This window comes from Poecilia mexicana, unplaced genomic scaffold, assembly GCF_051168715.1.
Source record: "Poecilia mexicana isolate PSO_F unplaced genomic scaffold, ASM5116871v1 scaffold_2, whole genome shotgun sequence".
In the NCBI taxonomy this organism is placed as follows: Eukaryota; Metazoa; Chordata; class Actinopteri; order Cyprinodontiformes; family Poeciliidae; genus Poecilia; species Poecilia mexicana.
In genome coordinates, this window is record NW_028263371.1 from 54,862,749 (window position 1) to 54,930,265 (window position 67,517).

The 67,517-nt window shown below is 37.6% G+C and overlaps 4 protein-coding genes across 5 annotated transcripts; 3 read left to right on the forward strand and 1 right to left on the reverse strand.

Moving 5' to 3' along the window:
- Positions 1 to 12,498: 12,498 nt before the first annotated feature.
- On the forward strand, positions 12,499 to 19,369 carry gtpbp8 (GTP binding protein 8). The gene is made up of 8 exons (XM_014996083.2): positions 12,499 to 12,732; positions 13,608 to 13,806; positions 13,886 to 14,039; positions 15,407 to 15,505; positions 16,046 to 16,176; positions 16,492 to 16,591; positions 18,275 to 18,393; positions 19,164 to 19,369. Exons 2-8 carry the CDS (start codon positions 13,637 to 13,639, stop codon positions 19,252 to 19,254), a joined length of 864 nt encoding a protein of 287 aa, XP_014851569.2. The 5' UTR covers positions 12,499 to 12,732; positions 13,608 to 13,636; the 3' UTR covers positions 19,255 to 19,369.
- Positions 19,370 to 28,610: 9,241 nt separating this feature from the next.
- Positions 28,611 to 34,318, forward strand: slc10a2 (solute carrier family 10 member 2). Its single transcript, XM_014996085.2, has 6 exons — positions 28,611 to 29,250; positions 31,327 to 31,445; positions 31,518 to 31,606; positions 31,696 to 31,871; positions 31,961 to 32,118; positions 33,163 to 34,318. Exons 1-6 carry the CDS (start codon positions 28,877 to 28,879, stop codon positions 33,315 to 33,317), a joined length of 1,071 nt encoding a protein of 356 aa, XP_014851571.2. The 5' UTR covers positions 28,611 to 28,876; the 3' UTR covers positions 33,318 to 34,318.
- A 2,985-nt stretch (positions 34,319 to 37,303) lies between these two features.
- On the forward strand, positions 37,304 to 46,853 carry klhdc3l (kelch domain containing 3-like). 2 transcript variants are annotated; one of them, XM_014996081.2, is made up of 8 exons: positions 37,304 to 37,556; positions 40,995 to 41,175; positions 42,445 to 42,527; positions 42,618 to 42,696; positions 43,433 to 43,479; positions 44,712 to 44,832; positions 44,949 to 45,132; positions 45,437 to 46,853. In XM_014996081.2, exons 2-8 carry the CDS (start codon positions 41,019 to 41,021, stop codon positions 46,014 to 46,016), a joined length of 1,251 nt encoding a protein of 416 aa, XP_014851567.2. In that variant the 5' UTR covers positions 37,304 to 37,556; positions 40,995 to 41,018; the 3' UTR covers positions 46,017 to 46,853. The 2 variants fall into 2 exon arrangements, with proteins under 2 accessions (XP_014851567.2, XP_087859248.1); XM_088003122.1 differs by lacking the exon at positions 37,304 to 37,556 and adding an exon at positions 40,716 to 40,905.
- Positions 46,854 to 49,785: 2,932 nt separating this feature from the next.
- Positions 49,786 to 60,438, reverse strand: LOC106923177 (gap junction gamma-1 protein-like). Its single transcript, XM_014996080.2, has 3 exons — positions 60,228 to 60,438; positions 52,083 to 53,259; positions 49,786 to 52,004 (listed from the first exon to the last, which is right to left on the reverse strand). Exons 2-3 carry the CDS (start codon positions 53,227 to 53,229, stop codon positions 51,991 to 51,993), a joined length of 1,161 nt encoding a protein of 386 aa, XP_014851566.2. The 5' UTR covers positions 53,230 to 53,259; positions 60,228 to 60,438; the 3' UTR covers positions 49,786 to 51,990.
- Between the last annotated feature and the right edge of the window lie 7,079 nt (positions 60,439 to 67,517).

Below are 67,517 nucleotides of genomic sequence, written 5' to 3' on the forward strand. Positions count from 1 at the left end.
AACACCACAATCGCAAAATTGTCTTTTTTCGTCATTAGCAGAGTATAGACAAAGTTTTATCTACTGCTTCTCTCTTTACATCTTGGAGAAATTCCTCCATCTTCATTTTTAGGAATATCTAAACAGTTTTTCACCTCTGCTCCTCCTGCGTATCTTTCTCTCCTCCCCTTTGCCTCCTCATTGTCTCCCACACCGATGACCTCATCGCGCAGCACTGGCCCCCACCTGCTCCTCTGACGGGGCTGAAGGGCCCCATGTGGGCGGCCGGGGCGCCGATAGCCAGTAGCGCACATTGTGCTGTCAGAGTCCAGCGGGTCTCGATGAGCCATCAGAGGCTGTTTGGAGCAGAGGAGAAGCCGCTGGGGGGGCAGATGACTCGTTCTCAGGGTCTTAAGATGTTCTTTGAGATGGGATGTGGCAGAGGAGAGGAGGAGGAAGGACGATGATCATCCTTTCATCCATAAAACTCGACCTCAAGGCTGTTCTGAGTGGCGTTTTCATGTTTTCAGCTTTCTCCTACAACCCAAAAACATGACTGTCCCTTTAAATTCCCCCTAGGTATCAGTATTTACTGGCAAATGGATGTTTTTACTAAGAAGGTTTAAATTCAGGCCTGACTTGATGTGATTTAAGAGTTTAACTAACTGTTTTCATCTTTATCTGTAGGTATATTAGCTGTAATAAATATGAAATTACAACACCCTATCTGCATACTGGTAAAAATAATGTGTTAAAAGTTTAATTTGTTGAGCAAAAGTTTAGGAAATCCAACTGTTATTTTTTTCAAAAAGGGGAAATAAATTCCAAGTTTTTCTGGTGACCAACAACAGAGCCATGTGGAACTCCATGGTTAAATATTTATTCATGTGGATGAGAAACTTGCTTAAATGGGAAATTTTCTCATATTGTGCAATAGTTTACAGTAATAGAAATTTATTTGGACTCTACTGGGTCATATGTTTTAATTGAAGTATTTTAGAAGCACAGTAAGAATAATTAATGGAGTTATTAGTCTGCATTTCTGATTAAAACTGAACCACGTAACCTCTGATTACATTTAAAATAACAGATTTTTGAACAGTAAAGGACATGATTCAGCCTGTGTGCGTGTGTGCGTGGGTGTGCGTGTGTGTGTGTGTGGGTGTGTGTATGTGTGTGTGGGTGTGTGTATACAGATATTTACATTCTTCAGGCTCTTCCTCGTTCGGTTTCTGAAAGGGACCAACAATACAGCCTTGTGGAACTCCTTGATAAACGTTCATTAATATGAACGACAAAAACATGATTGAATTGGACTTTTTTCATATTTTGCTGTATTTAACTGTAAAGTTAGATATTTATTCAGAGTCTGCTGGGCCATATGTTTTATTTGACTTATTTTAGAAGTACAGTAAGTCATAGCAGAGTGATTAATTGACTCATTTCTGATTAAAACTGAAGGTTGAAAGCAGAATTTTCCACATAAGCCTCAGAATAATTTCAAAATGACTGATTTTTGAACAGTAAAGGACATGATTCCCCTTGGGTTGGAATGTCAAGGGCGGTGCAGTAGAAAAGCTGCCATATTGACAACACCATGCCTGCCTGCCTGTGTGTGTGTGTGTGTGTGCGTGTGTGTGTGGGGGTGTGTGTGTGTGTGTGTGTGTATACACACACATATCCACATTCTTCGGTCTCCTCCTGGTTCCGCTTTTATGAGGACAGCAGTCTGAAACTGACACAGCCATTATCCCCCCTGTAGTTGTCCCACACCCCCTGCTTTGTCTCCTCACAAAGGCCTGCAGAAGGTTTTATTGAAGGTTGCTGGTTGGGCTGTAAAGCCATGCAGACACCAGGAGAAGCTACAGAAAGCTGGTCTTGGATCAGTGCTTCTCTGAGAATGTAATCGTTACAGTTTGAAGATATTTTTTTTTCTTTCCTCCCTTTTGTTCTCTGTGTACATCACCCATAATACTTCCATTGACTTCAGAGGACAAGTTAACAATAAACCTCCTTTTGGTTTCTTGCTGCTGCTTATATTTAAGCCTCAGGGTCAGCCATATTTCTTTCTTAGACAATTGCAGCCAAGTGGAAAGTATCCTGCTTGCATTCAGGTCGCCTCACAAAGCTTTGGTGTTATAACTCAGAGGAAGGAGTCTCTGCAGAGGGCCTTGCTTTGCTGCATCACCTTCATTAACCACTGCGCTGGAAGCTTCTCTGTCATCCCCGGGTCGATGACTTGCCTCTCCACTTCGGCTTAGCCTCCCCGAGTTTATTTTTCCACTTATCTGTTGTGAGGACAGAGGAGAGGGAGAGAAACGGGAGACATTCGGGGGCCCGAGATGTGTTTTTTAATCTGTTATTCTTCTGTATTGGCACGGGCGTCTCCAGTGTGGGGATTAAGAATCCAGACAGAGTGATGGAGCTCGGCGCTGACCTCGAGGGCGGATGAAGACTGCAGGAGGAGAAGGGAGGAACAAAATAAATCATCTCTGTGGAATGAAAGAGAGAAAGACAGAAACACAAAGGGGATTGTGAGTGAAAGTGTGTGTGTGTGTGTGTGTGTGTGTGTGTGTGTGTGTGTGTGTGTGTGTGTGTGTGTGTGTGTGTGTGTGTGAGAGAGGGAGCAGCAGAGGAACGACGGCGCTGGAAGTGGCAGTGGTTCGGAGCGGTCTTAATCCTCAAACCTGACCTAATAAATCTGAAGTTTACCTCCCACAGCTGCTGAGCTGATAACCAGCGGAGGACGGGCGTGAACGCACGCCGCTGCGCTCGCGTTTCAGCGCCACGCTGATGAAGAAACAAGCTCACATGAAGGGGATAAGAAGTCTGGAAGTGTGTACATTTAGGTCATCTAGAGCTGCAGACACAACGCAGCTTTCAGGCTCGTCTTTTAAAACTGTTGCAGACAGTTTTTGGACCGGGTTAAATGGTTCAACTGTCTCTGAACCCGAGGTCATTTCTCAAGTTCCAGAAGTTCAAAACCAGCTTTTATCAAATAGTCTTATTTTTAGGGAGTTTTCACACCTGATAGTCCGGTAGATTCAGTTTGACTGGGGACCAAGATTGAAACATTTATTTCATTTGCGGCTGGCGCGGTTCTCTTTCACTCTGCACTGTGTTTAACAATCAAAACATTTTGAAAAATGTGTTCCCCTCCTCGCCTGTGGGGGCGCTGCACCAAAAACCACTGGAGGAAATGACATGAAAAATGCTTTTGTCACAAAATGTAAACAAAAATGGGGTGGGGTCAGATTTTAGCGGTTGTAGGATTTCTCTTTTGTCTTTGGTAAAAGACCACCAGTTATTTCTCGTGCTAGCTCTAGATTTGCGTGTGTAACTGCATGATCTGTACCGTTTATTTATATGCATTAAAATATTACCTGTTATAAGAGAACCTATTGACCTAGACAATGTTAAAATTATCTTAATGAATAATAATTGCCATAATTAGTTCAAAGATTAGCAGTAGAATTGTGTGTTGGACTCACAGAACTGTTAGCATATATCTCATATTGTCTAGTCTAGCTACTAGCTAACAACATACTGTTAGCTTGTAGCAAACAGTCAATGTGCCCTCTGGTGGACAAAAAATACCTTTATCTTTCTAATCATAATTCAGTGTTCACTAATTTACGAATCTGTTTTTTCACTCGTTTGGTTATTGTACACCAGCATATGCTCTTGATTTTCTTGCTAAATGCAGTTAAACTGTTTTTGTCTTTATTTCTTATGATTCACTTTATGTCATATATTTTTATAATTAAAATGACATCCAAAAAGAAGAAGGGAACAAAAATACCCTTTCTAGAAGTATTTCTTTTAGCACATGAGCAAATTAGCTGGTACGGCTCGTGCTTCTGGAACAGACTATTTGTTTTGCTTGTATTTACCCAGAATGCCCTGCTGTAGCTCACTTCCTGCTTTTGGAATGGTCTCCGGTGCAATTGGCATTCGCGTTTGTATGATATTTCTGTTTCTGTGAGTTTTGCTGGGACCTCCACTCCTGGGGTGAAAAATGTTTTACACTTGAATTTATTGTTGCTGGTGTGTTGAAGGTTTCGCTTTATGAACCTCCTTTACGTTCCTGTTCACCTCCTCTTTGAAGGCAGTAAATGAGGAGGATTACTTTTTATGATTTCTGTTATCTGTCAGGGATCTTCCCCAACAGTGAGGAAACATAAACGATAAAATAAATCCCAAACTGTGTGAACCGTGACCACAACCACATGGAATGAGAGGTTCTCTACTCAAACCATCAGATTCTCTAAGAAAATCCCAAACTAAATAGTTGTACATCTTTCTGTTTTTCTAACTCAGTGGCTTCTTTGAATGTTTTTCCTTCTCAAATATTCTCAAGGTAAATTTCATTTTTCAGTGAATTTATCTCTACGCGTCATTTCCACTGTTTCCAATTCTTCTTGGTTGTCCTGCATAATTTGTTTTAACTTTCTACGTTCATTTCTTTCTTCTTTCTGGTGTTTCATAACTTTTTCAGTAATTTTCAATCCCCTTTTCTTTATCAATATCATTAGATAATAAATCTGATAGAATATTCAAATTTCAATATCTGAGATATTCATGAACTCCGATACAGAACTGCACAGCATTCTGGGAGACGTAGGCAGAGGAAAGACTTTAGCTGCTCAGTCTCTCACAGTGAGCTAAGCTAGGTTGGTGGAATCAACTGACTCATTCTTTAGTTACCTAGCAACAACCTGCTGAGTAACTTTGGTTACCTAGCAACGACCTGCTGAGTAACTTCCACAGCAGCAGTTTAAGGTTTCGCCTCTGCTCCTCATAACTGCTTAAAAATAAACAAAAATTTCATATTTAAAACAAAAAACTAATCAGTAGTTATTGATATTGACTGATAAGAAATGTTTATATTGTGAAGTTTTTCAGCCATATGTCCAGCACTACTATTTGATTAAACTAAATTTTGAAAATTTCTTCTAAACTCAATAAATTATATAAAATTCCATAAGATTTCAATTCAAGTTAATTCAAAAATACTTAATTTATTTATTTAGTGACTTTCTGTGTATTTTGCTAAATATTGTTTAAATAATTTGACCAATACTTTTGTGAAAATTGGTAGGTTTCAATTAAATAGGTTGATTTTTTTTGGCACAGACTTTCAAGGGGGGGGAAGTAAATAAACCAAAATAAATATATTAATTTAAAAGACAGTGTACAGTATAGATTAAATTTCAATCACAGGATATTGTGTTTTTATTTTTTCTGCAGATTCCACCGTCCATTTTTATTCCGTGTTGTGACCCCTGGGTTTCTCCACCATGTTGGCCTCAGAGTTTTGTTTTCTTCCCGCTGTCTTGTTTATCCAGATTGCTTCCTGACTCAAGGTCATCCCTCCCTGCTCTCCCTCCTCTTCCTCCACGTATTGATGCCACTCGAAGCCAAGGTTCTTGGCTGTTAAAAGGAAAATCGATATCCCTCAGTGCTTGTGCTGTAATGTCCCTCCAAGAGGCACCTGCCAAAATATTTATGCTGTATTCATGGGAGATGCTTAAGGAAGAGCAGAAGAACGGAGAACGGTGAGACCAGCTCCTGATTTATGCTGCTCGCATGTCTCATTAAAAGCTGCAAAGCCGCTTTCCAACTTTGACGTATGTTTGAGTTCCAGCTGCAGCTTCACTGTAAATTGTAACATTTTATTTAATTAAAAAGGATGAGTGAAAATAACTTTACTTTGGTTAAGGTTTGGTAACACTCAAATAAACTTGATCTGGTGAATTTTTGGGATTTATCTAATTTTTTACACTTGATTTAAATAAGTTGACGCCCTTTTGAGGTCCAAAAGTTTTAAAAATTAACCTTAGTTCATGTGAGAGAGGGGATTGTCCAGAAAGGTATCCCACAATGCATTGTGCCACAAACAGCAGAAATTAACTAATCCACTTTTTTATTTGTCACAAAATTTAGTTTTAGTATGATTAAGATGAAAAGGTGAACTCCAAAACTTCATCTATGCAAAAAAGCTTTGAGTGATGAAAAATTATAATTCTGCTGGTAAATTGTTTCACTTATAAGATGGAAAAAATATCGTATGTGAAATAATCAAACAATGGACTTTCTCATCAATATTAACTTAAAACAAGCTCAGTTATCTGCTGAAAAGTTGATTTTAAGTTATTTTTGTCTTATTTCAATTGAACTGAGATGTTTGAACTGTAAATTATTTGTAATATTTGGTGATTTTGCAGGATGGGATGAAGGAACGGTCCCTACACTGTAAAAACATCAAATTTTATCAAGTATTTTTGGTATAGTTTAATGGAAATATCTTACACTTAAAACAAGATAAAAACTGACTTAAAAGTAACTTTTCAGCTAGATAGAAGAGTTTCTTTTAAGTCAATGATTCCTTAATATTGATGTAAAACTACTAGCTCCACTGTCAGCTTATTTCCATTAGAAACTGGACCATAATACTTGGTAAGATTTTGACTTTTTACAGTGTGAAACGGCAGGGTGCCCTCCACTGCAAAAACACCAAATTTTACCAAGTATTTTTGGTCTAATTCTTAGTGAAAACATTTTGAAATACGACAAAAATAGTTTACATGTAACTTTTGAGCAAGATATTGAAGCTCGTTTTAGGTCAATTGAATATAGATTTAAAATTCCTAGATCCACCAGCAGATTAATTCACATATAATATGACATTTTTCCCATATTATAAGTGAAATAATCTGCCAGTGGAACCATTATTTCCTCATCAATATTAATGGATTATTTGCTTAAAACAAGCTCCTATATCTTGGCCCACTGAACTGAGATGTTTGCAGTAGAGAACTAGTTGTCAGGATTTGGTGTTTTTGTGCTGCAGAGACGGAGGATGTTTTCCACAGGTGTAGCTCCTGACAGCCTTCAGCTCAGCCAGATGGACTGCAGAACCAATCCGGCCTCAGACTCCGGTCGTCCTGCCGGCCAGCGAGCGTGACAGGCCGGGGTGTCTGCGTGAGGCGCGCTGACGGGTCGACCTCTCGGCTTGATAAACTCCTCTGCACTTCATCCTGCAGGGCCAACAGAAAGGGAGGAGCGGGGCGGAGGGCGGGGGTCATTGTGGGGCTGTCAGGCGGCGGGGGGAGGCATCAGAGGCTGGGCGGGGGGGGTGGAGCAGCGCATCGCTGGTTAGCATGTAAATGAACTGCTTAATGGTTCAGAAGGTCACACAGGTCCAGCGCTGTGATGATTCGCTGATTATCATCGTTGATGCTTTTGTGGAGGCATGTGTGGGTGGCAGCAGCTGGACGGCTTTTAAAAACATTTGTTCTTTTAAAAAAACGTCTGATCCCAGAGATTTTAGACTCAAATCAAACCAAAGGTTTTCAGATTTACAGAGTCTGACATGGTGAAATCTGGAACAACCAGAGTTGGGTAGATAGTTACATTTACTAAAATAATTACTTTTAGGAGTTTTTTTACGTACTTGAGTAGTTTTATTGTGACATATCTCTACTTTTACTTTAGTATAATTGATTTTCTGCCCACTGAGTGAAACACAAACATGTTTTAACCAGAATTCACCAGACAGACACACTGCAGTTTCTGTTGAAGATTCATAAGGTTTATATCGAATCAATATTATTTCAAATTTATTTATTTATTTTACTTTTGCCTGATTCTGTGAATTATTGTCAATTTTTTTTCCTTAAAATACCAAAAATTCCACCTAATTTACAATTTGGTTCCTCTGATGATGTCATGTATAAATATTAAATTATTTTTTTTAAACTTTTAATTCATTTCTTGTTTTTTGAAAGAGAGTGAATCCCACAATGAAAAGCGAAGAGAAAAGCAACAAAAACAAAGATGGAGATGATGCTTAATGCTGTGCAGCTTGTTCGCGGGGCTGATATCTCTTCTTATTTTATCAATATGCCCCCCTGCGGAGGTAAATGCCATCACGGCCCGTGCTGCAGATGTCTGCTTGCTGGACGATTGATCGGTTTGGCATTTGATCCCGCGGCTCACGGTGAAGGATGGGCTGCTGGAGTCGTGGGAGAGCTCCCATGTACGGCCGCCCTCCGCCTCCTTCCTGTCCCTCATTTATCTGCCCGGCCATAAATCCCTCACTGTCTCGTTTCTCACACAAGTGCCTTTTAAAAACCTCGCTGACGTGGGGGTTTAAAGGTTTCATCCGTGCTCCTGTGGTGCTAAAAGCCTCGTAAACAGTAGACAGAGAAGAAAAAAGCTGCAGGTTCCCCCTGCTGTCAGACAATAAAAACGGGGAAACTAATGTAGCTCAAAGACTTTAATTTGCTAAATCACCTCTACTGCTTTCTTTCTGCTCCCCTGGTTTCATTCGAACATGTCACTTCATCTGAGCCACATGTTTTCTAGTTGACAAAACTGTTAAAAGTGTTTTTTTTACATATATATTAAATGTTGTTCCTCTGACAATAATACCCAAAATGTGTTTAGCTCCAAACATCACAAGTGTCATATGGAGTGACATGTCCAGCACAGGAAACAGATTATTTTCCAAATAGCTTTTAAATATTTGACAGTTTTCCAATGCATATAAATTAATATGGTATCACCAAAAGCCATATGAAGTGTTGATGTCTAAACAAGTTCTGACTAAATTACACTTTGTGTGCAAAATGGTTGTCAGAGGTGGGCAGAATACCAAAAACTGTAATCAAGTAAAAGTACTTACATATTTTTACTCAAGTTAAAGTAAAAAGCAGCCGTCCAAGAAATTACTCGAGTAAAAAAGTATTTGGTAAAAAGTGTACTTAAGTACTTAGTGACTGATCTAATGATCAATAACTTAATATTTAAAAATTACACGACATTTACTAAAATATAGTTAAGTGTGAATTTTGGTATTTTAAAGACAAAAATTAAAATAGTTTAAAAAATAAATAACTAAGTCAGACAAAAGAAACATTTTCCAAGCAAGTTTCTTTCAAAAACTTATAAAACTGAATATGAGTAGCGATACTTCAAGAAAAAAGTTACTTAAAAATACTCCTAAAAATACTTTTAAAAAGTAACTCAAGTAAATGTTATTGAGTAAATGTAACTTGTTACTAACCAATTCTGCATGCTGTGTGACACTATTAAATATTATAAAATACCAATAATTTGGACATCCCGAGGACAAAAAGGACCAACAATAACTGTTTTATATTCTCATCTTTTTTATTTTTGACAAAAAACTTTTGAATCCAACACCACCGATAGTGCTCAATGTTTTGTGTGGCTTTATTTAAATCAAAATTTGACACTTCTTACAGAGTTCACTTATTAATTCTTAAAAATAATCGTTGCTATATGGCTAATTATGAGCTAACTACCGGCTAGCTGCTCGTAGTTTACTAATAAATTAGCTTAACTGATGAAAATGTCATATGGTGAGACATAATGCCGTTCGGTGTGACTGTGTTTCCAAAGGATATGAGAGCTGCAACAGCTTATCTGTGAATTAATTTGTTCAGTGAACATACCATGAATCACTTCAGGTCATAAAAGCGGAGCAGCAGGAGGAACTGGCACAAAGTTCTGAAGGCGGATATTCAATGCATCGGGAATGTTTTTAGTGGGCTGCACCGCCACCATGTGGACGTTTTTACGAATTACATCAGTTATATCTGTTAAAACTGTGACGTTCAAATTTTTTGGTCTGGAGGCCAAAAAATGTCAAGATGAAATTATTTTAGAAACTTTTTGTGTTTCTAAAATACATAATTTTTGCGATTATAATTTAATTATAATTGCAAAAATTATGTATTTTTTTTGTCTGTAACAGCTAAATCACGAGCCACACTAAGAATATTAATGTTAAAAAAATTGTGCATTAAATATTAAAATGATGAGAATAAAGTCAAAAATACTACATCTTTATTCTAATAATATTATGACTTAATTCTCATTTCATTTTGATCTTATTCTCATTATTTCAATTTCATTCTAGTTAAAAAATGTATTTGTTTTAACAGAAGTAAAAAAATAAGCCTGTAAAAAATTAAATTATGAGAGTAAAGTCATAAATAAAGTCTATGGCTTTATTTATGAGAATAAAGTTATTATAACTTTATTCTCATGTTAGTTTGAGTTTATTCTCAGAAATTTTATTTTTTTAATTATTTTTTTATATTAGTATGCACCTAATCCTCCCACAATATTTTAATGAAATAAGCAAAGCACTCAGATTTCTGTAGACAAGTGATGCATAAATTATTGTAAACAGGCAAACTATTTTCTAAAGTTTTCAGGTTGATTATGTTTTTCTCGATCTTCCTTTTTTTGTCTTTCCAGCAACAAAAACAGGATTTTCTCACTTTTGCTTTAGTCTGTGAAGTTTAATATATTAAATCTGTATTTTAGTAAAAGTCACTGGAGGTTTTTGTTCTCTGTTATGATTTAAAAGTAAATTAAATTAAAGCAAAAATCAAGATGAATACTTTGTGATTTGCATTTTATCTCCTTTAAATGTCTTGCATAAAGGAAAATTTTGTCCTAACATTATTTTTAACTTGCAAACCAATTCTTAAGATGTGATCAACATATTCTGAGGGCCACAAATGGCCCCTGAGCCGCACGTTGAGCACCCCTGCTTTAAAATCTGCACCATCTATTGATAAAACAGGATGGATATTAAGAGAAAATAATAACGATGCTTGGGAGAAAATGAGTCAGAAGGAGGGAATTATTGTTGAAAATGATAATTTTTCTGGTAGATTCAGAGTGAAGGAATCCAGAGGAGGAAGGACGTCAGCAGCTGCTCCTATCTCTGCCACCTCCTATAACCAGATTTATGGAGACGTTTCTTTGGGGCCCTCCTCTTCCACGTCAGCGTTATAATCCTCTATAATCCCCAGAGAGCGGGTGATGGAGGCCGTCTGGGACGGGGCAGTACCTTTCCCCAGGATGGGAGCGGCTCACGTTCCAGAAAACGGGATGGCCGGAATGCTTCTGCCCGCTCCTGCAGCCATGCATCAACATGAAGGATGGAGCGGGATCTAAAAGAGGACTCCCATCGTAGATTAGGCTCTAAAGACCCACGCCATGTTAGATTAGAGCAAAGATTTCATCACTTGGTCTCATTTTGGCTAAATACATGAGAGACAGGTGGGAAAAATCTGTAAGCAAGTTTGCTTTTTCCCTCATATTTCTTTAAAAGAATATGTGCTTAAAAAAATAGATTTAAAAAAGCATCATGACTCAAAGACACTCAGCTTCTGTGTGTTTTCTAAAGATATTCTTATATTTATTTTAAAACAATCTTGTGTCCTTTTTTCAGAACATGGATTTTTCTAGTTTTCACCCCTTGTGCTGAGAAAACAGAATTCTGAGATTAAAGTCAGAATTCTGAGGAAAAAGTCAAAGTTTAAATTCTGAATTCTGAGAAGAAAATTATAAAATTCTAAGAAAAATGTTTTTATTCTGAGGGGGAAAAAATCATAATACTGAGAAAAAAATGCCAAAATTCTAAGAAAATTTTCACAATTCTGAGAGAAAGTCAAAATTCTGATATCAAAAGTGAGAAGTCAGAAATGGAGATTTAAGTTTTTTAAAAAAAATTATGGCACTATTCCTCTTCCATAAGAGTCAGAAAAACCTTATCTGCCTCCGAGTTAATGTCAGACTGCACTAATAAAAAGTAATAGGGATTAATTTACAAATGTGGAGAACCTTGATGTCATTTTGGTGTCTACTTTTAAAACTAGACTTGAAGTGTTCCTTAATAAAAAAATTTACAAAAGATTTCAAGCTCAGGTCTGGACTTTGACTAGACATCTGAATAAACTTGGGCGTAAACCATTCCAGTGTAGCTTTGGTTGGATGTTTAGGGTCATTTTCCTGCTGGAATGTGAAACTTTTTCCCAACAAACACTGGATTTGGTGCACACCGCACTTTTCAAATTCCTTTGTCTTTTATTTCACATGTTTCCATTGTTTTCTTTCACTGTGACACACAAAAGCCAAATAAATTGAATGTGTTTATAATATGACAAAACAGTTATAACTACTTTAGCAAGACATTGTAAAACATGTCAATCTTGTACCATATATATTCTTGTTAATATTATTTTTTATATATATTGTTTTTAACACAGGATCTTTTTGTCTGAACTTTTATATCTGTTGCTGCTGTTAAATATCCCCTTTGTGGGGCAATAAAAGCTGTTTCTATTCTGTCCTATACAAATTGTGATGCTATAAATTAGACATTCTTGTTAAACAGCTACTAAAATCATATACTCTATGCTTTAGAAATAGAGCTGATATGTTTTAAGATGATAAAAACTATGTATTAGAATCAGCAGAAATTTTGAGACAAGAAAACTCATTTAATTAAGGTAAGATTGAGTGATGTATCTATTTAATTTTATTTATTTATTAATTTATTATTATTATTATTATTATTATTATTATTATTATTATTATTATTATTATTATTATTTATTTTGCTTTTTGCTTTTTGCTTTTTCTCTTTTTTAGCTGGTTACTTGAAATCGGTTTTTCACGGGGATTTAACTTTCTTTAAGGTGCGTTATCACTTTGGACCAGTAGGTGGCGGTAAGGGGATACCGGCCAATAAGCGACGAAGAAGAGTCATTTGTAAACATGGAGCAGTTATGGCAGGAAGAGTGAAAACTACATGCTATAAAAACATTTTTGTTCTTTTTTTGTTGTTGTTATTGAATCATGACATAAAGAGGGACAAATATCGATAAGAGAGTTTATCTTTTTATGGAACAAAGGCTTTCAGCCGTAAGTTTTTGCTTCGATGTGTATATTATCTGTGTTTTGTTACCAAACTGTTCGAATAAGGGATTTAATGGTGGGGTTTTTGTTGTTGTTTTCTGTTATTATGTTATTCTGACATTGCTATGTTAGAATAAAGGAGATCTAACAGAACAATAAAAGATGAGAGAAGCTTTTAAAAATGTAACGGTGCTATAGTTTAAACACGTGGCGTAGAAATTTACTAATTAACTAATTAGTCACTTATAGACGTGTTTGTGTGAAATCAGGGTAAAATTAAACCTTAAAATCGACAAAAATATACTAGATTTTCAAGATAATTACATAATCTATTCAGGTAGATATTAAATTTATCAGAAATTACAACGTCCTAATTTTTTTCACTGTAATCAGTGTTACTGAAACTTTCTGCTACTGTCTGGCTAAAATAACACACAATTCAGAAAAAAGGGGATATTTTCCATGTATGATAAGGACTGAACCTAATAATGGCACTTATGAAAATCATTTGTAAAAAAAAATGTAGATCTGTAATCTTATAAAAAAATAGCATTATTTTGTGTCAGAAGAGTCTCAGAACCAGGAAATAGACACAGTTAGCAGGTGTAAATCTAAACATCAGATCACCTGACGCTGGAGTTAATAATGTTCAAAGTCTTCAAAGAAATGTCAGTTAATTTAGTTGATTGATTATTGTTGGAGAAATTAAAGTCTAGCAGAATCTGGGTGGTTTAAATATTCTACTTATTTTTGCTTGGATGTGATGAGGAAAGACACTTTGATTGTTTAATAAAAATGTACTAATAGCATCAAATACTAAATTTGAGCCTGACTTTTATTGTGACTGACTTGTAAACACTGATCTGTGTGTGTTTCCTCAGCTTGCAGGCAGATCTGAGGTCAGCTAAGGATGACGTTGTGTCTCCAGGTCGCTCTGCGGCTTCGGTCCAGAGCTCCAGTTCACCTCGCCAGTCGACACGTCCACAAACTGTCCTCACTTCGAAAAGCAACCTCACTTCCTCCTAAGAAGATGCAGAGCCTGCTGTACCCCTTCAGCGGCCTGGAGGCGTTCCTGGACAGGTGCTGGGATGATTTTCTGTGATACATTCAACCCAAACTTTCTGCTGGGTGATGTTTGTTAATCAGAGTCATTTTTCAGGTCAGTGGACAGGATGCCATTTCAGCTGTTTCATCCCTCTGTGGAGGACATGATGGAGGCAGAGAAGCTCTTCTGTTCTTCACCGTCTCACCGGATCGATTACTATGTCTCTGCAGAGAGGATGGACCACGTTCCCGCTCTGAAACAGCCAGAGGTTGGCACGCCGCCTCAGCGTTTTTAACTCTATCAACCTTTATCGGAGCAGCATTATGTGTTTTCTAAGCACATAGTGCCATCTTATAGCCTAATCAAGTAACTGTGTTACCTTCAGTTGTTATAAAAATGCTGTATATATCAAATATGACTTAAAAGAAATTTTACTTCCTAATTTAACACCTTGAAATTGGGTGTCTGTCTCTTTAAAAACTTCTGCGTTTTCTAAAACTCCGCCTTCAGGAAGTCGTCATATCACTCCTCTTCAAGAACGTTTTTAGCTCGTATAAAGAGATTAGCAGATGCACAGTTGCACCTTGTGTTTGCTAATTGCTGCTGGCTAGTCTACAGGCGCTGAGTGGGGGATTTGTAGGGATGGCTGCTCTGTGAGGCAGAAGCTCGGAAACTGCAGCTTCTAAAGTTTCTGCCAAAAAACTCAAATTCTGAGATTAATCTCAGACATTCTTGGGGAAAAAACCCTGAACATTTATGAGTTTTAAAAGACTAAAATCTGTTAGAAAAACTCAAATTTTGAGATGAATTTCACAAATTTGAGAAAATATTTTTTAAAAATGTTCAACTGTTGAAACTCAGAAAAGTTTTTTCTAGAACATTTCATTTCTAAGATTAATCTAAAAACTTCAGATTTTTCTAATATAATTTTTTTGTCTTTCCAAATTCAGAAATTTCTGTTTTTTCTCGAAGATTTTGTTCTCAAAAATTTTGGAGTTTTTCTAGCAAATTTTCAACTTTTCAAACTCAGAAATTTCCCTGTTGTTTTAGAAAATTCCTGAGACATTTTTGCAAAAATGTCTCTTTTTTTTAGATATAGAGCGGCTGTAATATGCCGTCGCACATTTCAGTAAAAACAAAAAAATCGTATTTTGGTCACATTTTAACGTTGTGATTAGTGGAGATATTTTTACACCAGTTACTGATGCGACTTTCAGCCTGTCTTATAATAATAATCCAGTTCCAGGATTTCTTTTTCTTATTGAATCCAGTAAATAAATTTTTTTTATATAAAATCAATGAAACTGCAGATTATGTTAGAGAATGGAAACCAGCGTAGATGGACGGCCGAAGAAAAGAAGAGCGAAACGTCCCCCTATCCTCTTGAAATATAGAGCAAGTCTGTAAAAATCTACCATAATATCTCTCCAGTCGCTGCAGCCTCATGCATTAGTAAGCAGGCGCAGGCAGCTGGTGATAAATGTGCAGATTTAGCACCGTTCAGACCGGACAGCATGCCGGGTCGGTTCCCGCTCCATCCGTCTGCCAGCTGTCGGCGAGACGGATGAGTCTGATGGGAGCATTGTTGGGATTCAGCACAGAGTTGAAGTGATTTACCTCAGTTTGTGTTTTCAGGTGTGTTTCATCGGCAGGAGCAACGTGGGGAAGTCGTCGCTCATCAAAGCTCTGTTTTCCCTGACTCCGGAGGTGGAAGTCCGAGTCTCCAAAACTCCAGTGAGTACGTCGGAGAAACTTCACCCTGAACCTTTCAGCTTCCCTTTGTTTCGTTCAGACAGGTTGATTACTTCTGTCTGGCAATAAACTGTCACTGCTGAGAATTACAAGGTTGATCATTTGACTCTGAACTAATGCAAAGTATCGATCTGCTAATTAATCAAATGATTACTTGCTAAGCGGACATTTTCTTAAAAACCAGAGTTTTCTCTTGAATCCGGAGGGTCGACCATCTTTCCATAATATAAAGGTCTAAATTTGTCATATTTTATTTCACAGAAAGCTTTTTAAAAAAAACACACAGTGGTTATCCTGTCAACAGTGTCATTGTTTCAATCATGAACTGCCAATGTTTTTAATCCATCAGTCAATCAACCAAGTTTATTAGCACATTTCAGCAACAAGGCAGTTCAAAGTGCTTTACATCACAAAAACACCAAAATAAAACTCATAAAAAACACATTAAAGTAAAAAATTGCTGCTGTAATAAAATCAAGCGAACCTCTTATTTTGAGCTTTCATTTTGTTCTCCTCCTTCAGGGCCACACCAAGAAGATGAACTTCTTCAAAGTGGGCAAAGCGTTCACCTTGGTGGACATGCCGGGTTACGGACACAGAGCGCCCAGAGACTTTGTTGACATGGTGGAGCCTTATCTTTACACCAGGGAAAAGTAAGTGCTGGTCTAACATGTACATCCAAGTATTGTGTCAAACAAAGCTGAGATCTTTTATTCTTTGCTTCTGCTCACTCTGCTGCGGTAGACATTTTATTTCACTCGGTATTCGTGGTTTTATCCACCAGGTGGTGCTGCTTAGCTTCTCATGTTTAGCTGCAGCTCATTGCTGTTTATGTTGTGAGAATTTATTTGGATTTGCTTTTTATTTCCTGAAAGAAGTGATTTGAGAATTCATCAGTGAAGAGCCGTATTTTTATTTTATGTCTGGTGAGTGATGTGATGAATTTGCGGATGTCTGGTTTCTTCCAGTCTAGCCAGGACATTCCTGTTGGTGGACGGCAGTGTTGGTCTGCAGAAAGCCGACCGGATCGCCCTGGAGATGTGTGAGGAGACCAGATGTCCTTATGTGGTAAAAATCTCAGGTTTTCATCTTTTGGAGTTAAATTAAACAAATATCTAACATTTAGCTCCAACATAAGTTTATTTGCAAAACACATTTCAGCATAAACCATAAAACCTATTACAATAACCAATTATGAAACAAGCAATAAACATTTTATCAAATACCATCATCAAGAAAATATAAAATACATTGATCAGTATTCCAGTTAATATGGATCAAAGGCCGACTTTGTAACTGTCTTTATGTGGCTCTGCAGGTTCAGGTCAGAGTTCACCATTACACCCAGATTTCAGGCCTGATTGTTAATTTCTAAACTCTACATTGCTCCTCTTTAGGTCCAAATATAATAACTTCAGCTTTGTTTCTGTTCAGCTGGAGAAAGTTATGGCACCTCTACACATTTATTGCTTAAACATCGACTTCAGTGTGTTCATTGTCGCCCGTTTATATTGTAATGTAGAGCTGTGTGTCATCTGTAGCTATGGTAACTTACTACATGTTATAACCTGAGCTAGTGGGAGCTTGTAGATATTAAACAGGAGGGGCCCCAGGATTGAACCTTGTGGTGCCCCGCATGAGATTTAAGTCCGTTCAGATGAGAAGTTACCTGTTGACAGAAAGAAGTCCCTGTTCCTTATGTAAGACCCAAACCAGTCCATTACTGGTCCAGAGAGTCCGACTCAGCTCTTAAACTGTGGCCAACAGAGTCAAATGCTGTGCTGAGGCCCAACAGAACCAAGACTGGTTCTTCCACTCTGACATAGCTGTGTTTCACTCTAATACAGAGATCATAAAAGATTTGCATCCAGAACTGATCCATAAATATCCATAGACCATCTCTGGAAACACCGGAGTCCGAACTGTCCGATGTTGGGCCTTGCAGTGTTTCATGTGGCTGTAACCCCTTTTTCCCTCCTTTCTGTCTTCCACTCGTCCTTCTTCCAGATGCTCATCGTGTCCACAGTGAATTAATGCTGAATGTTCCCACTCAGCTATTTAAAAACATCCAGAACCGCCCCGCTGCGACAGAAAAACGAAGCACCGGCACTCTGGAGGGAGTCAGCGTTCAATTATTCACGCTGTCGGGTTATTAAGCTCTGCGACAGATTGGGTCGGCAGCAGGACGCAGTTAGACGAAGCAGTGATGGAGAATATGGACGCCAACGAGTTTTAACATCATTCCTGCAGATTCACTCCACCAATTTCTAATGGCAGCTTTTCAGAAGCCACTTTGTTATGCTCTACAGCTGCAAAAGATCGCTTTGATTCCGGGTTTAGTCAGATACGTCAGGAGTTGAACATTCATGCAATTAAAATGCATATTAATCATAATCAATAATTAAATGTTATCTATATTGTACAGCAGTATTTGGGGCGACTTCATTGACTTTATCGCTGCATACTCTGCCATCTAGTGGGAAGCCAGTGCAAGTGCACAAAATATTGTTATCAAATAACTGAAAGCTAATAGAATTATTAAAAATATCAAGGACTTATTTTGTCTTAGAAGGAAATTGTAATTAATTAAAAAGTTAAAATATTTTTTGTTTTTACAGCAAACTTTCATTATTTTTAATTTAATTGTTAATCTGTTATTATTGCCTGACTAATTTTTCATTTTGAAGAGCGAATGTTGTATTTTTTTGGAAGATTTCAAAAGTCTAAAGCGCTGAACGTGTTTCGGTTTAGATGGTGGTGACGAAGATAGACAAATGTGGACAGGGGGCGCTGCTGACGAACCTGCTGAATCTGCAGGATGTGATTAAAACTCAGACCAGCAGCTGCTTCCCCCAGCCTTTTCTGATCAGGTGATGCTTTTACTTTCTCTCCTCTCTCACACACACACACACACACACACACACACACACACACACACACACTTCTCAGCTGCTGCAACATTAGTAAAACTACTAAAGATGTTCATCAGTTCTGCAAAATTTACATTTGGATTTTTAATAAACATGCAGAATGTAATTTGGTCGACATGCAGACCAGCGATGGGGAATCAGGTCTGGAATGTCCTCCAGGTAGAATAAGTGTTGTCATCAGACAGTTACTGGAGCATCTGACAGCCAATCAGAAGGTCAAAGGGCACAGATAATGCCTCATAAATGTCACAGGATGCATTAGGGTTTGCTTGAATGATGCAGGGGGTAAGATGGTGGAACTATCCAGGATATGAGGGTTTCCACGCATCTTTAAAAAGTCTTAAATTCATGTATCTAAAATTATGGACTTAAAATGACTTAAATTAATTTAAAAAAGGAAGTTTGCCTAAATATGTTAATCAAAAGTCTTAAATTTTGTCTTACCAGGATTACTTAATCTGGTTTTCTGGACGAATTCGTACATTTCTATTGCGATAAAAGTCTTAGATTCCATTCATAATGGTCATAAATTTCACTCATTTTGGATATTTAATTGTGTTTTTCAAAATATAGATTTTCTGACTGTATGTGTTCACCATAAACTGTCCTGGTGCTGCACTTACCCACTTCAGGGTTCCACCTTCTGAGTTCCTGAAAACGACTTAAGTTAACAATAAGGCTGAACTTTTCATTCCTTTCTTTTCTCACAGCTCTGTTAATTATTGGGGAATCCACCTGCTGAGATGCTTCATTGCTCATGTAACAGGACGCATCAGTCTGAAGGAGACTTCAAAAAGCTGATAAACACCAGAGAGTTTCACTGAAGAGGAATCAGTGCAGAGGGTTTTTCCTGTTATCTGTCCATAAATTATACATGTCTGCTGCTGCTTCTTTCTAATAAAATCTTTAAATGTTACGTTTGGTATTTGATGGATTGTTTTTCACATTTTCTTGAATTTAAAATCTTATTAATGTCCTGTCAGTTACAATCAGCGGTGGGTAGAGAACCCACTAATTGTACTCAAGTAAAAGTAAAAAGTAACTGTCCAAGAGTAAAAAAGTATTTAGTAAAAAAAAGTCTGCACAAGTACTGAGTCATTATCAGTCATTTAATATTCAAAAATTATATCATCAGATGTTATTTTAGTTGTTGCTCTGTTTTTTTTATTATGCTGCGTAAGTTTCCTCTTGTGTTTTATAACTTTGTGAGTTTCTCGAGGATACAAAGTGCAGGTTTCTCCAAATAGAAACATCTGTTTTTCATTCTCCACCCTGTTGGATCGGAGGGTAAGCACATAATCATATTTTAGCTGATGTTGGTGAAATGCTGCGGTTAAAGACTGGATGAAATAAAATGCAACATGCATCACAGTAAACCTTTTTAATGTTTAACCCAGACACCAAGGTTCTCTTTGCGTTATTTATGAAAGCAGAGGCCGGTTCAGTGTTTCACATCTTAGCAGCCAATGTCAAAAGAACTAGGAAAACATATGCTGCTTTTAAATAATGTTCATAAAACCAGTTAAGATGAAAACTAAGCACTTTACCTCGAAGTAATGTGTAAAATAAAATCCTATTACCATTCAGGGATTAAGTTATGTGTTTCATAAGCTTTATACGACCACATAAAAGTCGTGTAGTGCAGGCAACTTGTTACGCAACAGTAGTAAACAAAAGAAGTTAAAACCATTAAGACATATTGTTATCTGTTACACTTTTACAGACTGAATAAAAACTTCCATCCTTCAGTTTTATATCTTTCATCTCTCTTTCCATTTTCTCTCAACCAGCAGCTTTCTTGGTTGGTTCATTTATTTTATCAATCAGCAGAAATCTGTCACTATTCTTGCAGATTTACAGTTGTGCAGGAGATCCAATCCAATTACCAGCTAATCACAAACTCACAAAGCAATGCCTACAACAATAACAACAAGAAAAAGTGGAGTGCTCTGCAAATCAGATGGAAATACAAGTTTTAAACAGTAATACAGTCACATTGATGGTATAAAGTTAGAGGCATGGATTCAAGCTTTATTAGATGCAAACTAAATGTTAGCTTAAACTATTAGCTACCAAACCTTCTAACCTGTTAAACTACAACACTGCCTTTTTTCCAAACCAAGTAATGCCACTGTAAAAATTTATAAAACTGCATTGATTGTGCTAATGACAGCTGAAAGTGAACAACCATGGACATGTTATCGCTTTACATACTTTCCTAATGCAGCAGTTAATACTCATTAGTGGTGAATTAAAATCTTGCGCTTGTCAAGTTTTGGCATGAATTTGGCACCATACACAGTAATACTTGAATCCACTGGTTCTAAAATGTGGTTATAATAATTTCTTTACACCCCTGATGGCTGGTAAGTGCACATCATGGCCACTTTTACCCAAAACCAAATTCCCTGCTCTGGTGGCCTTCACTCATTCAATCAACAAGACAAAGAGCTTTATGTCACAAAAACACAAAATTAGTCACCAATTGATAAACTAATAACATTTTGTTAAGTGCCATCATCAGATACATCAAATATGTTGATCAATGTTCCATTTGTTATGGTTCAAAAGCAACTAAGTAGCTCAGTGTTTCGTCTGTTTTGCACTTTTCTAGAAGTTTGTTCCAGACTTGTGGTGCATAGAAGCTGAATGCTGCTTCTCCATGTTTGGTTCTGGCTCTGATGTAGAGCAGAACCAGAACCAGGGGACCTGAGAAGTTCTGGAAGGTTGATACAACACCAGCAGATATTTAATGTATTTTACTGCTAAGCTGTTTATAAACTAACAGAAATATTGTAAAGTCTGTTCTCTGACCTGTGAAGAAACTGTTGCAGTTACTGCTACTGGATGAGTTTCTCTAGATCTTGCTGAGACATTAGTCCTCTAATCCTGTAAATGTTCTTCAGGTGACAGAAGGCTGACTTTGTAACCATCTTTATGTGGCTCTGAAGGTTCTGGTCAGAGTTCAGCCTGATCTTTAGTTTCCAGCTGCAGTAACTCATTCTGTCGGCCCAAACATCATAATTTCAGTTTTGTTTGGTTTTAAACATCTGTTCAGTGATTGGCTGGTTCAGAGTCACCTGGTAGAGCTGAGTATCATCTGCATAGTTATGGTAGCTAATCTTATTGAATAATAACTCAATGCTTTATTGACCCTCATTTTCTAAACATAACTCCTGGTAGACCAAGTCTCCTACATGCGCCCTATTTGGGTCTAAGCAGGTCTAGTTTAAAACTTTTATTCCAGGTGCTTACCTGTGTGTGATTTGATGAGCACTGCTTTTCACACTGATCTGTCCCTCCTGAAGTTAATGATTGTTTTTTTTTGTGATTTCTTTTTTTTTTTTTGCGATTAAAATCACAGATTTTTTGGAGATAAATTAAAAGTCTTTGCGAGGAATTTTTCGATATTTGTGCTTATGTATGACGGTAAATCTGATTTTTTTTTTTGCACCTGAGGCAGCAGTGGAGAGGAAGGAAGGAATATTGCCACCTGCAGGTGGGAGTTAGTGTCTGTGAACATAACGTTTTTGACCATTCTTTGTGGAAAATTAGCAATAAACTCACGATTAAGCATTAACGCACACCTTTAATTAAGTTCTTGTAAATTAGTAATAGAAATATTTCCAGTAGTAAAGGATCGTAAAGCCTCCTGATTGCGTATCTGAATTTGCTGAAACATAAAGGCGTGTTTGGCGTGTCACTCAGAGGAATGGGAAGGGGAGCATGAGCGTTCCACAAAGACAGTCTTATCAGATTTTATGTGAGTGATCAGCTTTTATCTTTTCGTCTCCATCGAACCTGTCCTTTACTCAGTTTGCAGTAAACTTTAAGTATCTGCTGCTTTTGTTGTGCAACTACGCGTGCAAAGGTTTGTGTGTTGGCGTGGACATTATCTTTGGAGATCTGCCCTCAGATAACGATCTGATCTGATACACCCACATTTTGTACCGTTAGAGCTCCACAATAAAACAAGGAAAAGGAGATGAAACATTTTTCATTTTGGGAATTTATCCGCCTGACTGGATCGTCTCTCCTGTAACAGGACGACTGCGGACAAAGTAAAGACATAGATATGGAGACTTTCCACTGATAGACCTTGACCCCTGCAGAAGGTCATCTATATATACCTGTGAGTCACATTATTAAGCGATGTGAATATGTTTTATGGTCTCTGTTTGAAATGTGGCTGCAATAAACTTAAAGGAAAAGAAATATAAGTTTTTTTTACTGATATGGAAAAACAAATTAGGATAAAATCTTTAGAGTCACTAAAACACTGTAAAATCAAGCATATGTGATGAATTTCTAAAAATTACTCTTATCAAGGACGAATGAAAATGAGCACATGTGGATTTTCCATTGTCCTGAACCATAAAAAGTGTCAAAGTCCTGCCCCAAGTGGGAAGAGTTTAAGGATGTTTTCACACCTGATAGTTCGGTAAACTTGGTTCAACTGGGACCAAATTTGCAACATTTGTTGCATTTTCAGCTGCAGTGGTTCTTTTTCATACTACACTGTCCCAAACGACCCAAACTAATCGAAAACCTGTTCCCCTCCTCACCTGTGGGGGCACTGCACCAAGAACCACAGAAGGAAGCAACACAAAAACCTCTGAAGACACGGAGTACAACTTCCTTCTTCACAAAATGTAAACAAAAATGGAGTGGGATCAGATTTTAGCAGTTGTAGGATTTTTCTTTTGTCTTTAGTGAAAGTCCATGAGCCATTTCTCCCATTAGCGCTAGGCTAACATGTTTGTTTTGGTCGTATTTACCCAGAATACAACAACTTCTTCTGCGTGTCGTCCACTTCTTGCATTTGGAGCAATCTCCATATGCATTCAAACCACGCAATAGATCACTTGAACTGAACCGAGACGTAACCATATCAGAGTTCAGTTGTGCATTCACATCTCCCCAAACGAACCGGACTTTCTAGGCAAGCGGACTGGAGTTGGAGTAAAGCGGACTAAACAAGGCTGGTTTGAATGCATCCTAAGTATCTCAGGGTCTCGTTATTAGTGTGTATTGGTCTGTTGTGGTTAAGAGAACAGAGCCGAAAGACGAAGCTCTCAGTTTATCAGTGACCAACGTTCCAACCCTCATCTGTGATCACCAACTCTGGGTAGTGATTATCTGATTTTACCTTTTCGCTAACATTTTGCTGTGACGTATGTAATGATTGTAAAGGAAGCTACGCTATGAAGCTTACTGGAAATTTTGTGCACTGTAAGCAACTCCATAGGAGTAGGGCCATGACATCTTTGCCAACAATAAAAGTTTAATTGTAAAGGTCAACTGAGTAAAATTACCTTTGTTTATTGTACTGTTGAGGTTATATGCTTTTATTTTGGTAGCTTTCTTTTGAACGTAGCAATTTTGAAAAGTTAACAGCGAAAAAACTGAAAAAAGGATCAAAAGCAACTCAATTTTAGCTTCAGTCATTTATGGGAGAAGGTTACATAAAGTGGGTCTGAAGTATATTTGAGTGAATGTTTATGGAAAAACCTGCGATGGCTTGTATTAATGAAAAGAACTGTACGAATGCAATGAGCTAAGCTTAACAACGGATGGTGAAAACGATTGTATTTGTTCCTGTCTGACTCGTATGTTGGTTGATGGTATGGATGGCTTTAATAAGTAAAGATTAAACAACATTTCTGGCCTTCTCATGTCTTAAACATTCAAATGTTTTGGAAGCATTTTGAGTAATTTGATCAACACGTCAGAAGGGAGGAGGTATCAGTCGGTTTCTTAACCGTTTCCAGCTTTTCTAAATATCGCCGTCTGTGAGCCTCGACCAGCTGTGTTGGTTCACAGACAAGCAGCTCGACTCGAACAAGTTCAGTGGCTCTGTTCAATACTCCTGTCCCTCACTTCCAACGTCCACCATGGCGCCTGGGATAAGTGACGCAGTTACAAAGGGTCAATATCCGACAAATATGACATTCATTGTAAAGATTTGATTTGCAAAAACAATGCTGAAATTACTGGAAGGCTAATTGGATTCCAGTTAAGTAGAAACTTCTTTCTTCTGTGCGTCTGACTAGATGTTGAGCAACAGTTGGTTAAACCAACAGACTGACCACAGAAAGCTTTGTAATTGTCCTTTAATTGTAGTTTTTACTGCAAATGTGGATGTGAAATTGGGGAAGCCGTCACCATGTTCTCGTAAAAGTCGCGTGCCAGTAAAACTTCCCCCTCCTCTTCCAGCGATAACTCTCTAGATTTTATGTTGCTGTGACAAACTTAATGACGTGTCCATTTGAAACACTGGGTAACCACGGCAACGCCATCCCGTGTCAGTGACTTTTTAACAGGTGAGACCAAAGTGCGAGGTGAAGAAGCACATTTTGAGCCGCGTTATGAGCGAGCATGTAATGGCGGCCAGGTAAACAATGCACACATCGTTTCCCCTGCAGAGAGAGGAGCCGTCATCAGCAGACCAGGAAGATAAATTGCATAAATGCTATTTTAATGACGTCATAAAAGATGAATAAAATACTGCATTAAAAAAAATAAAAATGTTTGTGCTCATATGTATCTAACACTTGACTTAGTTTAATGTTTTTGACTGTTGATTCAATGGTGCATGACTGTTTTTGTGTTTGTAATAATGTGAAGCATTTTGAAATGCCTTGCTGCTGAAATGTGCTGTACAAATTTATTTGATTTGATTTGATATCTAAGACGTGCATTCTTAGAGAATTATGCAAATTTCTTCTATATTACATGTTGGAAACATTTTTTTAACAAGGTAAATTTCCTGTTTTAATGCACATAACTTACATTTTTATCTTAATGTTATCTGTATGATATGCATTTAAATTGCTGGTGTTCACATGAGTAAAATTTCTGGATACTGTACTTAAGAAAAAACATGTTTTAACCAAAAATGCATCAGATTCAGACACACACCAATAGAAAATGAGTTTAATCTCATTTTCTATCTGCTGAGTCTGTTGAACCATTTGGAGAAATTAAATGCACGATAAAATTTTATTCCCTATTTTAACATAACATACAGAAACATTTTCTGTGTGTAATTGAAAATATTGATTAGAAAACAATTTTGTAATTATTTGTATTAATTTAGTCCCTAAAATGCCAGAATTTGAACATAACGTAATATTTTTAGTTTGTTTACATCACGTTTAACTTGAGTATAAATATGTTGAAGTACTTCTAGTCTTACTTGAGCACAATTATGGCTACAGAACTTAATAATTTCTCTGTTTTCTCATTTTCACCCAAATTCCAGCCAAATGAAACCAACAGCTTTGACAAACTATTCATCCTTATTTAACAAAAATCCTCTTCCATTTTTTTGTACATGCAGACATATTCATTAAAGTAGGATATCCAGATTAAAATAACCTTTAGGGATTTTCCTTCAGACCAAATTTCTACTCATATTTTTCATTAATTGTAAATTTCTGACTGTAATGTTATGTTTTCTGTCACTGTCAGTTATTGGTTGTCCTTTAACTACACGGTTAGGCATCTGTCCTTCAGACCGGAGCAGCTGGTCTCTCCGCTCATGAAGGTAAGAACATTCTGTAGATTTTTTAAGATTATTTAAATATCTGACTAAAACTTTGGTGCAGTTGCATTTGAAGAAGCGTTTTAATGATTTTATGTAAGTCGTATTGAATGTTTTTATTGTTTCCACATGTGCAGCTTGTTGAACATCTATAAAACTCCTTCTTGGATTTTTTTTTCCTTTTATTGTTTTACAATCTTGTGAAGCTGGAAATTATTATGGGAGGATGGAAAACAAACATTTATATCACTGCAAACATAAAGCAAAGCCTTGTTATGTTTTTAGTCCAGAGCGGATTCTTGAAGTAAAACTTTGGAGCTCAGCCATGTTGGCTGCAAAAGCTTCACTGATCTTTGCAATTCATTTGATATTTATGTTTCTTTTTCTGTTGTCAGACACTAAATTAACACATTCTCTTTAAAATTGCATTTTTCTTTTTGTATGTTTTAAGATTTCTCTGAGAGATTTCAGCCTCATGTGGAAGTTTGTTGGCATTGACTCCATTTTTTTATTTATTTATATGCGTTTGAGATACATTTTCTCTGATAAATGATTTCTGCCCTTTAATTCGGCTTTTAAAAATCTCACTTTTCTCAAAACAAAGACTACTTTTATTGTTTTACAGGTAAAAAAAAAAAAAAAAGAAAGAAAGAAAAAAGAAAGAAATCCTGAATGTTCATTACTTTTAAAAAAGAGTTTTTAAAACTACTTTGTGACGTATTTGGTACTTATTTCAATATAAAATAGTATAAAAACTCAAAATGGAGCTGAAAAACGAGACATTCAGAAAATAAAACAGCGATAGAACGTTTTGGGGTTCACATGTTTTTTACATGCTGAACATTTACTTTTGAATTAGTTTTAAAATAGGAGTAAATTAAAGTCTTAACATGAGCAAAGTGTGTGTGAAATCTCCAGTCATTTTGAGGTCAAATCTAAAAAAGGCTCAGAACTTTAACTCTGATTATGTAAAATGTAATAAAATTCCATTTCAGTCCAAATTTCCATTCATGACGTGTTTAAACCTTGACTGGTTTTCATGCTGTAAAGCTTCGTTTTAAAGGTCTGGGCGGTTATGCCAAAATATTTTCATTTATAGGGATTTTTTATGCTTTTGTAGGAACGTTGTAAACACTGTGGTGTCACGGCAACAAGTTATTAGAGATAAAGTCACATATTTGATTATTTGACTGTCAAACACTAAGGGAGGAGAAGGAACTTAGAAAAAGAAATCTGCTGAATAATGATTTTCCTTTTGGTCGCCTTAAGTATCCAAAAAACGTTTTTCTCTTATTCCATTTTACAAGACAAACAAACCAAATCCCAAATCTCTGAGTAGAAAATCCAAAAATACCTCAAGCTGAGTCTGCTCTTTATAATTTGATGGACTTTAAACTTTTTTCTCACCAAATCTTGTAAAAACAAACGTAAATCATTTCTACATATGAAAATATCTTGATTGCCCAACACACCCACTGTAAAAAATATGATATTAAAATAAAAGCATAACATTAAGCTGGATGAGGTAACTTTCTATTAAATGTGCAGAGACATGCTATTCCTTCCAGAGGCATATTACACCAATTGTAGATTTAACAAACAAAAAAGAGGAGAAGATTTATGCCAAAAAGACATTTTTAAAATAATCTCAGAAAATTTCTAGGAAGAAAAACTTGGAATTTTTCCAAAGTAAAAAAAATAAATTCTACTTTTTGAAATTTTCTGATTTTCAAAAGTCAAAAATGTTCAACATTGAACTCAGGAATTTCCATTTATTTCCAGAACATTTCTGAGATTAATCCCAACATTTTTTTTTTGGCAAAAATGTAATTCTCTTTTCCTCACAAACTTTTAAGTTCCCTAATCCTGCCTCAGTTTGGCAATATAATACACTGACATGCAAACTAATAATCTAAAAATTTCTGACATTTTTAGCAAATTATCAACTTTTCAAATTGAGAAATTTCCAAGTTTTCTTTTTTTTAAAGTCTGACATTACTCTAAACATTTCCGAATTGTTCTTTTAGGAAACTTTTGACTTTTCCAACTGAGTAATTTCCACGTTTTTTCTCTTCCAAATTCTGGGAACTCTCTCAATCTTTGACTTTTTTTCAACTTTTCAAACTGAAATTTCCACGTAGTTTCAAAAATGTTCTGAGATGAATTCCAGATTCCTGAGTATTTCAAATTGAACAATTTCCAAGTTTGTTTTCTTGAATATTTCTGAGAATAATCTCAAAATTTGAGTTTTCTTTTGCAAATTTTCAACGTTTCAAGTTCAGACATTTCCAAGTTTTTCTAAAAGAAAATTCTCACATTAATCTCAACATTTCTCAGGTGTTTTTTGTTAAATATTTCTGAGAATAATCTCACATTTTGAGGGGTCCTTTCTGTCAAATTTTCTACTTTTCAAACTCAGAAATCTCCTCCTTGTTTGTAGAAAATTTCTGTAATTAATCTAAAAATTTCAGAGTTGTTTTTTTGGCAGAAACGTACTCCTCTTTGTAATCTACAGTGGCCCTAATCTGCCATTGTAATCCCTTGTGGTTAAAATGTGCAAAGCATCTCTGCTTTCAGCTGAGGATGATGATGCTGCAGCAAAGCTGCCCAATAAAGTTTTAATTACCCCCAGGCAATAAAAGGTTGCAGGCAGAGCAATCACATTCCATGTTTCAGGTGGATTTCTTTTTATATGCGCCATCCTCTGAACACTGACCCCATAAAACTTTAGGTATTGGTTAATTTTTTATCTTTTCCTCCTTGGTTATCCCTCCCAGCTTTATTTCTCTGCGCTGTGGGGCATAAAGAGCAGAGAAGAGACGTCTTCCCCTCACTTTCACCATCTTCCTCTGGGATCTAACTGCCTCGTCATCCACCATGGAGAAGATCACCTGCGATGGTCAGGCCACGACCTGCTCCGGGACGGACTGCCTCGTCCCTCCCAGCAGCTTCAATGCCATCCTGGGCGTGGTGCTGAGCACGGTGCTCACGGTGATGCTGGCGCTGGTCATGTTCTCCATGGGCTGCACCGTGGACGCCTCCAAGCTGTGGGGCCACATCAAGCGGCCCTGGGGCATCTTCATCGGCTTCCTCTGCCAGTTCGGCATCATGCCCTTCACGGCTTTTGCGCTGTCTTTGGCTTTCGGGGTGCTTCCGGTGCAGGCCATCGTCATCATCGTCATGGGCTGCTGTCCAGGAGGATCCAGCTCCAACATCATCTGCTACTGGCTGGACGGAGACATGGACCTGAGGTGAGACGGGGCTGGACACGTCCCACATTACTTTGGTTTCAAGTTATTAGTAGACTAAATTAGTATTGCCAGAGTTGGTCACAGTAACATTTTTGAAAAAACGCTCTTTTACTTGAGTAATTTTATTTAGAAGTATTTCTACTCTTACTTGAGTAAATTTCTGTTTTTTCTGGCCACTAAATGAAAAACAAACATGTTTTAACCAAAAATCCACCACAGACTCCACCTGCAGTTTCTGTTAAAGTTTTTTATAGAAAGAAACTGATTTGGAAACATTTTTATTTTGCCTGAGTTTCTAATTTGTTTTTACTTGTATGATGTCATTTTTTCCTTAAAATACAAAACTTTCTACTTAACTTTATATTTTGCTCCATCTGATGGTGTCCTTTTTAATACTAAATGATTGATCAACTGATCAGTTACTCAGTACTTTAGTAAACTTTTTATCAAATACTTTTTCACTCTTGAGTAATTTCTTGGATGACTACTTTTTACTTTAGCAACAAGGCAGTTCAAAGTGCTTTACATCATAAAAACACAAAAGTCAGCAATAGACAAAACCAAACATTACATTCTGTCAATTCTGCTATCATTCCACATCAAATATGTTGGTCAATGTTTAATTTATTATGGTTTAAAAGCAACTCTAAACAGGTGGTGTTGGTCATGGTTCAAAATATTGAATTAACATTAAAATTTGTTCAGAATGGAGGGAGGTTGCTCACTGCAGGCAATTTAGCTTAATGGCTTCAAACTGGCGCATTTCATACGGCATGGATAAATGTTAATGATTGGGTAAATTTTAAAACTTCATCACAGTCCTCCAGGAAGCAATCGTTTCTCAACATTTAAAAAAAAAAAAAGGTTATATATTTGTTACAACTGGTGACAATTTATTATAAGACAGATAATCTATCAAAAGATTGATGTTCTCCACTTTCTCTGTGAGCTACTTTTGTCATCTAAAGAGATTACCATTCCCGAGTCTTCCTGGTCAAAAACAACCAATCAGAGCCAGGAGGCGGGTCTTAGCGCTGTCGATCATCCTCATGTACTCCTAAATGTGCTAATGGTAGAAAAGCAACTTACAGTTACAGGAGAACTGTTTATCAGTCGTTAATATTAGCTATGCTAACAAGCCTTAGCATTCCGAACAGGTAATGGCGCTAAAGCTCTGATTGGTTGTTTCTAGTTGGCTCAATTTTTTTTCACAGATTATCTGTCTCATACTTTTCTGTCATGATGACATGGTGATGGTTTCAACAAATATGTAAAAGAAATAAAAACAACTTCTAAAACATACTACAGCTTTAAGTACACACATTTATTTTAGAAACTATTCCTACTGGCAGATTATTTCACCTTCAACACAGGCAAAATGTAACTTCCTGAAATGTTATTAGATTTAGTTTCACTTCAAGTATGAGAAGATATTTGCACTATAAGCTAAACAATAATACTTTGTAAAATTTTGCATTTTTATTTAAATGTATTCTCATTTCCTGTGCAGTTTTATAGGTACACTGAAAAAAGAAAACAGGTGATCCAAATTAAAAAAAAAAAAAAAAAAGTAAGTTTGACAAATATATTTTGATTACATGTAACAAATTAACTATATTTTTTAAGTTGGAACTTGATTCTATTTTTTCAGTGTATATATTTTTTTCAAATTCTGTGTTTTTAGACCCTTTGACCATAAATCCTGATATTACGTCTGGGTTGAGGTTGGACCAGTGGTCAAAAAGTGGTTTTTCACTACATGCGACACAGAGTGGGCGCCATGGTAGAGTGGGCGCCAAAACGATGCTAGAATAATTATTTCTGATTTGCGTTTTTCTGAATTTTGTGAACCTTAGAAAGTACTTGGATGTGTTCCTGACTGGAAGCTTGCTTCTGTTTTTTACTTCAGCCCTTCACTGTGAACTTGAGCCAATTTATAATCGATTAGACAAAAATCATCAGTTTAATATTTGCTCCTTAGTCCTTCAGTGCCAACATGAGTGAAGTCTGGAACTTTTTCACCCCGGTTCGTTGTGTCCGGTGTTGTAAGTCTAAACGTGATCTCCACCTCCACAGTATCAGCATGACGACCTGCTCCTCCATCTTGGCTTTGGGCATGATGCCGCTCTGCCTGTTCGTTTACACCAGCGTCTGGACTTCCAGCGACGCCATAAAGATCCCTTTCGACAGCATCGGTACGCTCACGGGTCTTACTCACATTCTGAATGTTGTTATTTGTTTCTGACATTTTATCTGTGTTTCTTCAGGAATCACACTCGCAGCCCTTCTCATACCCATTTCAGTCGGGATTTTTGTGAAAAGCAGGTGGCCTCAGGTTGCGAAAAAGATCCTGAAGGTGGGAATGTTTTAGATTTCCTCTCTGATGATCTATTTGGAAATTCCTGGACAGACTTGGTGAATTTTTCTGGTGGCGGTTTTCAACAGGTGGGTTCCATCACCGGCTTTGCTCTGATCATCATCATTGCCGTGGTTGGAGGCGTCCTCTACCAGTCCTCCTGGGTCATTGCTCCCTCCTTGTGGATAATTGGAACCATCTACCCCTTCATTGGGTTTTTTCTTGGTTTCCTGTTGGCCCGGTTCGTGGGTCAGCCCTGGTACAGGTGAGCGAGAAAGGGAACTACTCGTGTTTAACCCAGTAATGACAAGTTTTTATATTTTTCAGGTTGCTCATTGTTTATTCTTTTTTCAGATGTCGAACAATTGCGCTTGAAACTGGTTTCCAGAACTCCCAGTTGTGCAGCACCATCGTCCAGTTGTCTTTCACCCCTGCAGAGCTGGAGGTCATGTTTGCCTTCCCTCTCATCTACAGCATCTTCCAGCTGGCTGCGGCCGTCTTGGCTGTCGGCGGTAAGAGTTTCACAGCGAAACTGGCTTGAAATCAGGCTGAAAAGTCACAAATTTCATCGAAAAAAATCTGAAATTTTGACATTAATCTCAGAAATTTTCTAGAAAAAAAAAATACATGAACATTTTTTAATTTCAAAAGTCAAACATTTCTGTGTTTTTTCTATCATATTGTTTTACTTTCTATGCTGGAAATTTCCAAAAGGCAAAGATTTTTGACTTTTGAAATTCAGCAGTTTCTGTGTTTACTCCTAGAAAACTTCTGAGATTAATGTCAAAATTTATGAGTTTTTTTTCTAGCCGTTTTTTTTTCAGAAATATTTAATCTCAGAAATTCTGTAATGTTCATGAATTCTTTCTAGAAAATTTGAGATTAATGTAACAAATTCTTAATGTTTTCCTTCAAATGTTTGATTTTTCTAAAAGTCAAACATTTTCTCAGAAAAGCTCAAAAATGTTTCAGTGAAACATGTAGTTTGCCAAATAGAAACACAAAGAGCCGTAATTAAACTAAAACAATGCAAAAACTATGGATTATGCATTTAACAGGAAAAACCCTTCATCTGTAAATATATTCAACCCAGAAGTCAAGTGGCAGTTTTAGCTTCATCTAGCTCAAATACTGTAAAAACACAAAAAACCAATACAGTTTTTTGATTAAATAATTTATAATTTGATAATCAGATCAGCTCTACATTGTATTAATGGTAAATCGAAGGGGTTTATCTATCTGCAGATGCATCCTTTGCTACAAATGCTACATTTGAGCATTTTAGGGAATACATTTTTTTTACCTAAAAAGGAAATTCAGTTATTTGTATTTTTTATGTATTTCAAATATGTATAAAATAATCTTAAACAGTTAAATGAGAAATATGCGCATTGTGCCCTTTTTTCAGATTACTTGATTAATCGTTAGAATAGTTGATTAGTCATCAGAATAATAGATTAATAATTTACTAAAATAGTTGCTAGCTGCAGTCCTATAGCTTGAAGTAAATGTTTGCCATGCAGATTAGCTTCTCATTGTTCTGCTTCCCTCCGCAGCCTACCAAGGGTACAAGAGGTTTTGTGGAAAAGGTGGCGGCGCAGACGATGAGGCCAGACAAGTAGAGTCCAAAAACACTAACAACAGCTACGATCTGGACAACAAAGGCTTCGATTCCAGCGAAATTAATGGCACCTTCTCCATAAAGCAATGAGACTCCAACACACTGCAGAAAACTGAAGACCTCCTGAAGACGCTACTATCACTGAGCTGTGGACACACACCGCCCCTAGAGGTTTAAATGTGTAATGCAAAGGAAAAATGCACCAGTTGGACGGTGCGTGGCGCCCCTGACTGACCCATTCTTTGTTTGAGCTTAATATCCTGCTTCATTTTTAATTTATTCATGTAGATATTTAAAAACAGTGCCAGCTCCACTGCAAAACCTAAATTTTACCAAGTATTTTATAGTGCAAATACATTAGTACACTTGAAATAAGACAAAACTAATCTATAAGTAACTTTTAAGCAAGAGATAGGAGCATATTTTGGAAATAAATAAAAAGTAATTCCTTAGTATTAATGAAAAAAGTACTAGTTTCACTTAATTTTAATCAATATTAAGGAATTACTTACTTAAAACAAACATATATCTTGCCGAAAAGTTACTTGTAAGTTAGTTTTGTGTACTGAGGTATTTGAACTAGAAACTGGACGAAAACACTTAGTGAAATTTTGTTTTTTGCTTTGGAGTTTTCTATTTTATAGATCAGTAGCTAAATATTCAGAGAAGATTTATCCTGATGTTTTGGAACTTAATAGGACTGTCAGATTGATTTTGTCTATGAAATGACAGAATAGAGTCACTAAGGGGAACAGCTGACAAAGTTAAAGTTAATCATAAGCTCGATTTCAGGTTCTTTATTTAGTCAGAATTCATATATTTGAACTGAAAACTTCATGTAAGTTTTTTCAGTAAATTATCTAAACTGCAGTTATTATTTGTCTCATCTGCTCTGATGCTCTGATCCAACTCTCTGTTCAGATTTTCCACTTCTTTAATAAATTAAGTTAAATATTAATAAAACCTTGCTTGTGCAAACTTGCTTATTTTCCAGCTACACTTTACTGCAACAAATATGTATTATTAAACTCAAACTGGTGTATAGAAATAAAATGCTTGTATAAAATGTAGTTTATCAACTGTTTGCTCAGAGAAGTTGTGAATTTGTTGTCATAAAAATGTATTTTTGTTGTAATGTTTTGATATGAATGTAAGTACTTTCTGAGATCTTAATAAACATCTTTATTTAAATATTGATAAACTGTGAAGATATTGTCCTTTACAGGCAGATGTTTGGACATCAAAAGCAATGAATATTTACTTTTTATTTTTAAGAGCATGTAGATTTGTACATTAACTAAACAAAAATATAAAAATTTGTTTATCGCACCCTTCAGAATTGAAAACAATATACAACAAGTCTTTTGTTGTATATCTTTTTCTTGCAATGGAAAATGTTAAGAGCAACACAAAGTGTTCACCTTTTTACAGCCAAGCTTTTATAATAACCCTTTCAACACTCCTCGTGCCGTTCATCCGTGCTGATTAACATTGAACCACTTTAGCTGCAGTTGATTTAGTTCACATTTTATTGAAGTAGCTTCTGAAAAACAACTTGTTTTCTGAGAATTTTCAGAAAACTTGTTTTCAGCAGAAATCCGGTGGGGTAGAATTCTGAGTTTAACCATTCATACATTACTGATGATGTGCAGTTCGACCAGGTGTTTGCTAATTGATGCTCGTTAGTCTGAAGGAACTGATTTAGAGGTATCGATATATTGACTGATCCACCTGCCTCTACTTATTAAACGACAGATTCCACTGTGGTGGAAGATAAATTTTTATTCTTATTATTGCTTTTACTATAGATATGGACCTGAGATTATTCTCCTGTAATAATAGAAGCAGCTAAAAGATGTGTCCAAACTTTTGGTCTGTACTGTATATATCTATATATATCTATATATATATACACATATATAGTAATCAATATTCAAAGAGTTTCCTTTATTTTCATGACTATTGACATTGTAGATTCACACTGAAGGCATCAAAACTATGAATTAACACATGTGGAAATATGTACTAAACAAAAAAGTGTAAAACAACTGAAAATACATCTTATATTCTAGTTTCTTCAAAGTAGCCACCTTTTGCTGTGATTACTGCTTTGCACACATTCTGCATTCTCTTGATGAGCTTCAAGAGGTCGTCACCTGGAACGGTTTTCACTTCACAGCTGTGCCCTGTCAGGTTAATAAGTGGGATTTCTTGCCTTATAAATGGGTTTGGGAACCATCAGTTGTGTTGTGCAGAAGTCAGGTGGACACACAGCTGATAGTCCTACTGAATAGTGTTAGAATTTGTATTATGGCAAGACAAAAGCAGCTAAGTAAAGAAAAATAAGTGGCCATCATTACTTTAAAAAATGAAGGCCAGTCAGTCCAAAAATTTGGGAAAACTTTGAAAGTGTCCCCAAGTGCAGTCGCAAAAACCATCAAGCGCTACAAAGAAACTGGCTCACACGAGGACCGCCCCAGGAAAGGAAGACCAGGAGTCACCTCTGCTGCGGAGGATAAGTTCATCCGAGTCACCAGCCTCAGAAATCACAGGTTAACAGCAGCTCAGATCAGAGACCAGGTCGATGCCACACAGAGTTCTAGCAGCAGACACATCTCTGCAACAACTGTTAAGAGGAGACTGTGTGAATCAGGCCTTCATGGTAGAATCGCTGCTAGGAAACCACTGCTAAGGACAGGAAACAAGCAGAAGAGACTTGTTTGGGCTAAAGAACACAAGGAATGGACATTAGACCAGTGGAAATATGTGCTTTGGTCTGATGAGTCCAAATTTGAGATCTTTGGTTCCAACCACCATGTCTTTGTGCGACGCAGAAAAGGTGAACGGATGGACTCTACATGCCTGGTTCCCACCGTGAAACATGGAGGCGGAGGTGTGATGGTGTGGGGGGGCTTTGCTGGTGACACTGTTGGGGATTTATTCAAATTTGAAGGCATACTGAACCAGCATCTTGCAGCGGCATGCTATTCCATCCGGTTTGCGTTTAGTTGGACCATCATTTATTTTTCAACAGGACAATGACCCCAAACACACCTCCAGGCTGTGGAAGGGCTATTTGACCAAGAAGGAGAGTGATGGGGTGCTGCGCCAGATGACCTGGCCTCCACAGTCACCGGACCTGAACCCAATCAAGATGGTTTGGGGTGAGCTGGACCGCAGAGTGAAGGCAAAAGGGCCAACGAGTGCTGAGCATCTCTGGGAACTCCTTCAAGACTGTTAGAAGACCATTTCAGGTGACTGAAGCTCATCAAGAGAATGCCAAGAGTGTGCAAACCAGTAATCACAGCAAAAGGTGGCAACTTTGAAGAACCTAGAATATAAGACGTATTTTCAGTTGTTTCACACATTTTTGTTAAGTATATAATTCCACATGTGCTAATTCATAGTTTTGATGCCTTCAGTGTGAATCTACAATTTCTTCATTTTCATGACTATGAAAATTGTAGATTCACACTGAAGGCATCAAAACTATGAAAGACCATACTTTGGATACACCCTGTTCCAGACATAATTCAAAATAAGAATCAGTGAAAAAACTTGAGAAAACTGGTACAAAACATCTGCATTTGGTTAATGAGGCATTTATCATATGGATGTATTCACATTTTTAATTGTGTCCCAAAAGAACATTAAAAGTAAAACATTTGAAGAGCAAATCGCATGGATTCTTCGTGATCATTCTCTGTAGTTATAAAATAAACACTCATAAAATGTTAATGGGGCTCGAAGTCCACGCAGTTATTGTCATAACACGTCCTCATGTTCAAACATGTTTCAATCACATGACCCGAGTAGAAATAAGCTGTGAAATAACGTGAAAGTTTGTTTAAACATGCCAGGTTCTGTTCCATGAACGCCCCTCCGGCTGAAGCTGCCTTCACTGCTGTTGTAAAACTTGGAATTTCATCTTAACACGCTGACTGCTTCTTTTTAAAGGTTGCGTGACATCAGCTAGTTACCTAACGTTTATAACATTGTTATAGGGATACTTAAACATGTTTGAGTCTATTGGAAGATAAATGAAAGAGCCGGCCTATCAAATTTACATACATGTTTATTGAGTGCTTGATAGTAAACTGCTTGAATATGGCTGATAGAAATTACACGAAACCTTCGTAATAATGACCTCGTGGTTGAAACTTTCGTATCCAACCACGAATGTCTTTGTCGCTATATTTTGTAATCTTTAGTTGGAGGGGGAAACTTTCCGGGGGGTCATTGAATACATCATGTATGTTACGCTCAGATTCCGATCTGAGAGTCGAAGACAAGAAGACGAAGAAGAAGAAGACGTCCTGGAAAGTTAACGTAAGAGTGAAGTATATATGTATTCTTTATGTCTGTACCAACGACTGTCTTTGCCTGTAACGTGTGAAAAGGTTTTGTGAGAAAACACGATGTTCAAAAAGGTTTATTTACGTAAAAAACAGATTAACGGTCGCAGGCGATCCCCTCCAGATTTCATTTCCTCCTGTGTGAAGTTTGTTAAACAGACAGAAATTAACATATTTATTAATAAACTTGTGTGAGTTGAGACAGATAAAAACGAGTGTTGGATTGTGTTTGTGTGAATTAGTAAACAGTTTTCCAGCTAAAATGATTGCCCTGCCTCCTTAGGGCGTTATGGAGGACCGCTTTTTAACAAAACTGTTAACCGCATATGAAGGTTTCTAGCCGGGGTTTCTTTACGATAGTTGCGGTAAACTAGTTTGTTGGTGTCAAATACAATATGTTTGTTCGCTTTAACACGTTTTAACCCGAGAAAAGCGACGTTATCTTCAGAATGTGATGAAACGTCCTTTTTTGTGACGAAACGTTGTCATTCTTAAATCAGTTCAGGTTTTACTATAACAAATATAAATAAAATGTGATCTGATTACATTTCAAAGCAATTAAAAATTATTGTAAATGCCCATTAAGCAACATTTTCTACCTGTATAGGTTACAAAATTATACAAAGTTAAATGGAAGTTAAAATATAAATGCACCAATCTGAGATTTTGTCGCCAATCTCTGATAACCGATTTTATAAACCGATTTTGTAAATCGGTTATCGCTGATGCTAAGGGTAAGACAATGTGTTGTAGTATTTACTGTAATAGCTGTAAAAGTGACGGTGACAAATGTTTACAAATTCATCAGTTGTCAGTTGTTTGACCAGAAACATGTGTTTGTTGTTGCGCAACACCTGCCCCCCCCCCTTCTCTCTCTCTACTTCCTCTTCTGAGAGGAGGGAGATGTTGCTCCCAGCTCTCCGTCTAACTGGTCCGAGAAGCCTCTAACTCCGGAGTACTGCTACAGATGAGAATATAGAGGACATTCTGTTTAACCTGTCATTCACAGGTTGTCATTCACAATGACAGGGGTGTCAAACTCCAGTCCTCAAGGGCCGCTGTCCTGCAGTGTTTAGATGTGCCACAGGTAAAAAACAGTGGAATGAAATGGCTTAATTACCTCCTCCCTGTGTAGATTGGTTCTCCTGAGCCTTGCTAATGACCTAATTATTCTTTTCAGGTGTGGTGCAGCAGAGGCACATCTAAAAGTTGCAGGACAGCGGCACTTGAGGACTGGAGTTTGACACCCCTGTCACGAGAGGACCCAAATTTGGGTCCTCTCGTGAATGACAGGTTAAGCTGGATGCGAGAAAGACTAGCCTGGTTTCTAACGACCTTTGCCTCCAGATGTCCCACCCTTTTTCATCCTGTGAATTAGCCAGATAGAGCAGCCCGGAATCAGCTAGTTTCACAGAGCACACCTGTTAACGGTCGCTCTTTCCCTTTATTACAACTTGCACTTGTTACTGAACCAGGTTGGTTTTAGTGACTCGGGCGAGTCCCAAGGGTGTTGTTTTAGTTTTGGCTAAAAGCAACCTATAAAACATTTTCTACTTTTTCCTCCCAGAATCAAACTTCATAGCTATTCTACAACCATCAAAGAACTTTAAGGTGACTCATTAACTGAATGTCCACAACATCAACCACTGGCTAAACCAATATTAATTATTAACTTAATTATAAGTTATCATTATTAATTCAAGTATTTTACTCTGGGTTTTATCCAATTACTCAAAATGTTTAGATTTTATTCCTTAAAACCTTTAGTGCTCAAAATGAGCAGTCTGAACTATTTTTAACCACTGCAGGCTGGAAACTTCCTCTTTTTCCAGGAAACCTGCTTTTCCTGTTTCATAACTCTCTTTCTGCCTGACTATGATTTTTTATGATTAAATAGAAAAAAGTACAATTAAAGCAAAGTTTGCAGGACACAATAACAACACACACAACCAGATTGATTTTATTACCATCTGACTCTACTGTTGGGTCTTGATGTCACCTGTGTAATCAGTTTTAAAGATAACTTTATTTATTGTTACTATTAAACTAAAATCTCCAGCATGGGGAAGTGGGATGAGCTCGACTTTTCTCGACACATGATAAACCAAAATTAAACCCATAAAAACGAATGTATCCATTACCAAATAGGCTTTGGATTTATTGAGTGTATTTATGATATCATGGAACCAACTGTGAAAAAAGATAGTGTTAACAAGAAAAATCTGCATTTCCACACAAAAATGCAGTGTGACAAAGTTAAAATCAACAGAAGAAAACTCAAAATTTAATAAAGTTGCTGAAATTTTAGAAAACCAAAAGCAGATCTGTTGAGTGATCCAAGTAAACAGAAAGACTGCCAGCCGAACAAGTTGAAGTCAACTCAAAAACATTTTTAATGAGTAAAATATTGGCAGAAACTTACAAAAAGCAAAACAGAACTGTCATATTTTAGATGAATAATGCTGAAGTACGGATAATAAACCAAGTTGCTCCATATGAAAACATCTGTGGCAATAAATTTCTTGCTGCCACTGTTATTTCTTTATGATGCTGCGCATCACTGAGTGGTGTTTCACGTCACCTGGATCACATTCTATGGTGTTAAATTATTAATCAACTGAATGGCTCAGGTGTTGGAGCGTAGCAGCCGCCACCCTGATGGAAAAAAATAGTTCAACTGATTTAGAAAAATGCAAAAATAAAAAGATAAAGCTTGTCTTCATTCAGCTATGTGTCTGGGTCAGTTTTTACCTGGAGGTTCTTGTTTTTGTTTTTTTTTTACATTACATCTTTGGTTTTAGGTTTTGCATCATCCCTAGATTACAGTTTGCACAAAGTTCATGTACTGGGAGTTATTTTTTATCGCTAAGTGATGTGTCGCATTTTTTGCGTTTGTATGCTCCAGATAACAATTAATCGATTACTAAATTAGATGACAATTATTTCAATAACCAATTAATCACAATTAATCATTTCAGCTCATCATTGTTAATGATGATTAACAATTATTCTAGTAGTTGATTATTCTAACAATTATTCTTAGAAATACTTTAAAAGATGCACATAAACAAAATCTTCACTTCCTTTTCCAAATAAGAAAATAAACGATTAATCACGATTAATCGTTTCAGCCCTAGATTAGGTAGGAGTGTAGAGGAGGGACGGTTGGCTGTCGAAGAACTTTGTGGCTGGAGATATTCTCCCTGGAGTTCGGCTCTGGGTCGAAACATCTCAGGTGAACGACCTAGCAAACTGCAACCATGGCAACCACTCCATAACGCCGTGCGTCATCATCCCATTGGGGCTTAGCAGGAAGTTGCTAGGTAGTTTGGTCTCAGCCATACTCCTGAGTAATAGTGGTGTTATCGTGTTTCTAAAAGCAGCATGGATTGTTTGTTTCGTCTTTTTGTAGATGCCGAGCCGGATGGGCTGAAAGATGCCAGGTAACCCCTGCCTGTGGACGCCGCTCCCTCAGAGCAGCCCCTGTCCATGTGACCGCTACAAGCACGCCTGCTGCAGCTACGACGGGGACGTCTACGTCCTGGGGGGAAGAGACAACAGCTGCCTGGGAGACTTCTGGAAGTACAGCGTTGGTAAGGGCCTTCATGTACAGCAGAACCACAGCATCAGGAAGTTACCCGGTTACTGATGAGTAACCATTTCTGTCAAACATTCAAAGTTTAAAAATTTCCTTCTCATCATCATATTTTCACTTCTGGTTAGAAATGAGTTTTTCCACTTGCTTTCTGCTTTCGACACAGTAAGGTTTAGATCTATGAGCTTGCTGACCACAGGTCCAAACTGAGCCACAACTGTTAGCCATAGTTGATTATTCATGATTAATCGTTTCAGCCTTAAAGTGCTGCAGCTTAGAGGAAACTCCACAGATCATTATCAGACTGTCTCTGGAAGTTCTAAAGAAATTTATGACTCTTTGGGTGAGCAACACTGACACATGGATCATGTCTAAAGGTGCAACTAACGATTATTATGACAATTAATCGATTAATCAGATTTAAAAGAACTGCCACATTCTGCAGATTTTTCATTGTGCTAGAAATGCCTGAAACGATGCAATAAACAGTAATTCATTTCCTTTTTTAAATAAGAAAATAAACATTGTATTTTCTAAAATGCAACAATGTAGCATTCCTTTAGTGTTTGGTTGATCATTTGTTGCACAGAAGGCAGCTAAAAAAATCTTCACCGATTAGTGGATATGAAACAAAGAAAACATTAAAGACGAACAAAAACAGGTATTGATCTACAAAATAAATAACCAGATAAGAGAATGAAGCAATGAAGATAAGCAAAAAAGGAGTAATGTATTAACATGGATACAATCCGGTCAAGACAAAGGACAGAACATTATCAAATGGTGTCAAAATAAAAACAATTAAATTGCTTAACAGGTGGGTTTTGGTATACTTTTTTTCCTTTAATCTCTTCAGTTATTTTCTGATTTGCATTATTTTTCTTAATATTCTTTGATTAACCTAGGGTCAAAGATATTTTGAGTAGAAGTGAGAAAGAGAGGGAGAGAAATAAAAAATGAATAAATAAAAGTTTAAGCCAGAACAAAGTATAATAAAATAAAAATTTACTAAAGAACACTTTTTGTGATCTTATTATTATTATTATTATTATGATTAGATAGTAAATGTTAACAAGCAACACAGATATCAGCAGCTTTGAGAGGATTTTGAAGCAAAGCCTATTCAAAAAATAATTTATCTTTTTGATGCTATTGTATTGAAATACAGATGCTGTACTGTAAATATAAACACAACAGAGTTTTAGTAAGATATTAAAGAAAAACTGAGCAAACAAAAACATAGTTTTGTTGTGTTTATTTGTTTCAGTGTTGGATGAATGGACCAGGCTGAGCTGCTCGGGCGAAGCTGCACCAGAGGAGCTGGAGCAGCACTCTATGGTGGCTCATAAGGTAAAAAATTCAAACACTTTTTATTCATTTCCTTTAAACCGTGCCAGATAAGCAGATATGACTTGCTAACTGGTTTCTGGGCCTCTTCAGGGTTTCCTGTATGTGTTTGGAGGCATGTGGGATTCTGCATACACTGGGCGGCGATGCCCCCTGTGGGTGTTTGATGTCGGTGAGTTTCACTCAGGACGACGATTTTGCCCTCTGCTGATCTTCAAGCTGTTAGCAAAGATTCTAGTTTCCAAAAAAAACTCCTGTGCATGCTGGTTCTGGCCTCAAAAAACATTCAACCCCTGCTATTTTTCTATTTTTAGCTTTTGTTTACCTGGTTGAATACATGCAAGTAGAATTAGTTAAGAGATTTAGGCCGGTCTTAAACTATAAAACACCCTAAACTATTTTTAAATAGAATATCACAATATAAAGTTAGTAAAACACAAAGCAACATTGACTGGGAATCATGTAAAACCAATGTGTGGATTTATTAGTGCATCATTTGTTTTTTTCTCATCTTCACACACAAACACAAATAGAGTTTTCACAACTCTCCACTTTGGTTGGAGCTTTTATAAATAATGGTTTTTAGTGACATTGAACAGTTTTTATCTGGATGAAAGGTCAAACACATAAACATATATTAATGTCCCAGATACCTGGCTTTGTGTGGACTAGGCCTTAGTACCTGTGCAATGATTTAATACCAGTGAACAGGAAGTTGAATGTTTCCGGACCTGGTTCCTGCATATGTGCATGTATGTTTCATAGAAAACAGTCTGCAACATACTTTAGCTTTAAGGGTTACTCTTAGAAAACACTATTACAAATTCTGCAGCTTGTTTCTCTTCTTCTACATGTTTTCTAATGAGGGTTTTCTTTAACTGGTTTGTTCTATTTTCTGTTTGTTTCAGTAAATCAGAAGTGGGTTCCCTGCCAGGGGAAGACCAGCTCCCCTCAGGTAAATCAGCATAACTATCTCAATAAAATAATCTACCTTTTAATTTGATTACATTCTTCTGGTGGGAAAATAATCACAGTGAGAAATGTTTAGATAAATTACCACATTTACTGGCATCTCAAAACAAATCCTGTTTCCCTGGCAGATAAATATACCATGGCACAGACCTGCCCATTTCTTTTGGTCACTTTTCAAAATAGGAAAAACAAGAAAACATGAAACATGCTGCTCTAGTGAGACAGAAAAAACTGCTGCTCTAAATCTGACCTCATCTACAGTCAGAGTTTAGAAAAACAACTTTAACAGCTGGAAGACAACCAGAAAATGAAGCAGGAAGAGGACTACAGCACAGTGCATTCTGGGTCATTACAAATAAAACAAACACGTTAGCTTAGCGCTAGCTGGAAAAATGGCTTGTGGTTTTCTACCCAAGACAAACAAAATCTTACAGCCACTAAAATCTGATGCTACTTCATTTTGTTTACATTTAGTGAAGAAGAAAGTGGCGCTCAGTGTCTTCTTCTGTCGTTTCACTCAGTGGTTCTTGGTGCAGCGCCTCCAGAGGCGAGGAGGGGAACAGGTTTTTTAAAGGGTTTGGTTCACTTCACGCAGTGCAGTCAGAAAGAGAGCTACAGAAACCGAAAAGGGAGGATGTAGTGCAAATTTGTATTGTAAACTAGTTGAAGCAAGACTACCAGACTATCAGGTGTGGAAAAACCCCTTAGCTTACCACCATGTTTCACTTCCTGTCAAATTTCTGCGTAGCTCCAAAACAGACTTCAGCTCTGTCTTTGTCAGACAGTCGGAGACGAAGTCTCAGGGAATCGCTACTGGTTTGCTAGGTCTAATTAACTTTTAACGTAACTACCAAGTCCAATTTTCTGTTAGTTTGGATGCCGAAACGGATCCAGTGAGTCTCGGTTTGTTGCTGAGCTTTTCAGCAACAAACAGTCCAGGTGGGTCAGGTGTGAAACAGATAAATCCAAAATAAATTCAACTCCCTTCCAGTCCAAATCCGGAAGAGAACTTATGATTTCACAGAAAGTATTTATCAGGTTTTTGTCCCACCGAGTACTCAAATTGAAGGTTGGGTTTTTATTTATTTTTCAGTTTTTATAGCATTTTCTGTCAGTTTTCAGATAATGCCAGTACAACATAAGAAACATTTTTTTTCAGCAGCACGGTTTCATTGACACCTGATGTTTTAACATTGTCTTGATGTTTGTTTCCAGAGCCAAAGGCCGAGCAACCGGAAAGGCCACAGCGCCGTGGTGCTCGGCTCTGCCATGCTCGTCTACGGAGGCTTCATGGACATAAAGGGATCCCTGCAGGAGTTCTGGAGTTTAAACCTCAGTAAGTTTATCCACACTAGAATAAAAAAAGAAAAATGAGCATTTTAATCAGCTTTTTACTCATTTCCAGGATTTCTGAAGAGAGTTAAATCAGGTGTTTGTCTCTGTCTCGGACAGATACGACGGCTTGGTCTGGCTTGAGCGGTTCTGATCGGGGAGCGTCCGTTCCTGGGCCCAGACACAATCACTCGGCCGTGGCCTACCAGAACTGCATGTTCCTGTTTGGAGGCCTGAAGGGTCTGCGGGAGCAGAGGGACTTCTGGAGCTGGAACAGCACCAATCACACATGGACCTGCCTCAAGTGAGCGCCAAGGTTTCCTGTCGCTAAAATTTGAAGCCAACATTGAGCTGGAGGTGTTTGGTCTTCAGAATAGTTTGGTGTTTGTTAACAGCTTGTCTGATTTATTAAACTATCACAGTAACTAAAGGCTGGATTATACTCTAGTCCCACTGTGCATAATAACACAGAACTTAGTCTTCTCTTTGTTCACATTAATTAGTCTGAATGCTGTGTGAAGGATTAATCACAGTGACTAGATTATTGAAATAACTGTGGACTAATTTAGTAATGGACTAATGGAGGCTCCTGTCCCTGTGCCCCGCAGGCCGGGCCCCCCTCGGCTGATGGGCCACGCCGCCGTGACCTACAGGGACAGCATGCTGCTGTTCGGAGGCGGTGAAACCCAGAGCTCTCCCAGCAGGAGCCTGTGGAGGTACAGCTTCTCCTCCCACACCTGGAGCCAGGTGGCCTCGCTGCCAGGCTCCGACGCTCCGGACCGGATTCACCACTGCTGCGTCGGGCTCGGCCGCAGTTACGAGCCCGACACCGACGGCTCCGGATCGGCCCTGCAGTCGACGCCGCAGGATGCCAAACCCAGACATTTCAAAAACAAGTGCTTCCCCGTCTCCCACTCGGACATAGAGATGAAGACATTCAGCAAAATGTCTTCAGACGTGGACGCACAGAGCGACACTCAGCCTGACCCCCAGCTGACGCAGAACAGCTTGATGTTTGAGAATAAAGCCTTCAGGAGGCAGTGGAGCTGCGCCGACGAGCTGCTGCTCGACCAGGAGGACGGAGACATCTTAAAGAACCTGCCTGACACGCTGCTGGTGCTGGGAGGGCGACCGTACAGCAGACACAGCCCCATCTGCGTCTGGAGCATGACCCTGACCGAGTCCTAACAGCCACCGAACCTTTACTGACACAGAACAATGCAAAATATTAACAAGTATTTTAGATTATAATATGAAAGATGGAGGTAAATTTGACAAAGACCAGCGGCTGGGCTTCTGAAAGTTTCTCAGAGCATTCCTCTATTCTAATGAGGTTCGTTTGGCAGGAGCTCACACTGCAAAAATCACAACGTATTAACAAGTATTACCGTTCAGTTTTTACTATAAAACTTATTTATCTACCAGAAACTTTTCAGCAAGATAAAGGAGCTTGTTTTAAGTCTAATTTCTTAACATTGATGAAAAATTAGTAGTTCTACTGGCAGATAGTTTCACTTAAAACAAGAATTTTTTTCCCATATTATAAGTGAAATAGTTTATCAGAGGAAGTAGTAAAATGAAGTCATATTACTATTACAACTAGTATAAAGTTGTAATATTAATCAAGTTCAATCATGTTTGTTTGTGTAGCACATTTCAGCAACAAGACATTTCAAACTGCTTTAGATCATGAAAATATAAACATAATGCAGTTATGTGTGTGTGGAAACAGTAACATCACATTTTGTCAAGTTTCATTAAAATCATCGACACATCAGATATGTTGGTTAATGTTCCAGTTATTAATGTTCAAAAGCAACTCTAAATAGGTGATGACTTGTTTTATTTTCTTATCGTTGCCCTGATAGTTTGTTGTAACTGAAATATTTTCACCAGGAACTAGACAAAAAAAACTTTGTAAGATTTTGTGTTTTTGCAGTGAACCAGTGTTTTTCTGTCTCCTCTCTGTTCACCACTGTTACTGACAACCTGTACATAAGAGTTTATAAAAACAGTTTTATATCATCTGGAGGTTTTTCTGTTTATTCATTCAAAACGTCAAAGTATTAGAAGGACCCGATCTTCTGGTTGTAGCTCGTCTCTGGCTGCATTTTCATTACAAATGGGCACAAAACCTTTTCAATATTCTTCTAATATATATTTAAAAAAATCACAATTGCATCCTATCATTAGAAGAAAACATGATACGCCATTTTCCGCCTAACATCTGTTTCTTGTCTTTTCCCTCAGTAGTAACATCTGGTTGTTGATCACATGACTAGGCTTTTTTTTTCCTTTTTTTCAACAATTGCCTTGTTTCCATTAAGCAAATTTATCTTCGTAGTCATAGAGGAATGCAGCTTATGTTACTGTTGGCAAACAACAGAAGCATCATCTCTGGATGTATTTTCATTAAAACTCTCCTAAATCAGTCCTGCAACCTTAAAAATGCTATTGTCATTGTTCAGAACCAAAAATCTTCAAATTCTGGTTGAGAGGAACTGGTGGTTTATATGAACTGTGATCGTGATGCTGACCAGAAGAGGGCGCCAGAGCTCAATGGGCTCAAATCACCATTAAATTATTAGAGATATTTATTATTGTGCGTTTGCGTTAATTACGGATGTTGGAAACGTTTACTGTTGTAATTAAGCAATCTGTTGATTATTCTGACAGTTGAGGAATCAAATAAAAATTTGGTTAAGTAGAATACTGATTTGATTAAGGTAAATAAATACAACTTATATACTTAACAGTATTAATATCCGACTTTTTTATTAAATGTAATAAAAACATAAATAATAAAGCAGCAGGCTCACAAAGACACTAAAATATGGGTATACCAACAGGCAGAATAACAGGATATGAAATCCTATGCTAAAAAAAAGAAAAAACTGAAAAGCAAACTCAGGCAGAGGGAAACTAAAGTGCATATTTAAGTTTCTTTTCAATGGTAGAAAAATATATTTTGAGGTCAAACTGTAAATCTAGTTGCTGTATTTTGTATATAATTAATTAGCGAATGTTTTAAAGTGTTAAATCAACCAAAAAGCTCTAGGGGAAAAAAAGAGCTTTGCGTGATGAAGCTGGAGGGGAACGGAGCCCAACGGCTGCGATCTGATTGCTGAGCTCAGGAGGTCGGGTTCCCTCAGGTGTGTTTAAGACCCTCAGGTGTGTGCTGGACATTGTGAGGAGGAGAAAAAAAAGCAACTTATTTTAGCCTTGGGTGACATTCATCCAGCTGGGAAGGCAACATTTCACCAGCAGCAGTATGTCAACACGCCAAGAGACTTACAACGAAAGTGGCCCGAATGAATATTATTATTAGATGGGATCCAGAAGAGATGGCAAAATGAGCCTGAAATCCACAGCAGCACCACCATAACATGGCAGAGGGAGCGAGGGGAACAAAGCCAGAGTCCCAACTTTGACCTGGAAGAGAATTATTACATTTTCCAGAGGTATGAATATTTTTTAGCCTAATTGTATGTATGCTCTTATTGATCTACCTTATCTTGGTAGATATATTCCCATGAAAATATCTAAAGGTATGTAAATGTAAAGTTACATTCCAAAATTCTCTTAGCAGTTAGCACTGCAGTTAGCATGCCCAGGCCTGTTAGCATGTTGTTTTCCATTCCAGTTCACGCTCTTCTTCCATTTAAATGATCTTTGTTTATGTCTGTTCTAGCTTCTGGCTAACCTGTGAGCCTTCAATCTTAAACGTATGGCCAGTTTAATGCTCAGGATTGGTCACCTCCAACGGTTGTCGCTAGGGGCGCTATTTTTAGTCGTCGCAGTAAGCAGGCTAGGTAGAGGAGGTACTAATACCTTTTATTTTGGGACATGGGCCATTTTTGCACCTACAATGTGAATTTGAGACCTGTTACTGTACAAGGCCTTTAAAATCTGTCACTTTAAACATTTAAGGTGAAAGATGCACTTTAATTTAGAGCAAGGCTGTCATTCATTTTTGTTTTGGGCCAAATCAAGATCATGAATGTTCTTAAAGGGCCGGTTGTGCTGGAATGTACTGATAGAACCCTCTAACAAACTGTTAAAAATATTAAATAAATGTGTCTGCATTTTATAAGTACTGCCTCATCCCATTATCACCATGTCTCTGTTTATTAGGAGACATCATAATTGTTAATAATGTCCTAAACAAATCCTAAACAGTTCCTTATGACTTTAACCTTTGCCAAACAGACCAGGACTGCCATCATTGGAAAAATGTACTCAGTGAACACATTTCAATAGAAAATAACCTTTATATATTAAATTTTATATGATCCTCACTTATACTATAAGTTATATATTATGATAGTTTTTGTTTTGCCCTTCCATTTTTCTCTCTCCTTTGTGAATTATTCTTCTTTTCTCATCCTATATGTATACAATCTGAAAATTAGAACTATTAATTGATCCATTGCATTTACCAGCTTCTTACATATAATTTCTTATTACTTTATTGTTTTTTTTTATTGCTTCACACTGATAATGTCACAATTTACCATCATTATTCTGTGATTTAAATATTAAAAACATTTTCAGCAGGAAAACTCGCATCACGTTAAAATGGTTGCCTCTGGACTCTCCATGGAGGCCAACGGTTAATCACTGGACTCTGGATGCCAATTGATGCCTCTCTCTCTCTGGTCATTGGACTCTCTAGATGCTAACAGTTAGCCGCTGGACCCTCCATTCTCTTGCTTGAAAACCACCATTCAGTCCTCATTAAATATCTCCCAGCAATAAAAGGCCCTTGATTGTTACTCAGCTTTCTTAAATTTCTTCAAACTGACTCAGTCCAAAGATATAAATATTGAAACTGCTTAAAAGCTTTACAAAGTTACAAAGTGTAACTTTGTAAATTTTTTGCTGCCAAATCCTGATCACATTTTGTAAGGCAAGCCTTACCAAACCCCCCCACTCCCATTCAGACAACTTAGAAAACTGATTGTAAAAATGTTTATTTTAGAAACCACAAAGTACTAGTCAATACAAAAACGTATAAAAGTACAAAAAAAGTTGGTCAAAAAATATCTGAGATGACAATATTTAAGGTGTACTAATGGCACTGTGGTTATGAATCTGAATACAAAAGTTGGTGCAATCAAAAGAAATTCACATTGTAGCAGTTTTTTTTTTGCAACCATCCTCTCAAGTCTGGAACATCAAACTCCAGAAAATTAGCACTTAGCAGATGGTGAAGTGGCACACAGCTTTTTTTATTATTAAACTAACAGACAACTGAACAGGCAGGTGCGGCAGAAGTAAACATTTCATGGTCACAAAAAACATGTACCGAAGAAAAGAAGCAACAGGTTGATCCAAACAGAAAACAAAAAGAAAAACGAAAAACTGCTGCACTTAATCTTTCAAACTGTACCGAACAGCTTTGAGAACAGGTTCACTCTCAGAATCCAGCCACGGAAAGCAGAGACAGTAGTGAACGTTTAACAACAATACTCAGAATACAAAAATAAAGAACAGTATCAAACATTTCAAAACAATACATGGCAATATCAAGAGTTACATGGTTCTTTTATTTCAAGCATTACCCAGGTTTGTTTGTTCCTTTGGACAAAGGCACCTCAAGTGTTCCAGTTACCTATAAAAGAGGCCTGTACTGCGAAGAAGGTTCATTGCTTCAAGATTCCTTCATCCTGACTGAGAATGTACAGAGCAGCAAAACAGAAACAGCTCCAAGCTAAGAGAGCACACAGAAAAACCAACTGAGTCACAAGATACAGACATGGATGCACAGAAAAACTTTATTGAACATAAACAACTAAGAGGATTGTTGAACTGAAATTCACCAAATTTACGGCAAATGGTTCTACAACCAACAATCGAAGGACACAAGGACCGAAAGATGGAACCCATGGAAAGATGGCAACAATAAAGTAGTAATAGCCATGAAAGAAAGGGAATGATACAAGGAAGACATGATGGAAAATTTACACAATACAGGTCAGAACATTGAAATACTGAAGACCAATTCTAGACAGCTCAGGAATCCCAGTAATCTACGTCCAAAGAATCTAAGTAGATTACACTCTTTGGATCCCTGTCCCAGCTTGAATTGGTCTTCAGTATTTCCTAGATTGTCTCCCATCCAGTCTTCCTTGCTTCCTCTTGTCCTTTCCTATTATGTTACTACTTTCCCTTATCATTGCCCATCAATCATTCTTTCAATCATTCCTTGCATCATTCTTGTCCTTGGTGGTTTTACTAGATTTTGTCCTCCTGTTATTGCTTCCTAGTTTCCTTCCCTTTTCATGCAGCCTCCATAGTTAGTTCTATCCACTATAAAACCATTTACCATAAATTCAACCAAGACAAAAAGGGACTAATTGAAAGACGGCAAAGATGAGGGAAAGCAGCAACATCACAGGGAAGGAAAGGGTACAAAGAAGACAGAATTGATACTGAAGACCAGTTCTGGACAGCACAGATATCCAAATAATCTACGCTATAAAGCATAACACCAAAGCTTTAAGGAGTTTGATCATTTGCTCAGAGGTTTCACTTTGATCTTGGAAATGGATTGAGTCCTGAAATCTGTGAAGAAACAGAACTACAGCTGCACAGTACAGGCCACAGGTTCCAGGATTGGAAGTGTTGATCAGTTCCGGACCAACACTGACGTTTAAAAAAGAGACACTCGAGAGAAGCCCTTGTTGTATGATGATCAACATCTTGAACAGTCTTCATAAGATCACAACTCCCAGTACCGGTGTTTGATTCGAGGCGCCCTGTTCAACCTTTTGCTCGCTTCTACAATCAACCAACTCACTCTCACTAAGTACACACATTACAAAACGACTGGCTTGGTCTTTCCGTAAAAAAATTCCAGTTCAAGTCTAAAGGCAAACTTGAGATTTACACACCGACCAAAACAATAATAATAATAAAAAAGATAGAAATGACAAGAAGCTCCAAGTTTCTTAATAAAATATCCATATAGTATCTAACAGTTAGCTGCCCTGAGGGAGATGTATGTCGACCTTTACAACTTCTGTTGCATGACGGCAGTTAATAAGCACTTTGGGTCTGCCGCGTGGAGTTCTGCACAGTGGGATGTAACACTGGAGGGCTTGGGGTCTTCATCCACCTCAAGCAAGTACATCACTTCCCTTTTTGTTCTCGTTTGATTTTACGCATGCAGACCTGTGAAGACATCTATTGGTCAGTTTCCTTGCATGAAAGCCATGATTTATGAAGATGAGAGAAGAGGAAATGGCTTACCTTTGTCACAGGTGCTGCTTTGCTTCTCCTGGGCAAAGTTCAGTCTGTTCTGCTCCACTGCAATGCCGTTAGACTCTGGGCTGCTGCTGCGGGGCGGGCTGTTCTCCTCGTTCTGGTATGCCAAATCCAGGTGCTGCTGAGCCAGTTTCAGGTGTCGGCGCAGCCTCTCCAGCTCCCGAGATGATGCTTCATCACCAAAGGATTCGCGACCCGAATCTCCGAAGTTATCCCTGAAGCCCATCTTCCCATTAGGGTCTTTCTTCAGAGCGGTGTGGTACCCTGGAGGTGCAGAGGGCTGGCGGCAGATCGAGGACCTCTGGCTGGCCGGCGGCGGGGGGCGAGGGGCTCGAGAGCGAGGCCGTGGCCGGCAAAAGCAGTCCCGAATTCCGCTGAGGCCAAGATGAAAGATCTCCAGCATGGTGAAGAAGAGACACAACGCGCTGACGCCGTACATGATGAGCAGGAAGATGGTTTTCTCAGTGGGACGAGAAATGAAGCAATCCACTGTGTGCGGGCAAGGAGAGCGCGTGCAGATGTAGGACGGCGCCACCTCCAGCCCGTAGAGAACGTACTGCCCAAACAAAAAGGCCGCCTCAAAGACAGCGCGAGACAGCAGCTGGAAGACGTAGACCTTCATCAGTCCGTCTCTCTTGATGCGACGCCGGCCATCGTGCTTCTTTTTTGGCTTCTCTGCAACTTCCTTCTCCTTATCCGGCTCGATCTCCTCGAGGATCATGGGGTCCTCCTCCCCGTTATCCTCCGCCTCTTCATAATCCCTGTTGGCGCCCCGACTCACTATTGGCATCTTCTTTCTGCCCTGTGGCCTGTATTCGTCGTCGTCCATGCGAGCGATCTTGTGCATGGCAAACCCGAGGTACAAGATGGTGGGCGTGGTGATCATGATCACCTGAAACACCCAGAAGCGAATGTGCGAAAGAGGAGCAAACGCGTCGTAGCAAACGTTCTCACAACCGGGTTGCTGTGTGTTGCACACAAATTTACTCTGTTCATCGTAGTAGATTGACTCGCCGCCGACCGCCGTCAGCACGATCCGGAAGACTATGAGGAAGGTGAGCCAGATTTTGCCCACGAAGGTCGAGTGATTGGAAATCTCATCCAGCAGACGAGTGAGGAAGCTCCAGCTCATTTTGCTGCCGGATGAAGGAAGTTATAAATCCTGTGAAGAGGGGAAAAAGGAAAATTTCCATAAAAACGTGCCCTGAAAATCACACGGTTACAAGAAAAAGCTCTACAACTCTGAAATATTTATTGCATTGCTTACAATAAATTTCTTAGAATTTTGATTTATTGTCACAATAAATTTCAATTAAAGATGTTTTTAAGAAAAACAACTGTATGTATTATTGGAATTGTTAATTTTACTTTCTCTTTTTTCACTAAGAGCATCAATACATTTGAAAAATATGATTAAATGCAGATACTGTGAGCAGTTTAGGGACAGAAATCACATTTCTTTCTGTGGCTTTTCTCCAAAAGAAGTACATTTACAATTTTTTAGAGCAGTATTTCTGTTGCTCTGCCAGTTACCTTAAAAAGTGGCAATAAATAGTTCTTATTACTTTAATTGTTATCACAATGGTACTCTAAACGATTGTGATAAAAGTCTAAGCTCATATCACTGACCTATGATGGTACACTATGACCATTACAGAGGGACAAATGGACATTTCCATTAAAAAATTAGATTAAACAGAGAAATTTTCTAGAAAAAAAAATTCTGAGTTTGAAAAGTTAAAAATGTGTTAGAAAAACTAAAATTTTGCAATTTATCGCAGGAATATTCTAGAAAAAAATTAAGTAAATTTCTGAGTTTAAGAAGTCAAATCTTTGGAAGAAAAGCAATTTTTTAGATTAATCAGAAATTTTCTAGAAAAAAGAAACTTCCGAGTTGAAGCGGTTGAAAATTTGCTAGAAAAACTAAAATTTTGAGATTAATCTCAGAAAACAAGGGAACCTCTGGATTTGAAAGGTCAAAAATTTGCTAGGAAAAAAAAATTAATTAATGTCAAAAGTTTGAGTAAAAAAAAAAAAGGAAATTTCTCAGTTTCAAAAGTAAAAATGTTTCACTATTGAAAATTCTGAGTTTGAAGAAACTCAAAGTTGGAAATAGACGACTTGTGAAACTCAGATATGCTCACATTAATTTCAAGCCAGATGTTGCCTGCATTAAAGCAAACGGCCACAGTGTGGCGCAAAATCATAAAAAAAATGCATCTTCATCCTGGCCTGCAGCAATGAGGCCGACATGCTCAGGCACTGCTCCCAAAAAGCCTAAAAACCAGCCAACCGCCAACCATAACAGCCCTGCAGCACACAAGTCATCGACTGAAGTCGCAATAGGTCAAAACTTTAGTTTTCCAGAATGTTCCAGAAGTATTATTGTTGAGGAAAGTAAAGATCTTAGTCATGTTCCCTTTTAGGTCCATAACTTTGACTGAGTTGTTTATATTTTCCAGTGTCTCACTAAACAGTCAGTTCTCCAAGACACACACACACACACACACACACACACACACACACAGAGTCCCATCCAGATGCTGCTGATTGAAGTTTAATAGGGTCTCACAATGACTAATATGCTGTTGTGGTTTCACAGCATCTAGCAAACCTCAATGTCTGTAGAGTCTTGATCTCACTTAGGAAACCAAACAAAAAGGAACAAAGCTTTTTCTAAAAGCGTTTGAGTAACACGGTTTATTACATTTGTCTCATCTTAATCTACAAGATCTGATTTTGCCAGCCAGCTCATTGGCTGCAAAGACATTAAGATGGAGAAACGGCACTAAACTTGGCAGAAACTAGTAAATTATAGACTTCTAAACCGCAAAACGAGGCATTTTATCCCACTGATGTGGCCAATTAGTTTGATTTGGACTAAATTACTTTGAACACCTGACTAGCTTGTTTTTTCCAGCAATTTGCAGTGTTGCATAATCTCTCTTAAAAAAGCGACTATCCCTTTCAGAACAGATACTGCAGCTGAAAAAGCTTTGAGGCATTTAGTGAGGGTGAAATACTTGGAAACAAAATTCCTTCACATGTCTGGAAATCTGATCGTTCTGCATTCACACCCAGTTCAGCTTATTCCTGCTTTTTTTTTATTTCTGAACACTTATTTTAAGTTGTCATGATGGGGTTGTTTTCACCTCTTCTGGGATTAAAAGTATTTTAAAAGTGATAAGTATTTTATTAAATTTAGCAAATCAAACCTATTTTTATGTTGTCTAATATACAGTTTAATACATTTGACTTTTTAAAAACCTAAATACATAGATGCATCTCAAATATGTAAACCCGTTAAATTATATTTCTCATTTTTTATGCAGTTGCTTGCAAAAACTGCAGATGCAGCAGCTCCACAAATTGACCAAATCTACACATAAATTAATGAGCTAATGCTACATTTTAAAACCATATCTTACATCAGTAACACCAACAAAACTATGTGAATGTAGGACATCCTTCTCCACAGGAAGTCCAAATATGGTAGCCTGAATAATCAATCTATCAAATTTTATTTGTATAGCACATTTCAGCAGCAAGGCATTTCAAGGTGCTTTACATTATTAAAAAGCAAAATAAAAACGGCATGTGACATTAAGCAAATACCAAGTCTTGAACAGAACAGAAACAGTCCAGTTTGACTTGATGTAGACCAGTTCAAGAGCCTGTTAGGTTAAGTTGATGAATAACGAGCATTTTTTTAATGTTTGAACAGGATATGAAATAAATCCCATTGAAGACAAAGGAAAGAAAATCCCTCCAGACCTGTTGATCTGCTGTGCGAATAGACAAGATTACTGAACAATGCATAGCAACCTGCTGATTCCAACTGTCTCTGGGTGTTTCTTTAGAAAACTTTATTGTAGCCGTGAGTCATTGTTAGGTTTGCAGACCGTTACACCCAGGGGTGCGGTGGGACACCGGCTGTCCTTAAACTAATTATCTCTCAATCGTTGTCCTCATATCGTCTGGTACATACATTAGCATTTTGTCCACAGTCCATGTCAGAAGATAACAGAAATGATCCTTTTGTTGTTTTGTAACCACCATTCATAATTTTTTTTGTTTGGTTTTTAGAAATGGGACATTATGAATTAATATTTACATGTAAATGTTTGATATTATAGCTATGAGGCTAATTTCTATCTCTAAATGGTAATTAAACAGTTGTTTGTAATCTGTAGTCTACAGTGGTTCAATAATTGAGATTTTAAGTACATAAGTTGAATAAAGTTAGTGTAACAATGGTAAAAGTAGAGTTGTATATTAGCCTAGCTAGTTAAGATACTTTAAAATAAGGCTAGTTTTAGTTAGGCTAAGCTAAGCCTAGTTAAGCTAGCTGGGCTAATTGTGTGACTTGCCACTGTAACAAATAAATCTAATGCAGATTAATGTGTTTTGTTTGGGTAAATAAATAGTTTTGCTATTGAGGTTTTGGTCCACTGTTCATTTTGATAACTTGCTCACTACACCTGCAACATCCACAATGTCAGACATCTTACTTTCCCTGCAAAGTGAGACAAGTAGAAGATTTTTTTTAATTAAGTGCCTGAAAACAACTCATGTTTATGTACAAATGCAGACAAGGCTGTAAATGACCAGAAACTAAAATCTGTCTTTGATTGTTCTGTTTGCGTTTTCACTCACAGTTGATTTTTCTGTATTTTCAGTGCCGGTTGTTTCACAACTTTTAGGTTCAAAACGATGTACAAAACCAGCTGCAGATTATACCTTTTTGCTTAACACAGATACAAAGATAAACCCTCATCTCAGAAAATGTTCATAGCCATGGCTAATTAACAACAACCCCTAAAAAGGACAAATAATTCAATGGAAAGTAAAAATTAACACAAAATGATCAAAACAAGATTGAAAATATTTTTCTAAACTTTTGTCTACTTTTTAAAAACTATTACAACTTTTAAAAATGAGTTCTAGTTTATTTTTAGCCAGTTCTTAAGTGAATATTTCAACATCAGTTATGGTCTTAAAGTCATTACAACTCAGCTGAAAAGGTTGTCCAAAGGTCATCCAGCCAAACTGTTATATATATATAGAGCCATGATTTGTGGCACCTCTAATGACTGCTGCAGTTCTGTCTCTCAATAAATGTACATAGCGGCTCAGTGGGCAGAGAAGTTTTTATTCTGCCAAATGTTTTTCCTTGGAAGTTATTAAAATTACCAGAGTATTTGGTGGAAACAGTAGCTACACCAGCATTAAGTGGGCGTAACAAGGAAAGCAGCCAGAAAAGCTACTGAGAGATGTTTAATTTCCCCTCTCATATTTATTCTTGCCTGCAGGTTCCTTCATCTGTTTAACATTTTAAAAAAGCATAAAACAAACGTACACTGCAGCTTCTGTTGTAAGATCAGAGAGAGAAAGGGAAGTATGGAAACATCTGGCTCTGTTTTACGACTGGATGCAAGACTCAACCAGATCCAGCAGGTTCCTTTTAGCTGTTTAGTATTTTTTATTAAAGGCCCACGTTTCAAGTGTTTTCACCAGTCTTATAAAATGTACAGAACATTACAGCCTAAATTATATAAACTTATTGAAATCGAGATAAAATATCTATTTTCTAGTTTCTGAATTATTGCATTTATATTATTCAGTGTTTCTGTTGAATGTCCTGTTTTCAACTGTGAATCAGCAAAAATCAGATTTAACTTGAACAGATGGTTGAGGCTTCAGTGAAGTACTTCTGAAGTATTGAGGTGCCATGTTGGTGTCTTTGTTCATGCTTGAATGGTAAGCAAGCCTCCAGCCACTAGGTGGCAGCAGTGTTCAAACTAAAAAAGGCTTTTTAACTCGGTAGAAGAAGTTGAAACAGGCAGACGAAGCTGACAGAGGAGACGGTTTGTGACAATAAAAATTAGGTGATGGAGTCCAAAAAGTATGACAAAGTCTAGATGCCTTCGCGTTTACTGTGAATGCGAAATGTTATACACATTTTTTTTTGATTATTTAAATTCTAACCAAAATTGGTGCAATTTTTACACAAAAAAAAGTTTGCAATTTTTGAACAGCAATATGTTGATTAATCTGACGAGTAACTCATATTTACAGTTTTATGTTATTGTTACTAAAAATACGCAACGCAGTGAATCATTTTCACTTTTACCCGTTGAGAATTAAATGAACTGAGCAGTTGTGGACAAATCTTACAAAGTGAGTTAATAAACCTAAACTTGGAAATAGTTTTAAGACTTAACAACAAAATGAGCTGCAATAATTATAAATCTGTTGTATTAATCTCTTGATAAATGATTTTGAAGGAGGAGTCTTAAATCTCAAATTTACCAAAGAAACTGGGGACAGGCTCTCTGTGTGCATAAAGTCCAGTTTCACAAATATAATAAACTGTTTCCATAAAACAGCAACATGATTGAAGAATTAAATATTAAATATTAAAATATTTGGATTTAGATGAAGGTTGACAGAATAAAGTTAAAATTTGGAGGAAAAAAGTGAAAATTCGGAGGGAAAAAGTCAGAATTTTATTCATCTTTAATTTTTTTAATGGTCCTCCTAATAATCTTTGTCGATTTAACTTTTAAATTATGTTTCTTTTTATTTGAATGTCCAGTTAAGCTTAGACATTGGGAAACTAAGCTCCAGTTGGAAATGTTCATATATGTAAACATTTTTTAAAAATCTCATCCTTTTTCATTCCACTCAATAAAATCTTCTCCAGCTGGTCCAAATCTTTTCCCCAGGTCTTCTTGGCATTCCTATGTTACATTTTCAGTGATCTTTTCACATTGGCCACCTGTTCACTTCAGAATGCAGTTAAAAAATAAAAAGTTCTGCCTTCATAAATCTCATAACTTTTTATATCCATAAGTCGCTGCCAGATCAGATCAGAACCTGCTGCCTGATCCAAAGTCAGAGACTTTGCAGATGTGAACTAGAACTCAGTGACCCTCAGTTTGCACGTTTTTACCTCCTCTGTTCTTATTTAACTCACTTTTTACTTCCTTTTTTCCTCGAAAGAGTTTATTATTTATTTAACCTGGAGGCCAAAGTTGGAGTTTTAGCTCATTTATTTGAATCAGGCGGCGCGTAAAAAGATCAAAATCTGAGTCGGTTCAACTGGTTTCATCTGAAATCAGAGTTGTACGTGTTTCAGCAGGATTTTTCCGTTTTGCTCGCCGTCAGGAACATCTTATCTCTACCGTTGAATCTGAATCAGAGAAACATCTGCGCCGAGCTGATGCGGGTATTTAAGGGATTTTTGGCCATTTTCGCAGCGCAGGATCGCGGTTCTACAGAACAGAGACGCTTTTGTGGCCCCAACATCTGGGAGAAGGGTTAAAGTTGATCCTCATATATCCCACCCCTTTAGCCTAAAGGGGGAGGGAAAGGGCTTGAGGAAAAAATTAAAACTTAAAAAAAAAAAAAGTTTTGGAGGAATGTGCTCAGCCCTGAAAAAACCCAGATATGCGACGGAACCAGAAAACTAGCGGGATTAGACGCATGTTTGGGTTTAATAAAGCCAAGAATGTCTCATCATGAAGCAGCACAACGTGAACTGGAAACTAATCCCATTTGCGGGGAATGCGGGAAAGAGGAGGAAAAAAATCCTCCTCGTGGCAAACGACGTCACGGCGGAACCTCGCAGGATCCTTATGGGAACCGGGTCATCAATCTGCCCCGACTGACAAACTGGATCACTTTAAGACCCAATTGGTACAAAATTACAGAAAATCTGGGGTAAATAGATTCCCACAAGAAAGAAAAACATAAAACGATCCCTGTAGATTTCCCTGTAATAATAAACACCCCAAACTGGCATTATATATTACGATCCGCCACACGTTCATTTAATTAATCCCATTTTACTGCCAATCCGCAGGTAATTTCAGGTATTCCGGCTGATTTCCAGTTTCTAATTAGCGCTACATCCCATCAGTTTGTGCGCTTCAGCTCAAACTGGGTTTTAAACGCCCCGTTAACCCGATTTTATTCACTTTCCCAGCATATGTAGTTTAAAAAACAGCTTTTCAAACAAATCCTAAAGCAGAGAGATAAAAACTAGAGTCACAGAAGCGTTTGTTAACAGATAAAGAGCGGACCGGTGAGGATGCCGCCTCGCTTTGTCTGGGCTTTTTCTTTTACCTTCAAAATGTCTTCTGGTCCCTGAAAGTTGTCTTCAGTTGGATATCTGGATTTTAAGCCCTTCTGCGCCAAATTTGAAGCCCTTCAAGTTGTTGTTTTTCCTCCTTTTGCTTCGAGGAGACAGCTGCTTCTCCAGTGGTGCTGCGCTAACTGGGCGAGGACAAAGAATATTCCCAAATCCCCCTTTTCTCCTCCCAGTTTGAGCTCCCCACCCCCTCGTCTGCGCAGCGAGGAATCTGCAGCTTCTCTGGACCGCCCTTTATACTCACTCCTTACAAAACCCATAGCAGTGATTTTATTTCAGATTAGATTGCTTCATGCTTGGCCCACAAACTGATTCATTATTATTATTATTTCTGCAGGTTGTAATCAAAATGAAACGACAGAAGCTGCAGCCAGGTCTTTAAATCTTTGTTCTGGGATGTAAGAGGAGCACACTCGTGAAGTCTGCCCCTCTTCCTGTTCACAACAATATTCGGAAGTCGTTACTAAATCCCAAACTTGTGTCACAGCAAAAGGAACAACCGGACTTCCTGAGAACCTCCTTCATGAGACTCTGCACGTCACGGAGCTGTTTGGCTGCTCCAGTCACTGTTAGCCATGGGGTTCCACAGGGTTGAGTTCTGGGACCATTTTCCTTCTGGTTTATCCTTATGAAGTATCTTCACCGCTTTGGGGATCATGTGATGGAGTAGTACTCAGTTATGTTTACTTGAGTACCTTTCTTGAAAAAAATTACTTTTAGGAGTATTTTCTCTACATTGTATTTATTATGCAGTATCTCTACTCTTGAGTAAAATTTCTGGATTTTCTCCCCACTGAATGAAAAGCAAACATGTTTTAACCAAAAATTAACCACAGACACACACACCTACACACACACACACACACACCTGCAGTTTCTGTTTCAGTTTCATAAGTTTTTTTTATTGAAAGAAACTGATTTGGAAACATTTTCTTTTGCCTGATTTTGTTATTTTTTATGTGAATTATCATTTTGGTCGTTGGAGTACAAAAATTTCCACTTTATATTTTGATCCGTCTGATGATGTCCTTTTTAAATATTAAATGATTGATAATTTGATCAGTTATTCAGTACTTGAGTAGACTTTTTACCAAATACTGTTTTACTTGAGTAAAAATATGTTGAAGTAATTTTCCTCTTACTTGATTTGGGTTCTCTGCTCACCTCTGGTTTTTGACAACTTTTAAACTTTATGAATCCTCCAAACCTTTGGAAACGGCGTTGTGCAACTTTTAGATGGTTTCCACACCAGTTCTGTTCTGTCCGCTTTAATCAAACTCTAGTTTGTTTGTCTAGAGAGGCTTTCGCTTAGCGCTGAACTGCTAGCATAAACACCATACATTCAAATCATTTTAAAATTCCTCAGGCCAAAACTGACTTTCTGACATGTACCTTCATTTAGAGTGCAATGAAAAAGTGGAACCATTATCTTTAAGTAGAGCTGAACAGAAATCAGATTCGAAACGGTTAATTATTGTACTTTTTCTCAATTTATGAGCTGTAATTATTTTATTTATTTTGCTATGTATGTTAAATCTGTCATTTGTGGTATGTTTGAACGATTTCTACTGTATGCGTGTTTTAGTGATGGGATCTGAACCTTCAGGAAGAGCAGACGGGTGTGAAGCCTAAACAAAGTCGGATTTGTTTTTGGAGGTGTGAACATTCAATGAAATTCCGATGCTTTCCAAAAGACCAAACTCTCTTCTGCCTACAAACCTCGGTCTGGGTTCGGTTGACGTGAACTCCAGAAGCAGGAAGTGGACTACAATGCAGGGGAACATGTTTTTCAAATGATTTGACTGGTTTGACTCGGAGCAGCGAGAAAGTGAACCATAGCAGCTAAAAATGGACCAAATGTTGTAATTTTGTTCCCCAATCGAACCAAATCAGAGGTGGAAATAACATTAGACACGGCTCGGCTCCAACACACCTGAATCAAATACTCAGGTCATCAGCAGGACTGAATGCTGATGTTGTAGTTGAAGGATTTTATTCAAGTCTATTGGACTAAAAACTGCGAGACACCAACCTTTAAAGGACTGGAGTTGAAGACACTTGACTTAAATCAATGCATAGACTGGCCCAGTCAATATTCAGACTCTAAATGTGGAAAAACCAATTCTGAGAAACACTCTCCATCAAATCTGACTGCACTGAGCTAATTTGCATAGAAAAATTGTAAAAAAATAAAATAAAACCTGTTTCTAGATGTACAAAATTGTTAGAAACCTGCAAGTGAATCTGCAAAGATGTCTCTAATAAACCTACACACTTTACTGATTTTATATAATAGTCTCCTTTGAGATGGTCTTTCACATAAAATCGAACACTGTGGCAGAAACTAAACAACCTTGAGGGATGGGAATACTCTTTCTTCCAAGGCGCTGTAACCCGTCATTAAACCAAACTGAGACTTTCTTCAGGAAACTAATTTTGCGGCCAGCTGATGCAGCGTTTTCCCTGAAGGTGACTCAAAATGAGCCACACAGATTAAAAACGTTGCAACCGTTCAGTCGGCTTTCTAGTCTCCAGGGAATCTTTCAGGACGAACAATCACATTTTCCCTCCTGGATCTCTTCAGATGACAAGTCTTCATCACTTCATCACCTCTGTGGAACAAAACACATCAGCTGCTCCTTCACACATTGTCTGGGAAGCCTCACCTTCCTCATCAGTGGCCGTTGTTGGTGAAAGCACACAAAGGGGAGCAGTTATTGTTAAATATCTGCTGCAAACAGGAGGTCAGTGGAGGAATGCATTGCCCTTCCCCCTCCTCAGGGTGCAGCTACAGCTCCATTGTGAAGCACAAGCATGCTCTCATTCATGGGGTGTGATCTGGGGTATCCACTGTCTAAGTGACAGAGAAATATGACGAGCTGCTCTGCAGACTGGGAGCTGAAAATAGCTGCTTTGCTTGATTTTTCATCAACAATTAGTTCTGCAAGTAGAGTTTGATCATGCATATCGAGGCGACATTGCTCCCATTGTTAGTGGCTCTCGAATCGTAGCTGGATTTGATAAACCATGTGCTGTCACACCCACCAAACCGATACCTAATCTGACATGTTAGACAAAGAAAAGCTCCACAAACACACAATCCTACCAAGTATTTTTGTCTTGTTTCTAGTGCAAATAATCCTGAATTATGACAAAAGTAATTTAAAAGTAACTTATCAGCAAGATACAGAAGCTTGTTTCAAGTAAATAATTCCTTAATATAAGTGAAAAAGTACTTGTTACATTGGCATATTACTTCACTTATAACATGGGGAAATTGTCATGTTATAAGTAAATTCATCTGTAATTTAGGAATAATTTACTAAAAACAAGTTTCTATATCTGGCTGAAAAGAAACTTGTAAGTTAGTTTTGTCTTATTTCAAGTGTACTAAGATATTTGCTTTAGAAATGAAAGTAAAAGTATTTGGTAAGATTTGGTGTCTTTGCAGTGACACATTGCTGCTTCACACATTGTCTGGGATCACAGTGGCCCAAAACTGTAATCAATCCCACAGCAGCTTCTTCCACCAAAACCTTCCTCTTCTTCCATTTGGTGTTAAAGTGAAGACTTCAGTTTTTCTAAGAACTGGATATCATGAGTCAACTTCAACCTGTGATACCAGTTGTTTTCTCCTATTTACTCAACACTTAAGTGTCTTTCATGTTTTTCCACAGACGGATAAAGAAATCTTTGCAACCTAGATCTGAAATTGCAAAATCATGTTGAGTGTAAGAAAAACCACCGGTGGAGCGTTGTCCTGTTGTCTTCCCAACCCACAGTGAATCATCCTGTTATGATGTTTCTCTCGTGATGAAGGATTCAGTCCAGACCCGTTTCTGGAGCAACTATCAACTCAAGTCAAGTTTATTTCACATTTTAGCAACGCGGCAGTTCAAACTTCTTTTACATTACAACAAACAAAACAAGTTAGTCCTTTAATTTAAAAAAAGTCCTTCAGGTGATGGAAGGCTGGCTTTGTAACTGTCTTTATGTTGCTCTGAAGGTTCAGCTCTGAGTTTCCGGCTGTAGTAACTGAAGTTGTTCAGACTCTAGATCGCTCCTCTTTAGGTCCAATAACGTCTGTTTTGTTTCTGTTTAGCTGGACAAAGCTTTGGCACCATCTGATCAGTGCCTGGATGGGTTCGGGGTCAACTAGTGATATTGTAATGTAGAGTTACAGTAACCAATCTAATCACTTGTTATAATCTGAGTCAGTGGATGTAGATATTAAACAGGAGGGGCCGCAGGTTTGAGCCCTGGGGCCCCCCATATGTGACATCTGTCTGTTACCTGTTGAGACAAAGACGTTCCTGTTCTTTAGGTAAAACCAGTTGAGTATGGTACCGGAGAGTCCAACCCAACTCTAATAATGTAACTTGGTGCAGAATGATGCGTTCAGGTTGAACAGAACCGGTACTGTGGTTCTTCCACTTGCTATGTTCACAATTGGACGTTTTGATGAGGGCGGTCTCAGTACTGTGGTAACCATGGAAACCAGACTGAAAGACATCAAAGCGAACGGTCCTTGTTAAGCACATATGTCAGAGTCAAGGCCCGCGGGCCACATCCGGCCCGCGAGAAGTTTTTTTGCGGCCCCTGGGATGATCTTGATTTATTATTAGAACCGGCCCGCAGACCGCAGCAAGCCGGCACAACGTCTGAAAAAAAATATCTTCCTTATTTGAACTGTAAGTAGGTCTTTAAATGTTCTCTGAGATGATGTACTTACCCATGTATCCATAACAACCGGAACTTTCAATATCCACCAAGTTATTGCCGAAATATACCGTCTATTAAACGAGTGCCCCCCGGATTAATTACATTCTCTGCAGCTGCAGCTGCGAAGTTACCGTATTAACCCGATACTTGCTGGAAAGTGCAACGTCTCCCCTTTCAGAAACCGTTGGAATTTTTCCACTTAGCGCTACGTGTGGCGGAATTACGGTACTGCAAATTTAGATGTGTCGCCAGCGACACATCTAAATTTGCAGTACCGTAATTCGCCGGCGACACATCTAAATGCCTTGACTCTGACATATGTGGATTAATAGATTTTTGCACTTTATTTTATTGTATTTCAATCCAATTATATTTTAAAAATATTTCAGTTGTGTCTGTTGAAAATTAAAGATTACTGACAGAGCCATAAGAAAATATTGCTTTATTTATCTGATCATATTGGAATATATTTGTTAGGTTTTCAGTAGGTTCAATTAGGTTCACTAGACTATATGCGTCATTTAAAAAAATTTCAATGAACATTCGATCAGTCCGGCCCTCGGCTTGTAGCTAAATTTTTTATTTGGCCCTCCGTCCATTTGACTTTGACACCCCTGTTGTTAAGAAACAACTTTTCAATTATTTTACAGATGAATATAAGTTTGGGGATCGGCCTGTAAATCTGCGATTGTCCAGATTGTTGTTTCTTTAGTTGCAGCAAGAAAGGCCTTGACGTTTCCCCTTTTGTTCAGCTGTGGTCAGCTTTTTAAAAAACCAAAGGAGAGAAAAGGCCATGAAACTATAAAAAGGCCTTGGACATTGTTTTTCCTGAACGGTCCTTTGTTTGAAATATAACTACCGAGTTGGGAATCCTTTTATCTTCTGAATAACGTCACTATTGCAGATTACATGTAAACAAGTGCAAAGCTACAGGGATTTCAGTGTCTCTGTGGTAGCAGAAGTTTTTGCAACAGGCTCCATTTTAAGGTTGTATCACATTCTTGAAGCAGTTTTTATGCCAACAAGCCCAGAAAAATGCAGAAGTGTGCAAATCTTTTCATTAAGTTGCATGAGGTTAAATCTCCAAAACAACAATATGACATACCAGCTGTGTCCATGCTTTGAACCAGGATGACCTTCTTTTTCTCGCATTTCCTAGGCAGAAGTCTCAGTAGTCGTTGCACAATGACGGCACAGCTTGAGCACAATAAACGGAAATAAATCAATGCTCTTAACATTTTCAAACTGAATATAGAAAGACAGATGGGCTGTGAAATTTGCATTATAATTGAATGAATTTTAATCAAATAAAGTATTTAAACTTTTTTTTTACAAGATTTTGGCCTTTGACAGAGAAAACAATAAATACCCATACATCCCTGGTATTCTTCAACCATCCACCATTTTTATCATATCTGCTCTTTTTGTGGCTACAACCAATGAAAGGCAGTTCTGGATTGGCTGCCAATAAATAAATAACACAGTGCCAAGTTATTTCAGCTTCCCAAGCTTCATCTTCCTTCAAATACTTCAAATAACATGTGAAATAATTCCTTTGTGTAATTTTTTCCCACTTTGATGAGTGATTTATTTCAGGTGTTTGCTAATAGTCCATAAGAGGGATCAAAATCTCAATCAATGGGAAACAACAGTTTAATCAATAATTTTCCAATTTTATCTGCTTCTTTAGAACATGAGATGGCAAGAAAACACAATATTGGTGTGTAAATTTGCAAAAAAAGCTAATTGATCAAGCAGGTATCCAAAAATACCTTTAACACAAGACTTGATGCTGAATTTCTGTTCAAAGTCTTACAATGAGAATAAATTTACTGATATATGTAATGGATCCAGAGCAGGAAAACGTACAAAGTTTAATAAGTGACGTTAATCCCAAACTAAGAGTTTGAATTTAGGAATTAAAAGACAACCCAGAGACACGAGAAGAGACGGTTCCTGACATATTAAAATGTCATTAGAAAGAAAGATCTATAAATCTGGTGTTTATGTTTTAGTAGGTTTTATGTTCCAAGTGGAATCTGCAGGGGTTTGCTGAGTTTGCACGCTCACAAGGCTTTCACACAAATCAATGATTTACTAAATGTCTTGAATTTCTACTTGGAGAACGCTACATAAATTCAGAACATAGAGGCACACCCATGAATGCAACTGAAGCCGCACCTTAAACAAACTGTGACTTCATGGAAAAATGTACAGAAATCAGCCAAAGTACCAGAAATGTGAGCAATGTCCTTTAGATGGAGGCATGTCCTGTAGTCTGATGAAGCAAAACTTAAACCGTTTGGTCAAAATTATTCATTTAGACACTGTATTTGCAGAAAACTAGGAGAAAGTTGACACCACCATCACAGTTGTGAAATATGTGGAAATATTGGTGCAATATTTCCAGAGATGAGCCAGGAAGTTCATGCTTGTGCACAAATGGGTCTTGCAAAAGGACACTGATCCTGAGGACACAGTCAGCTACTTGGAGTTATTATTTCAAAACCCTGAGGTCAATCCAAGAGAAAAACTGAAGTTAG

What these genes read in the sequence shown, in the direction of transcription:
- gtpbp8 (XM_014996083.2), top strand. Translation starts at nt 13,637, where the DNA reads ATGACGTTGTGTCTCCAGGTCGCTCTGCGGCTTCGGTCCAGAGCTCCA. An exon ending in CTGGAGGCGTTCCTGGACAG is followed by an intron (nt 13,807 to 13,885) that starts GTGCTGGGATGA and finishes GTCATTTTTCAG; the next exon opens with GTCAGTGGACAGGATGCCAT. An exon ending in CCGCTCTGAAACAGCCAGAG is followed by an intron (nt 14,040 to 15,406) that starts GTTGGCACGCCG and finishes TTGTGTTTTCAG; the next exon opens with GTGTGTTTCATCGGCAGGAG.
- slc10a2 (XM_014996085.2), top strand. Translation starts at nt 28,877, where the DNA reads ATGGAGAAGATCACCTGCGATGGTCAGGCCACGACCTGCTCCGGGACG. An exon ending in GACGGAGACATGGACCTGAG is followed by an intron (nt 29,251 to 31,326) that starts GTGAGACGGGGC and finishes CCACCTCCACAG; the next exon opens with TATCAGCATGACGACCTGCT. An exon ending in TTGCGAAAAAGATCCTGAAG is followed by an intron (nt 31,607 to 31,695) that starts GTGGGAATGTTT and finishes GGTTTTCAACAG; the next exon opens with GTGGGTTCCATCACCGGCTT.
- klhdc3l (XM_014996081.2), top strand. Translation starts at nt 41,019, where the DNA reads ATGCCAGGTAACCCCTGCCTGTGGACGCCGCTCCCTCAGAGCAGCCCC. An exon ending in CTTCTGGAAGTACAGCGTTG is followed by an intron (nt 41,176 to 42,444) that starts GTAAGGGCCTTC and finishes TATTTGTTTCAG; the next exon opens with TGTTGGATGAATGGACCAGG. An exon ending in GGAAGACCAGCTCCCCTCAG is followed by an intron (nt 43,480 to 44,711) that starts GTAAATCAGCAT and finishes GTTTGTTTCCAG; the next exon opens with AGCCAAAGGCCGAGCAACCG.
- LOC106923177 (XM_014996080.2), bottom strand. Translation starts at nt 53,229, where the DNA reads ATGAGCTGGAGCTTCCTCACTCGTCTGCTGGATGAGATTTCCAATCAC.